Consider the following 72089-nt stretch of genomic DNA (forward strand, 5'->3'; position numbering starts at 1 on the left):
TGAGCACTATTGTAAAGAATATCTTTTGTGGTCAGAGAGTTATGAACATGAATTAGAAATGTGAACCAGCTCCTTTATATAAAAGGAGAGAGCATCATCTCTTAGGATGCTGCCTATAGTTCTAATTGTTCCTTCTGAAACAAGATACAATTAAGTTACGGAAAATCCAGAGAAAATAAATCAGTGGAATCAATGGAACAAATATTGTGAATGATTTCAGGAAGAAAATAGCTAGCTTGTTGAGTCACTTTAAAGATCTCGCTTCCCTTCTCTGGTTCATAGTTTTTTAATAATATCACAGAAAGTAAATTCTTGAAAATATGTAAAAGATCAGTTCCCCCAAAGTACAAAGTCAAAGAAGTGGTCCTATAGCTTCTGTTTGAAAGTTTCCAGGAAGGGACAGCCCAGACCATCCCATATTTTTAAATTATTAATAAGTTGTTTCTTTCATCTAGAATAAATTCACTTCCCTGACACTTGCACCTATTAATACAAACATAGGAAATGAGAGAAGAAAAAATAAAGGCATACACAGGAAAGAGGGAAAAAAAAAAGAATTATACATCTGCAAGCAACATATGCAACTTAGAAAAAGGTTAAAATAACATCACAAGTTAATTTTATGAATTTTGAAAAAGTAGTAGATGCAAATTAAATAACATACTCCTTGTCATTGTTTCTAGAGAAGTAACAGCAATAGAAAAGAGAAAAAGAGAAATCCCATTGCAAACAACTAAAAAAAAGTATAAAATCTCAATGACTTTGCCCACTGAGACACATTCAACATTTATGCATATATAATTACAAAGACATCTATACAAAAATAAAGGCAACTTTATGCATTTGGAGTGATTAACTATTTACAAAATGGCAATACTATCACAATTAATTTATAAATATATTTCACTATCAAATAAATAAGTATTTATTTATTGGATAAAAAAATCACTTAGAGGAACAAAAGCCAGACATTCTAGGAAAATAATAACAAGAAAATCAGAATGAATAGAAAATAATACTACCACATCATAAACTAAACTATGAAGTAGTGATCAAAACTATTTCAGGTTGCATTTAAATAAAAGCAAATGAGAGGAATAGAATAGAAAAGCAATTGTCCAGTATTAAAAAAAGCCCAAGAAAACAAATTACTACTTATTTGGAAAGAACTTCTGGGAAAACTAAACAGCAGTGCTGAAGACAATAGGTTTACCCTACCATTTTACAACATATGGCATAATGAGTTAAAAATGGATTCTCAATGCAAATATACAAGGTCATATGTTATTAACAGAGAGAAGAATAGAAGCATAGAGATTTTGCAATTATTACTGTAAACATTTTTTTGGAAAATCAGAGTATGAGAAAATTAAATATGAAAGAAAAATTATTGCAAGTACATAATTCTTTAAAAGCTTTTACATGAATTGATCAACCTGCCATCTGGGGGAAGGGGTAGGGAAAGGAGGGGAAAAGTTGGAACAAAAGGTTTTACAATTGTCAATGCTGAAAAATTACCCATGCATATAACTTGTAAATAAACAGCTATAATAAAAAAAGCTTTTACATGAACCTAAATAATGCAACTAAAATAAGAAAGCACATTGTCCATTGATAAAAAGTATTTGTATCAAATATATTTTGTAAACATTTAATTAGCAACACATACATGTGTGTATGTATATGTGTGCATGTAATCAACTTAAATAAGAACAAGAAAAAATGATCTAATACATATGGAGAAACAGTTCTCAAAATAATTATACACAACTGAAAATGTATGAAACTTGCTCTGAATCATTAATGATAAAAGAAATATACTTTAAAACATATTTGTGATTGTACCTCAAAACAGCAAATTGACAAAGCTAATGAAATCTGGAATAAAGTGTTGTCTAAAGGATAGGGGAGAAGAAATGTACATTAATACACTATTGGTAGAGTTATGAATTAGACTGATTATGATAGAAAATAATTTGAAATTATACTAGAAAATACCAAAATAATTTATATACTTTGGTTCAGAAGTCCTATTGCCAAGAATACATTCCTAAAAGGCAAAAACAAAACAAAACAAAGAAATCTATTTTATAAATCACATTGGGAGAGGAAAATCAGAGGAAAAAGGAAAAAAGATGGGAAAGATAAAAAATAAAAAAAATAAGTGAGCATAGCATGTGTTGATTTACATTCAGTTTCCATAATTTTTTGCTGGATATAGATGCATTTTCTATCCAAAATCTTTTGAGAGTCCTTGGGATCACTCAGTCACTGAGAAAGTATAAGTGTTTCATAGTTGATCATTGCACATTCTTGCTATTACTGTGTACACAGCATTTCTGGTTCTGCTTGTTTGTTCAGCAACAGCTCATGTAAATATTACCAGGTCTTTCTAAATTCAACTTGTTCATCATTTTTATAGAAAGATAATATTCCATTGCTTCATATATTGCAACTTGTTCAGCCATTCCTCAACTGAAGGGCATCTACTTACTTTCCAATCCTTTGTTAATGGCACTGCTGGGTCAAAGGGTATGTATAATTTTATACTTTTTTAGGTTTAGTTCCAAATTGCTCTATAGAATGGATGGATCATTTCCCAAGTCCACAAACAATGCATAAGTGTCCCAGTTTCCCCACATGTCTACCAACATTTATCATTATCTTTTCCTGTCATTTTAGCCAATCTGAGAGGTATAAAGAAGTACCTCACAATTGTCTGAATTTCCATATGTAATCAATAGTTATTTAGAGCACTTTTTCATATACCTATAGATGGCTTTCATTTCATCATTTGGAAATTGTTCATAACCTTTGATCAGTTATCAATTGACTTGTATTCTCATAAATTTGAAAGAGTTTTTATTTTTTAGAAATGAGATCCTTATCAGAATCATTGGCCAAAATTTTTTCCTAGTTCTCATTCAATATTGTTTCTGCTGATTTTGTTTGTGCAAAAACTTTTAAAATTTGATTTAATCAAAGTTAACCATTTTGCCTTTCATAATGTTTTCTAATTCTTCTTTAGTCATAAACCTTTCTCCAAAGATCTGATAGGTAAATTATCCCTTGTACTTCTAATTTGTTAATACCAAATCATTTACCCATTTTGACCTTATTTTTTGGGGCGTGTGAATAGGTCAATGTAAAGTTTCTGACAAATTATTTTCTTCTTTTCCCAGCAAATTTTATCAAATAATGAGTTCTTATTCCAGAAGCTAGAGGTTGGGGGGTTATCAAATACTAGATAATTATAGGCCTTCATTATTTTGTCATGTGTATTTAATTTAATCCACTGGTTCACCACTCTACTTCTTAGCTAATACCAAATGGTTTTGATATCTGCTTCTATATAATATAGTTTTAGATTTGATATGGCTAAGCCACCATCTTTTGTATTTTTCCCATTAATTCCTTTGATACTCTTAACCTTCTGTTCTTCCAGATGAATTTTTTTATTATTTTTTCTAGTTTTATCAAATAATGTTTTAGCAGTTTGATTTGTATGGCACTGAACAAGTAGAATAATTTAGGAGAATTGCCATTTTTATTTTATTAACTCGGCCTACACATGAACAATTGATATTTGTCTAATTGTTTAGATATGACTTTATTTATGTAAGAAGTGTTTTTGTAATGATGTTCTTATAGTTCTTGAGTTTGTCTTGGCAGGTGGCCCTCCAAGTATTTAATTTTGTCTAGAGTTATTTTAAGTGGAATTTCTCTTTCTATCTCTTGTTTCTGGACTTTGTCTGTAATGTATAGAAATGTGGGGGTTTTATTTTATATCCTGCAATTTTGCTAAATCTGTGAATTAATTCAAGTAAGTTTTTAGATGAATTTCTAGGATTCTCTAAGTATATCATCATATAATCTGAAAAGAGGGATATTTTTATTTGCTAATTACGTATTCTATTTTTAAAATTTCTTTTTCTTTTCTTATTGTTAAAGCCAACATTTCCAGTACAATGTTGAAGAATAATGAGGATAATAGATATCCTTGTTTCATTCTTATCTTGTTAGGAATTTATGCAGTTTCTCTCTATTACAAATACGGCTTGCTCTTGGTTTTAGGTAGATATTGCTTATTATTATAAAGAATACTTCCTTTATCCCTATGGTCTCTGGTGTTTTTTATTAAAGCTTTATATTTTCAAAAATATACATGGATAATTTTTCAACATTGACTCTTGCAAAATCTTGTGCTTCAAATTTTCCTCTCCTCCTTCCCACCACTTCCCCTATATGCAAGTAACCCAATATATGTTGTAAAGGTTAAATATATATGTTAAATCTAATATATGTAAACATATTTATACAATTATTTTGCTGCACAAGAAAAATAAGATCAAACAGGAAAAAAATGAGAAAGACAAGAAAATGCAAGCAAACAACAACAGAGTGTAACAGACAGTCAGTTCCCACAGGCCTCTTTCTGGGTATAGATGGCTCTCTTCATCACAGGATCATTGGAATTGGCCTCAATCATCTCATTGTTGGAAAGAGCTATGTTTGTAAGAATTAATCATTGTATAATCTTGCTGCTGCCATGTAAAATGATCTCTTGGTTCTATTCATTTCACTTAGCATCAGTTCATGTAAGTCTCTCCAGGCCCTTCTAAAATCATCCTACTAATTTCTTATAGAACAGTAATATTCCATAACATTAATAGATCTTAACTTCTTCAGCAATTCTCCAGCTGATAGGAATCCATTCAGTTTCCAGTTTCTAGCCACTACAAAAAGGCCTGCTACAAACATTTTTGTACAAGTGGGTTTCTTTCCCTTCTTTAAAATCTCTTTGGGATACAAGCCTAGTAGAAACACTGCTCAGTCAAAGGGTATAAACAGTTTGATAATCCTTTCACTATAGCTTCAAATTGTTCCTCAGAATGGTTGGAGCAGCTCACAGTTCCACCAACAATGTATCAGTGTCCTAGTTTTCCCACATCACCTCCAACATTCGTCATTATCTTTTCCTGTCATCTTAGTCAATTTGAGAGGTATGTAGTGGTACCTCAGAGTTATCTTAATTTTCATTTCTCTGATCAGTAGTGATTTAGAGCACCTTTTCATATGACTAGAAATGGTTTTAATTTCTTCATCTGAAAAAATTGTCTGTTCATCCTTTGATCATTTATCAGTTGGAGAATGGCTTGAATTCTTATAAATTTACATCAGTTCTCTATATATTTTTAAAATGAGGTCTTTATGAGGATGCTTAAATGTAAAAAAATGTTTTCCCAATTTATTTCTTCCCTTCTAATCTTGTCTGCATTATTTTTGTTTGTTTAATTTTTTTTAACTTAATATAATCTAAATTATCAATTTGATGTTCCAAAATCAATTCCAGTTCTTCTTTAGTCACAAATCCCTTCCTTCTCCACAGATATGAGAGGTAAATTATCTTATGTTCTTCCAATTTGCTTATATCATTTTATGTCTAAATCATGAACCCATTTTTACCTTTTCCTGGTATATGATTTTAGGGATGGGTAAATGCTTAGTTTCTACCATACTAACTTCCAATTTTCTCAGCTATTTTTGTCAAATAGTGAGTTTTTATCAAAAAAGCTGGGGTCTTTGGATTTTTCAAACACTAGATTTCTATAATTATTGACTATTTTGTCCTGTGAACCTAATCTATTCCACTGATCAACTACTCTATTAGGTCAATTCTCTACACATTTTAGAAATGAGGCATTTCATTCATTAATTTTTAAAAGATGTTCTTGCCTTTTTTCATTCCTAAAATATATAGAGAATTGACTCAAATTTATAAGAATTCAAGCCATTTTCCAAGTGATATTTGGTCAAAGCATATGAACAGACAATTTTCAGATGAAGAAATTAAAACCATTTCTAGTCATATGAAAATGTGTTCTAAATCACTATTGATCAGAAAAGTACAAATTAAGAAAACTTGGAGGTACCACTATATACCTCTAAGATTGGCTAAGATGACAGGAAAAAGATAATCATGAATAGTGGAGGGGATGTGGAAAAACTAGGACATTGATACATTGTTGGTGGAACTGTGAACAGATCCAACCATTCTGGAGAACAATTTGAAACTATGCTCAAAAAGGTACCAAACTGTGTATAACCTTTGGCCCAGCAGTGTTTCTCCTGGTCTTGTATCCTAAAGAGATCTTTAAGGAAGGAAAGGGACCCACATATGCAAAAATGTTTGTGACGGCCCTTTTTGAAATGGCAAGAAACTGGAAACTGAATGGATGCCCATCAATTTTAGAATGGCTAAATAAGTTATGGTATATGAATGTTATGGAATATTATTTTTCCATAAGAAACAACCAGCAGGATAATTTCAGAAAGTCCTGGGTGACCTACATGAACTGATATGAAATGAAATGCGCAGAACCAGGAGATCATTATATAATGCAACAAGACTATATGATGATCAATTCTGATGGACACGGCTATCTTCAACAGCGAGATAGTTCAGAATAGTCCCAGTGGTCTTGTGATCAAAAGAGCCATCTACACCCAGAGAGAAGACTGTGGGAACTGAGTATGGTCACAACATAGCATTTTTCCTCTTTTTGTTGTTGTTTGCTTGCATTTTATTTTATTCATCATTTTCTTTTCTGGTTTGATTTGATTTTCTTGTACAGCAAGATAATTTTATAGATAGGTATACATATATTGGATTTAACATGTATTTCCACAATGTTTAACATATAGTTATATATATATGTATATATATATATATATACATATATATATATATGTATATATATATATACATATATATATATGTATATATATATATGTATATATATACATATATATATGTATATATATATATATATATACATATATATATATATGTATATATATATATATATAAAAGAATTGTACATGTTTAGCATATATTGGATTATTTGCCATCTAGGGGTGAGGATGGGGGAAGAGAGGGAAAAAATTGGAATACAAGGTTTTGCAAACATGAATGTTGAAAATTATCTGTACAAATATTTTGAAAATAAAAAGCTTTAGTAGTAAAAAAAAAATTAAATGTTCTTTCGTTCCTTTTCTCTTTTAATAAGATCTATTTTTACTTTTTCTTTATCTGAGAATAGAATTACTATATTTGATCTTTTTTTTTACTTCAGATGATGTATAATAAATTCTGCTTTGGCCTTTTATCATTATTCTGCATGTGTTTCTCTGTGTTAAATATATTTCTTATAAACAACATTCCATTTTTTCAATCCACTTGACCATTTGTTTCTGTTTTATGAGTTCATCTCATTCACATTAAAAAATCAGGATTACCAGTTCTGTATTTCTCTACATCCTGTATATACTTTTGTTTTCTCCTCCACCTTATCCTTAGTAGTTTTTTTTTTTAATTCCACCCACTATCTTCTCTTCAATCACCTCTTGCCTCCTTCTCTTACCTTTGTCCCAGTGCTTCTGCCCTCCTTTCTATCTTGCCCTTGTCTTTTCTTTCATCATAGTTTCTTTCTCCTCATACTTCTTAATAGGGTTAGATAAATCTCTATACCCTACTGAATGATTTAGTTATTTTCTCTTAGAGCCAAAACTGATGATCAAGCTCTAGACAATGCTCATCCTCCCCCTTTCCCTATTACATCTTTTATGCCTCTTCATTCACATGAATTATCTCATTTTAACTTCCTATTTTCTTTTTCCAGTACATATGTTTTACCACCCCTTAATATCTTTTTCTTTGATGTCATCATATCAGAATCCATTCACAACCACATCATCAATTCTATGTGATGTCTCTTTCTGTCTACTCCAGTGACAGATACAGTTATCAAGAGTTATGTTTTCCCATCTAGCTATGTAAACAGTTTAACCTTTAAATAATGTAAATTTTCCACTATTTACCTTTCTTTGCTTCTCTTCCCTGCTGTGTTTGTAGATTAAGTTTTCTGTTTAGTTCTGTTTATTAAACATTTTTATTATATCTTTTTATTTATAAAACATATGTATAGGTAATTTTTCAGCACTGACCCTTGCAAAACCTTCTGTTCCAAATTTTCCCCTCCTTCCCCCAACCCCCTCACCTAAATGGCAGGTAGTCCAATACATGTTAAATATGTTAAATTAGTTCTGTTTTTTTTTTCCAAAGAAATATATCAAAGTTCCTTGCTTCATTAAAGATCCATCACCTCTCCTGAAAGATGATGCTCAGTCTTGTTGAATAGTTAATCTTGGTTATAACCCAAGTCATTTGCCTTAGAGAATATGGTATTCCAAACAGCTAGCACATCCTGAGAAATCCTGATCATTGCTCCTTGATATTTGAATTGTTTTTGTCTGGCAGTTGTATTTTTTCCTTGAGATTGTAATTCAGGAATTTTACAACCATGTTCCTTGGGATTTTCCTTGTGTGATCTCTTTCCAGAGGTGATCAATGATCAATGGATTCTTTCAATGAGTATTTCCTCCTCTCTTTCTAAAATATTGAGACAATGTTCCTAATCGATCTCTTAAAGCTATCCAGGCTCTTTTTTTAGTCATGTCCTTTAAGATAGACTAATAATTTCTGGATCTATTTTCCAGGTCAGATATTTTTGCAATGAAGTATTTCACATTTTCTTCCATTTTTTCCTTTTTTTTTTCTTTTGTTTCACTTATTCTTGCTGTCTCACAGAGTCATTAGCTTCCATTTGCCCTGTTCTAGTTTTTAACATGTGACTTTCTTGAGTTAGCTTTGGTATCTCTTTTTACCTTTGTTTAACCCTACTTTTGAGGGTATTGTTTTCTTCAGTAGATTTTTTTTTCTTCATTTGGTCAATTATATTTTTACAAAATTGTTTTTTTCAGACATTTTTTTCCTTTCCTTTCCAAGCTGTTGACTCTCTCATGCATATCTTTCATTTCCTTTTTCATTTTTTCTTCTACTTCTTATTTGCCTTTTGAAGTCTTTTATGAGCACTTTCAAGGAGGTTCTTTGCGGCTTGAGACCAATTCATATTAACTCTTTGAGATTTTTTTCTGTGGACATTTTGTCCTCATCTGAGTTTGTGTGTTGGTCTGCCCTGCAACCATAGAAGCTTTTTTATGGTCAAGGTCCTTATCTATTTCTTGCTCATTTTCTTTTCTTTTGGTATTTACTTTTTTTTTTTTTTTTTTTTTTTTTTTACTTTTAAGGTGGAGCTCTGCTCCTAAGATAAAAGGAGGGTTTCCTGTGTAGTTCTGAGCCTTAGCTTTGAGCACAAGGGTGCAGGAGGGGATAGCTTTGCTTGCTCTGTTCAGGAAGCAGCCTGATTTCCCAGTTTACTTTCTGAGCTGAGATTGGAAGCTGTCCCACTCATTTGCTCTTCTCCTGAGGTTCTTAGTTGCTGATTTGCTGTGATTAAGACCTCTCACTTGTTTTCCCAGAATGTATCTGACCTAGGCTGAACACCCCTTTCACTTCAGTGAGATTGACCTTTCTCGAAGTCCTTCTAATCTATCGTGAGCTAGAGAGTGATTTCATTCTGTCAGACTGTGTTCAAAGGTTTGGTTTTATGTGGTTTTCAAGAGTAACTGGGAGAGCTCGAGAAGCTTCCTGGCTTTACTCTGCCATCTTGATTCTATCTCCCAGAGTCATACACATAATTTTCCGGCTATTAATTATCTTAATTTAAACATTATATTTCTCTTCACACAGCCTAGGAGAATGCAATAATTTTTTCACTGTTGATTATTTATGCATATTATTTTTATTTGACTGAAATAGTCCCTAGTCCAAATTATTTAAACTTCCATTTTACTCTAACATTCTCTTCTTTATCATTCTTTGATTTAAGGTCTCTTCTAGTTCTACAGTTATCTAGTCCCCTTCTATTTCTAAAATATAGCAATCTTTACCCAGTTTTCTTTGAAACAGAGTCCTTGCTCCTTGTAATATTCTATATTTTTATGATTTTACAAGGACCTGGGAAAGTCACATTCTATTTTCTTTCCAAAAAATCATTGTTTCAAAGGTTTATTATCTAGCCTTCAGGAAAGTTATATTATTTAGTATAATATGAAGGACAGTTTAGGATATATCCACTTACTGTCCTGGACAAACACAATTTCCTAAGAATCCTGCTTTTAGGTTATCTTCTCCCCATTCCCATTCCTACCACAAAACTTTTAATTGAAGGATTTCAGCAAATGATTTGATTCAGGAGCAAACAATATAGTGGTAGTAATTGAAATTATGTCATGTAAAATCATTTGAAGAAATTGCAATTTTAACTAGGATAATAAGACTTAAGATATATATGATTTCTACTTTTAGATATCTAAAGGGTTGTCTTAATAAAATAAATATTTATATTCTTGTATCTAAGAGTTAAAGCTAGGGCCAATGAGAACAAAGTATAGGAAAAAAATAAGTCATTTGAATTTAAGAAGAAACTTCCTAAACAAATTACAATTGTTCCAATGAAGACTTGGCTGCACAATACAGTAGTGAGTTTCCTGATAGCGGTAATACTAAATGCAATCTAGATGTATTCTTCTTCAGAATGGTGTGGAGGGAGGTAATCATTCAGACAAGATGAGTTCTGTGGTTCTTGAAGATCACGAGAGTAGAAAGAACACAGGATTTGAAATCAAGAAGAATTTTAATTAAAGTTGTTCTAATTATTAATATTCTTGAATGTGGGTAAATCAAAGCTTTTCTATTTCTTAATTTCGTCTATAAATGTAGGGATTGAATTAGTTGATTTCTTTGGTTCTTTTCATATCTTAGATATGTACAATGCATCAGTAAGAACTTAATAAGTTGCTATTCCATGCTAACTATTGGCGATACAAAGAAAAGCAAAAGATATTCTCTGTTTTCAAAGACATCATTTTAATAGGGGTGACAGTTTATAAAATCTGATTATTTATGTTATAGATTCAGTGTATGACAGAAAAAAAATGAGATAATAAACTCACTAACATCTAATTGGATTTTGTGTAAACATATTTTTAAAAGAATTATTTATTTAACAACAACTATGGAAATTTCCACGTACAAAGGACAGAAAAAGAAAATTGTATGCAAAATCACAAATCTACTATCTACATTTTTTTTAAAAAAAGTACAAATCAATTATGATATAGTAGAACTACAATTTTCATTTTTGCCTATTACTCCTTTTGAATTTCTTTCACAGATTAATTTTCCAAAAAGTTGTTTAGAGTAAAGTCCTGGAGAGGGAGAGCAGAGAACAAAAATCAAACCCAAAAAATAAGGGGAAAAAAAAACCCTGTCCAAATGCAACATTACATTTAATTAAATTAGGAATCTCATTGAATTATATGACCTGGTTACAGTAATTGCATTAAGCAACCATATTATTTCAATAATAAAATAAACCCATTGAAACAGATTATTTTCTAGGGTAATTATTTAACTAATTTAAAAGTGACAGTAGGATGGATGTTTCCAATCTTCACATTTTATGATGTCTTCACTATACTTCATCAGTGCTTGACAATAACAATACAATACATTTTAGTAGTGCAATGATTTTTTTCCCCTAAGCCTTTTTACATATTTTACCATTGCACAATATATGTATAAGAGAATTGGGATTAGTAGCATCACCATTTATTGTCACCTTATCAAGTTATGAATATTCCTTCACTTGTGTACTTGTCACTAACTAAAAGGAAGAATGGGAATATCTCTTGTTTCTCACTTTCACTATTTTAGCTTTAGTTGTCACTCAGCAGCCTCTCCTCCTTTGAGCCTGATTATACTTCAGTCTACCCTCCACTCATCTGGTCAAATTCATTTTCCTAATGAGCAGACATGATTATATCATTCCTCCATTTAATAAACTCCAATTTGTCCCTATCATCTCTAAAATGAAAAACCACCTTTTTGGCTCTCAAAACCCTTCATTACCTGCCTTTGACTAGTCTTTCCAATTTTATATTACTCAGCATTATATATTGTCAGATACAGAAAAATTCTGTCTTTGTGTATGTATATGTGTATGTTTCTCACACATAGAACACCATCTACTGATCATATATCTTTACATTAGCTATTGTCCATGACTTCAATTCATTTCTTTCCTATCACAAATTTGTAGTCTCTTTTAGTCTTCAAAACAAAGTTCAAGCACCTACATCCACATTAAAGCATTTTCTGAGCTGCTGAACTACTAACACCCTCCTTGCCTGAGACTTGTATTTATTATTCTTTATTTTGAGTATATTTATACATGTACTTATTTACCGAATTAAAATGTAGTTCTGTGATTCATCTGAAAGACATAAGAGGATGTCCCAACTTACCCCTTTATGGAAGTGGGTCTATAAGAGTGTACCTTGCTTATGTTTTCAGATGTTTTTCAATTATTTTACAGCTCTGTTGCTTTTTTTTTCCTTATTTGTTATATGAATTGGTTCTGTTAGAGAGAAAGCAGAAGGGATAATGAAAAAATTTTTAAGGTATCAAGAAAAATATTTTAAAATGAGTTCCCTTATGCATAGCACTTTTTTCTATAATCACACTTTCTATATTTAACATAATACTCAGAATATAGTATGCACTTAATAAATGCTTTTTTGAACAAGTCATTGTAAAATAGGATATTTAAGCTATACCATGAAGGCAGGATTATAGGCAGAGATGAAGAGGAAGTATTTTCCACATGAGAGCAATTATAACACATAAAAAAAGCAGATAGTGGATGTGATATATGTGAGGAAAGGAATAATGGATAGTTTTTTTTAGCTGTAGAATATAAGAAGAAATCTTTAGGTGATGCTTAAATAATAAAATTATGATAGGATATAAATGATTTTAAAAGCCTGAAGAGTTTATATTTTATCTTTGATGTAATGGAGAACCTTGGAGTTACTGAATAAGGGAATGGTATCTCTCTTAAGGAAAATATTTGGACACCTGCTTAGAGGATAGTTTGATACTGTGAGAGATGGGGCATAGACACAGATCTTTGAGGCACTGTACTGGAAACCTCTTTCCAAAAAAATAATAGTAAAGAATTAATGATCATTTTTGATATGATTCATTCAACTTGCTATCAATGCAACTCTCTATGGTATTGTCTATCTCATACCTATTTTTTTCCACAAGAATAGCATGAGATAGTTTAGAAAACATCTTACTCAATAACAGATCATATATATTTACACATTCTTTATAATATATTTTGTATCACTATTTAAAAAGGTAATAAATTTAATCTCATATGCCCTATAATTAATAGTCACACTGAACCTTTGCTACCATTTTTGATGTTTACTATCCATAGATTACCAATTAATTGGAAAATTTCCCCCAGAATTAAAATCAACTTCTCTGAATTATAGTTTGCAGAATCCTGCAGTATTCTTTTTTTAAAAAATGAAAATGAAAACACTCTTCCCCAAGACTATAATTTCTCCCATTCCCATTAATCTTTTATCATGTATCTAAAAGTGGCTCAGCAATAATGTCCCTCAATTCTTTTTCTGACAGAACTAAGAACATTATTCCCTCTGAACCATTGTACTCTTTTGTATTTTCCTTATTATCTGCCTTTGATTTGATCATCTCTATATATCTTGTATTATATAACCTGCTTGTTTAGTTCTTTGTATCTTCACATTTTTTCCTTTGGCCATTGTTCCCCTCTTCCCCCACCTCTCTATTTCTCTCTCTCTCTTTCTTCCCACTCCTCTCTCTCTCCCTTTCTTTTTATCTTCACAGAAATCTTTAGTGTCTCTATGCTTTCTGTACTTCAAAATTTAAATTATATCAGATTGCTGTTTAAAGTCTTCCACATCCTGCATTCAAGTTATTTTTCCAGGATTTCTTCTTCCAAACACTCTTCTTCCCAAATTCTACCTTGTAGCCAAACTAGCCTCATAGCTGTTTTTCAACCTGGCAGTGCCATCTGTTCTCTCTTTGACTTTATGAAGATTGTGTCTATCCCCATTCCAGCACTCTCTCCTCAACTCCATCTCCAAAGTGGCTCTTTGAGTCACTGGTGAATCTGGTTCTTTGGAGAATTCAATGTCAATCATAGAGGAACAGAAATGAGAAAGAGCAGCTAATTATTTTAAAGCTCATCTCAGTTTCTACTTATTAGGAGGAGGTTTTCGTTGTACTACTCCCCTTAATTTTAACACTCTTTCCTGTAATATATTGCCTTGTATTTTCTTACCTGTGTACATATTGTAGTAACTAAATAGAAAGTCACCTCTTAAAGACCAGGAATCATTTGGTCTTTGCATTCCCAACTTATAACATGATGACATTTCTAATAGTTACTGAGAAAAATCATCTTTTTATCCTCATCTCCTTTCAGTGTTTTGCTAGACTCTGTGTTTTACCAGATATTGTGCTACAATGAAGCACATGGCAAAGTGGCCTGATACAGATTGGATAATTCTTTGAAGTGCAACAACATGACAGCATAAGATCAGAGTCTTTTATGCATTCTCTTAATGGCTCTTCCCATTACAATTCACTGTGTTACCTCAGAAATAGCATGTACTCTACAATCAGAATACTTGGTTCAAATATTTTCTTGGACATTCACTACTTCTGTAACCTTGAGGAAGTTGAAATACTTTATGTGTAAAATAAAATGGGTTGGATTTTATATCCTCTGAGTATTCACATTTGAATCTATTAAGATTCTTTATAGGAAAAGTTCTTTATAAGAATTTAAGTCCTAGGTATGAATACATGTTAAGATATTTTCAAAAGCATAATTCTTTAAAATGTGGGTCAATGAACTTATGTTCCTATGAAAATTATGGAATATGTTATTTAAAATATGGGTTGTGAGTACTTTACAAAAGTGATCACTGGAAACAATTATAGATTAATCATGATTGAATCAAGCTAATCAAGCTCATTTTAAGTGCCAATTTACATTTTACAAGTTTATATTACATTTAATTTCATCAAGGAATCCAACAGTCACTCATTATATATTTGTACAAACAATAAAAAGATTTACACGGAAAGATCATAGGTGTTATTGCATTTAAAAGTGATTTGGTGACATTGATCAGCAGCCCCCCCACACACAATTGTCAACAATAACAGAGTAGTCACAGGCCAGAGTACCTATCACAGGCTGATACCTTATTCTTGGAAGTTGAGTAATTATAATAATGGCTGGTAAGTATTACCTATTTTTATTTGGAAGCAACTAGAAAATTGAAATTGCATTGTGAAAGTGCAATGTAGTGAGACCTACTCACTCAAGTGAATTACATGGTAAAATGGCCTCATACAGATTGGATAATTCTTGGAAGAGCAGATATAAGCTAGAATGTTGCCAAAATCCAATGTGGGAGTTTATAAAACTAAAAATGAGTGAACAAAAGCAGAAAATATTTCAATTTATTTGGGTACTCTCTCCAATAAAACAGATCACAACCTGTTTACACATTCTAAACTTCTGCAACACTTATCCATCCCTTCTTATTATTCCTCTACAGAAAATCTGAACAATGGGTAGAAGGTCTTCCTTTTGGTATTTTAATATTCAAGGAATACTACTGTTATTCTTGTAGACCATCTGCTATCCCTTAATGTTACCATATGACTATCTTGTTGTAGTATACCTTTCCAAATCTTATTTATCTTCTTGCTTGCAAGTCATCATTAGCAATATGTTGTAACTTTTTTCATCTAATATATTCTCCTGCATTGCTCTTTGAGTCACTGGTGAATCTGGTTCTTTGGAGAATTCTATGTCAATCATATAAGAACAGAAATGAGAAAGAGTAGCCAGGTTATAATAACTGTAACCAAAAGCCCAAATAGACCCTCATGGTTCAGCCTGAGTACAGGATTGTTATCCATATACTTCTACCACTTTGGTACAGAATTGAACAAAATAAATTGGAAACTTCACTCACTTTCTTCACAAATTATGAAGAAACAAGTGAAATATGAATTATTTTCAGGTTGTCCCTTGCTCTAATCTTAAAGTTCATTCTCTTTTTTAATTTTTAATTTCCTTGATGACATCATTTATTTCATTTTTTTTTTAATTTTGAATTCTCCAGAGATTACAGTTAGCACAGTCACAAAATAACACTGGCAGAATATTCTTATTTTACAAGACAGTCTTTTGCATCCAGGAGACATTTCAGATTGTTAAAGATGATTTTAAGTTTCTCAAAGGCAATTAATTCCACTCTTTTCATCATGTTTCTTGTACTGAAGGGTTCTGAAACAACATCCCAACTTGTGAGAGTCAGTTGTTAATTTTTCAGTGTGAGCATTTACATCTCAGAAGTCAGCTAGAAATCAGCTTACTTTATGTTTTTTTGGTTGTCTATACTTAAGAAAGCAATAGAGCAATTTGAAGTTCAGATTAAACTGAAAAGTATGCTATGCATACATTTCCCTAGAAAACCAGTCAAACATTTGCCAACACCTACTTACCTGTATGCATACAGGTCAGCCCACCTATTTCTAGCTATTCTCTCTTTCTTAGCTATCTATCTATCTATCTATCTATCTATCTATCTATCTATCTATCTAAATAGTTATCTCTCATCTTTTTAGATGGATGAAAGCCCAGGACTCATGAAAGACCCCACCACCCTCCCCCAATTCAATAAACTCTAGTAGCTCCCAGTTGCTTCCAAGACCAAATACAACATTCTCTATTTCATATCTAAATCCCTTCACAACATAGATCACTCCGCCTTTCCAGTCCTATTTACATCTTACTCTCCAACATATACTATTTAATCTACTAATGCTTATCTCTCATTCCTTCTGTGAAAATGATCCTCAAACTCAGTTTCATTATTTTCTCTAGCAATCCCATGTGCCTGGAATACTATTCCTCCATCATTCTTACTACTGACCTAACTGACTTTTTTTTAAGTAACAACTAAAATCCCATCTTCTTTGGGAAAATTGTCTGAGCCTCTCCTAATTTCAGTGCCTTTCAATTATTAATTATTTCCTATATATGCTGAAAGTAATCTACTTCATATATATATATTTTTTTTCTTCAAGAACTTTATAATCTATGAAAGACATATATATATATATATACATATACATTTACACACACACACATATATATAAATATATATGTGTGTGTGGGTGTGGGTGTTTATATGTTGTCTCTTTCATAGATTATAAAGTTCTTGAAGAAAGAAACTGTTTTACTGTGTTTTTTCCTCTCTTTTTGTATCATTCATTATTTGCAGAGTATCTGGCATGTAAAAGATAATTATGTTGATTATTATTGATTGATTAATATACTTTTAGAGCATTTTTCCATTATGTGACTCAGTACAAATATCAGTATTGTCACTTACAGGGGAAGAAATAAAGATTAATCTATCATTAAAGTTATTTATTTTAACCCAAAGAATTATTCACTCAAAAGCTAAAGAGAATCAGGAGTAGGAAATAAACAATTTCATAGCACTCTAACCATAGCTATACCCTATGTACCTCAGATTTCAAAAGCTATGGGATAGAGATAACAAAAGATAGAAATTTCAAATATAATGTTGCAAGTATTATGTAAGGGAAAAGTTAATAATTAACAATAATTATATGATAATGATAATAATTAATCCTAAACAAATTTGAAGTGATTTGCCTTAGAGCTAGCTATGTTTTCCATCAATGAAATCTTCAGGTAAAGATTGGATGACCAATTTTGGTATATAATGAAAATGGAATTATTTGGTATATAATGAAAATGGAATTCTTGAAAATGGAAGTTAGTTCAGAACTCTTCTAGCCCAACATCCTTATTTGTGGGTACTGATGCTTAGCAAGGTGAAATGATTTTTCAGAAATCACATAAGTACCTAAAACTAATCTTAAGCTCAGGTTCTCTGAATTGAGACCAACTTCTCTGCCATTGCATTTCTTCTAAGGTCACTTGTGACTAAGATTCTATGATTTTGGTTTTAATGAGTTTTGAATTATAACTGGAAGAGCTAGCCCCTACTTTCAAGCACATCTTATTGTACCATTTTGTAGATTATAGGAATGGGGTGAATAGAACCAAGTCAGCAGAAAATCCATTTTAAAATAAAATAGCATTGGAATTAGGGCCTTCTATTCTGGGATAAAGTATAAAGGTCTCATTCTCAGATGGTCAGATAGTGGTAATTACTGCTTCACATAATTATTTTGGAGTGTTTAAAAAATACCAATAGCAACAAACCACACATTAGAAGATATGGGTTTGAATCTGCATTTTTTTTTTACTAAACTTGATCTTATGTACATTATTTTTCTTCACAGATTATTATCTTTTCTCATCTATAAAGTGAAGAGGATTGTAGATCATAAATAACACTTAAATTCTACTAATGAACACGAACTTTAAGTTAGCTTTCAATTTTGATTTGCAATAAGTAAAAAAAAATGAGGCTTAGGAAAGAATTAAAAAAAAAAGTTGAGTACAAAAAAGTGTCTACTGAACACATTTTAGCATATTTGTAATTACTTTGAATAGTTGATACAGACTGTCTGCTCTTCCATCTTTGTCATGTTAAAGGTAATACCATTGTGAGACTGGATTTTAACAAATGGATATATTGTTTGGGATACATGTTTTCTTTCACAAGAAAGGAGAGTGGATATTAAAATTCTACTTTTCTCATCACATTTTTCTTTAATAAATTGAATTAAATCAACACTTGCTAGTCTTTCCAAAAAAGCAAAACACTTTTTTTCCATATCTCAGACATCTGAGAAATGCAAGATTATGCAAACAGAAGGCATTAATGAGAAAAAAGGAAAGCCCATATCATACTTCTGCTATATTATGGTCATTATATTTAGAAAAGATTCATTTGGTGATATTTTCAGTGTTCACTAAATTCTTGAATGGAGAAGATATTTCCTTTTTAAAAGCTCTTATAATCTGAGAAGGGCTCCTCATGCCTAATGACCTTACAAACTAAGATTTTAACCTTTTCTGTTTTACAAAGGCCTTCCATCTATTTTCACAAGTTTGTGGAGTTGTAAACAGGGCTAAAAAGGGATCAAAGAAGGGAGATGAGTGCTGAAAAGGTCACCATGGTGAACATGACTTTATCAGGCTCTGGCTGGGAATATGGAAAATGTATTAATGCCTCTCTCCAGTGATGAAATAAAGGTATGTAGCCTGGCAAGATTCTGAGTGCCTCATTAGGGGAATATATAATTTATGAAGTATTTTTTCTGGAGAATCACAAGAACAGACTCCACATTTAACATTTTCCCCATCAGCTATGAAAGAAAATGAATGAATGAATAATGATGATGATGATGATAATCCAGTCATTTTTCAGTCATGTCTGACTCTTTGTGACAACATTTAGGGTTTTCTTGGTAGAGAGACTAGAGTGTATCCCTTTTTTAATTCCTAACTCATGAGAAAACTCAGGCAAACACGATTAAGTGACTTTCCATGTCATACAGTTAGTGAGAGTCTGGGTCAGTAAGAGTCCAGATTTCAACTCAGAAAGATAAGACATCCTTACTCCAGGCTCAGCATTCTATCCATTGTGCTTCCTGGCTGTCCTTATAATAGCAATCCTTTTCATTAATGAGCAAATCTACAAATATTGTTGCAAACCAATTTTTCCATATTTTGTTTCATTTGATGCTTATAACAACTCTCTAGATTAAGTATCACCAGTACTACCATCACACTTTATAAATAAAGCAACTGTGACTCAGAGAAGTAAAATAATTTGTCCATGGTTGTTTCTTACCCATAAAATGAAGAAGTTGCACTAAATCACATTTAAGGACTCTTTTAGTTTTAAAGACTAATTTACCTCCAACACTTAGTAAACCACTCCTATATATAAAGCACATTCATAGGTTCTTATAGGCACAAAGATAAAACAACATCACCTGTTGCCATGTTCATTCATGTTCATTAATTTATATTAACATTGAATTCATTTAATATTTAACATATTATGCATGTTGTCAGCTGTAGCACAATGCACTAAAACCAAGCCAATCTTCCCTGTCTACCAAGCCCCAATCTACTCTCATTCATTTGCACTACTTGACTAATCATATAGTGGGAATACAACTTTCTTCTTTCTGATAAGAGGAAAGACAACCAGAATTCTCATTTACTTTTTCCCTGCCTCTTAAATTCTTCCAGATCTCATCATTTCCTTTGGTTTTATGCTCTTCAATCTCTCCATATATCACCTGACTCACAGACTAGGGGATCTTGATATTCTTCCAATCACTGTATCTATGACTTTCAGATCTTTTTTTCTGGACTTCAATTAAACCTGTTTTTTTTTTTTTTTTTTTTTTTTTAATTCAGTTTCTTCCTTAGGTAGAGTGGGAGATCTTGAGAGCAGGACTATTTATGTCATGGACTCTGGTAGTTTGGCAACCTAGACGTCCCTTATCAGAATAATACTTTTAAATTTATGGAATAAAATGTATGGGCTTATAAAGGAAAATATTTTGAAATATCATTATCAAAATATTCATTTTTAAAAAAAATCTCATATTAGAGATGTCTCTTTAGGTCCCTTACAGTCCTACTCTCTGTTCTATAATTTAGCAATTTAATAATGAAATATTGCCCATTTACCTCCACCCCTTTCAAAGGACAGTGGTCCTTCTATTAGTGCTGGAGACAGTTACTTGTGCTGTTCTGTCCAGGCAAGGGAACATGTGATGTTTTAAACTGAAGGTCTATCAGCACACTCTGCTAAATATATGCAAAAATCTAGTTAACTATAGCCTTGAGTTATCACTTTGCTCACATTACATATGTAGATAGTAGATATCTTCCAAGCTTCTCCAATCTTTCAAAATTCCTTGTTGCTCTGTGAATCCTTATCTAGGCATTAAACAATAATTCAAAAATCCCTTGGCTCACTGTCCCCCCATTGGATTCCAATTTATTTTACATTTTCTGCCTATCCCAAGAAAGCTTAATGAATTGGCACCTAAGTTAAGGTAAAACGTTGAAACTGACTAGATATTGCATAACAACTAACTTCAACTCTCCCAATTCACTTATGTTAGGCATCTTGACTTTGGAAAGAAAAGGAAAATTTTATTATGAAGAAAAGACTTTTAAACATACCTTTCTATTGCTATTCAGTTTTCTTCAGAACTTTATCATATTTAGTTATTCTAAGATCATATTAACATCCTTAGTTTCCTTCCTGTTTATTTTGTGATTAGATTCATCTGATTCTGAGAGGGAAAGGTTAAAGTCCCCCACTAGAATAATTTTGCTATTTCTTCTTGTAATTGGCTTAAAATCTTCCCTAGGATTTGTGTGCTTTTTCACTTGGTGTCTATACATTTAGTATTGTTACTACTTCATTATTTACAGAACCTTTATCAAGATGTACTTTCCTTTTTATCTCTTTTAATATCTCTTTTTACATTTGCTTTATTTGAGATCAGAATTGCTACTCCTGCTTTTATTTGTTTCAGCTGAAGCATAATAAATTCTGTTTTACCCTTTTACCTTTACTCTGTATGTGTCTCTCTGTGTCAAATATATTTCTTGTAAATCACATTTTACAGGATTCTGTTTTGTTAATCTACTTGCTTCTTTTTTATGGGACAGTTCATCCCGTTCACATTCACAGTTATATTATCACTATATTTTCTTCTATAATTTTTGCCCCTGTTTATATTTTTGTTCTCTCTTTTCCCTATTCTCAATCTTGGGTTTTTTATGCACCCCACCCACTGCCTTATCTCCTATCATTCTCTTTTTCCCCTTCTCTGATCTTTTCCCTTAGTGTTCCTGCCCTTTATTCTCTTCTATCCCTTTCTTTTCTTTTCCTCTTTCTTATACTTCTTTAAAAGGTTAGATGAATTTTTATACCCAATTGGATGATTAAATTATTCCCTCTTAGAACCAAAACTGATAAGATTAAGCTTCAGACAATGCTCAGCACCCTCCCTTTTTTCCCTCCATTGTAATAGGTCCTTTGCACCTCTTCATGTGAATTAATTGTCCCATTAAAGCACATCTCTCCTCTTTTCCCAGTTCAGACCTTTTCCCATGCTTTAATAGCTAATATCTTTTTCTTTGATATCATCACATCAGATTCCATTCACAAGCATACCCTCAGTCTATGTTATTGCCCTCCTTCCCCCCCCCCCATGTGCCCCAGTGACAAATATAGTTCTCAAAAGTTAGATATTGTTTTCCCATCAAGGTATGTAAACAGTTTAGCCTTTAAAATTATATGTATGTTTGTATATGTATGTATACTTTACCCCACCCCCCAATACCTTACTATGGTTCTGTTCAGTTTAATGTTTATAAACTGAATTTTCTATTTAGTTCTGTTTTTTTTTTTTTTTAATTAAAATTTTTAAAGATCTCTTACTTTATTAAAGCTCTATCTCCTCCCATGAAAGACGATGCCGAGGTTCACTGAGTAGTTAATTCTTGGTTATAACCCCAGGTGCTTTGCCTTCTAGAATATTGCCATGCTATTCTTTATTGTAGAAACTGCCAGATGCTGAGTAATCCTGACTTTCAACTTGATATTTATATTTCTTTTGTCTGGCTGTTTGCAGTATTTCTTTCTTGTGATTAAAGTTTTGGAATTTCACAACAATGTTCCTTGGGGTTTTCTTTGTTTGATCTCTTTCCAAAGGCAATTGATGGATACTTTCAATGAGTTTCTAGAAAATTGGGACAGTTTTCCTTAATAATCACTTATAGAATGCTCTTTTTTTGGTCATGTCCTTCAGGGAAGCCAATCATTTTTAATTTTTTTCTTCAGGATCTATTTTCCAGGTTATTTTGCTAATGAAGTATTTCACATTTCCTTCCATTTTTTCATCGTTTTAATTTGTTTTTTTCTGATGTGTGCTTTTCATAGTCATTGCTTTGTTCTAGTTTTTAATGTGTCTTTTTCTTGTTATCTTTTGGATCTCTTTTTCCATTTGGTTAATTCTACTCCTTAAGAATTGTTTCCTTCAGACAAATTTTTTTTCTTCCTTTTCCAGGCTGTTAACTCCCTCATGTATATCTCTCATTTCCTTTTTTCTTCTACCTTTCTTATTCGAGTTTTGAAGTCTTTTATGAGCATTTCCAGGAAGCCTCTTTGGTCTTGTGACAATTCATATCATTCTTTGAGATTTCTTCTGAGGACATTCTGTCCTCATCTGAGTTTGTGTTCACGTCAAGGTTCTTTTCTATTTCTTGCTCATTTTCTTTTCTTTTCTTTTGATATTTCTTTTTTTTTTTTTTTTTTTTTTTTTTTTTTTTTTTTTACTTTTATGATTGAACTCTGCTCCTGGGATAAAGGTGACACTACCCCAAACTTTCCATACAGCTCTTCACCTTTGCTTTGAACACAGGAGCCCCTTATGTTTGTATGGAGTAGCTTTGCATGCTCTTTTCAGGGAACAACCTGGTTTAACAGAATTTGCTTTCTGAATTGGGGCTAGAAGCTGCCTCACTGATTTACTCCTCTATTGAACCAGGACTGAGGTCTTACTTGCTGATGTGCTGTGATTAAGACCTTCTTATAGGCTTTTTCAGAGTCTATCTGAGATGAACTGAACACTCTTTTCACCTGAATGAGAATGACCTTTCTTGCAATATTTTCAGTCTATCCTGAGCTGGAGAATCGTTTCATTCTGTCATATTCTGTTTAGAGGCCTAATTTCATGTGGTTTTCCAGGGAAACTAGGAGAGCTTAAGCAGCTTCCTAATTTTACTCCACCATCTTGGCTCCACCCCCAGAAGTACAATGTACTTTATTTTTAATGACATGTCCAGAACTTTTCAACTCTCTCCTTAACAAAAAAAATGTTCTTGAATTGAGTGAACAAATATTTAACTTTTTATTTCTTAAAACTTAAATATATTTTACACACAATTTTCACCATCACTTGTGTTTAAAATTTCAAATGAAATTTTTTAAGTTAAAGGCACATAATAATTTAATTTGGATCACAGAATCAAAAGTAATTTGTTTGAATATACTCTTTTTGTAGGTAAGGAAAAGGAAACATACCATACACTTTTCTGAGAATTTTTTTTTTAATTTCTATACTTCTTTGGAAGTCCTCCTTGTATATATGTTCAAGTTTATTCATAGTTGTCACATGCTACTTTACAATCTTCTGTATGAAATTTATTTTTAAAAAATCAAAAGGCAATGTTGGTTCCTCATTCTGTTGCCCTATAATCATTATTTTTATTTATTTAATGATATATTTTATATTTATACGCAAATATAGTTTACAACATTCACTTTTGTAAGATTTTGAGTTCTAAATAATTTTTCTCCCTCCCTTTCTTCACCCTTTCCCTAAAAAGCATTCAATCTGATATAGATTATATATGTGCAATGGTTTTAAATAGAATTCTATATTAGTCATCTTATCAAAGAAAAATCAAAACAAATGTAAAAGTTAAGATGAAAAAGATGAAAATAATATGCACACATATATACTACATTCAGTCTCCAAAGTTATTGCTTCATCCATATTAGAGAGTTCCTGTTCTCAAAAAAAATTTTAAAGAGAGAAATAGTGCTTTGAGGGTTAAGGGAAGCACTTGAAGTCTGATGGTAGTTATCCCAGAAATGGTGAGTAGCTTTAATTTGGTTACTGTTTTAAGATTAAGAAGTGTGGGAGAATGGAAGTAGGACATACATGGTCACATGGCAGGGATGGATAAACAGATAAGGCTTGAAACATGGTTATATAAAATTACATAAATTATATAAAATTAACTAAGTTTTCTTTGGCTAGATAGAGTACCATACATGGAATCAGGAATACTTCAGTTCAAATTGGCTGCAGAGATTTAATATCTATGTGATCATGTGTATCACTTCACCCTGGTGCCTCAGTTTCTCATGTGCAAAATGAGCCAGAGAAAGAAAAGGCAAACCAAATGACAAACCATTCCAGTATATTTGCTAAGAAAACCTTAAATGGGGTCATAAAGAGTCAGATAGAACTGAGAGGAAGGGAGAAATCTCTTTGCACGTATTCACTCACTAGCTTATTTACTTCCCAATTGGGATAGCTTTTATTCCCTCAAGAAATGGGAACAAGGTTTATAGAGGTCAAGTCTGGAAAGTACTATTTCAAGAAAATAAAAAGTGCTGCAGCAGCAGAAGCAGGGCACATGATGAGACATAATTCACATGTATGTGTCCCAAATGTTTCTGAATTGTAGCTAATAACTGATGTAAAATACCGAACATCACATTTATTCTCATCTGTCAAATGGGAATAATAATAGCATGTACTTTACAGGAGTTTTATGAGAATCATGTAAGATAATATTTGTAAAGCATTCTGTAGACCTTATATTGCTATATAAATGGCTATTATCATCATCACCATTATGTAGTCAGTCAATATTTCTGGGCCATTTTGTGGTTAGGTGAAAAATATTTCTCCCTGTGTAATCTTAGTAATTTAGTCATTTTATTCTCTATAACTGTAGTTAGAGTTATATAGAGCTTGCCCTTCCTTGCTTCTAAAAATAAACTATTTATTTAGTGAATGCAAACTGCAGAAATTTGAAATACATAGGTTCTTCTCTTCCCTACCCAACTTAGAGTAGTCCCAATCAATTATCTTAGTTGTCTGAAATTTATTCTGTAAGAGATATTTTTATTTATTTATTTTGCTTTATTCTCCTCAGGGGGGAAAATATTGTTAGGGACTGCTACAATACACATTAGATTGAGTTCCAAGTCTAGACTCAGGAAGATTTTCAAATCTGATTTCAGATATCTGAATCTGGGCAAGTTTGCCTCAGTTTCCTTATCTATAAAATGATCTGGAGAAGGAAATGGCAACTCCCTTGGATATTAGCCAAGAAATCCCCAAAGAGTTTGACACAACTGAAATGACTGAAAAACAACAAAACAAACTATTAGTGCTTTATTGGGGGGGGGCTGCCTCCTATGTTTCTTAGAGAGAAAAAAATATTAGAAATTATACTTTATATTGTAGTGCCACAGTTCCCTTTTATTATCCTGCCTCAGTTTCTCTAAATTGTTCTGCCTCAGTTTCTCTTAGTTTTTCTGCCTCAGTCCCCTTAGTTGCAATACCCTCCCTTCATTAGGACTGATATAACTCAGGGCTAGTTACTCTAAAGTTATAAATTGTAAACGTGTAAAATCAAGATAAGGGGGAGTTCAGACTTCCTGTCTCCTAACTCCTCCTAAGTCATCAAGAATTTATAGTCCTAACCCCTAACCTGTCAGAACTGGATTGATGGTCCTGGCTTGGAGATTCCCACTCACCACAGTTTGGATTTCACACCCCTGCCTTTGTTTAGCTACCTGAGCTAAGAGCTATATATCATTGAGAACTCACATTCACTGCTGGATGCTTTGGGCATCAGCCCTGGGGGCATCATGGCCCCAGCACAATGACTCTCCTTCAGAAATCCAAATACATTATTAAAAATTCTCTAATCTTTATCTTGTCTCAGTTTCTCCAGCATTACAATAATCAATCAATAAACATTTTTTTATTAAATGTCTACTCTACCCCTTCCTGCCTCTCACTATACTTTTGGATTCTGGAGAAACAAAGAAAGATAATATTTTCCCCTCAAGGAGTTTATTATCTATTATGGGGGAAGACTATATACAAAAGGGAGTTGAAAAATTTGAGAGGCTAGGTATCAGCTAAGAGACTTGGTGCAGAAGGTTGTGTCTCCTATTTAAAAGGATGCTTTGGTAGGAGCTCTTTAACCTCCAAATTGAGGGAAAGGGTGGATTCTTAGAGACAATAGGTATTGACTGGGTGTGAACTTTGAGGTTTAAGTAATCTTGAAGGGTGAAGAGGTAGCAGTATCTTAACTAGATCTACAGGACTAGAGAGGTTTAACTAAGGTGAACTTTGTTTCTGAAACAGAAGAAAAATGTAAAAAAGCCTCTGTTGGTAAAAGCTGAATTATAATAAAGATGTAGATTTGTCTTAGAAGAGAGTTTTGGGTCTTGTCTAAAAGTAATGACACTTACTTGCTGAGAATCATTATCTGGAGAGCTCAAATGAATCACATCTGGAGACATCTGCTGGAAAGGAATGACAGACAGGAAGAGGAGTCTTTCTTGTCAAGACTGTGACTTTAAGAATATGTGGAAAATCTTTAGGAAAACATTGATCAATGCAATTATTTGCTTTTCTCAAGATTATATTTAGTGGAGGGTGATATATATATATATATATACATAAAATTCAATTTTTAAATTTCCCTTAAATATTTAGATTTTTTTAAGAGGAATTGGTATCAACTTATAGGATGATTACAGGTAGTACTTTTCTGACTGTGTGAAGTGAAAGCAGGTGAGGAGAGAGGTGGGGTTTTTAAGCCAATGAAATAAAAGAATCCTCCAAAGGAAATCTAAGTCCTTGTTAAGAGCCTCTGACTCAACAGTAAATAAAAATTAAGGCATTTTGGATTATTGCATGTATGAAAAAAATACAACTGACAAATAAACAATAGATTTCCCTTTAGATACAAGGAAATTGACTGAAGGAACTACCCTTTATTTCATGTTTCCTTTTAACAAATGACTGGCTGAAATTATAAGAACAGTCTTTAGGACTAAGGATTTCTCTATATCAAGTAAACTGGTCTGAATGAGTATTATAAAACGTGATCTGAACCATTAACTTTATATTATCAATTATTTATTTATAAACAGTCACTTCACTTTTATTAAGTGCTTATTATGTGCCAGGTATTCTACTAAATCCCACAAATATAAAGGAAAGTAAAAGAGAGTACCTCATTTCAAAGAGTTCATAGTTTCAAGTTTATAGCACTTAATATTTAGGAGTACTGCTAGCATTACTAGAATTATTAATAAACATAGTAAATGAATTAATACAATTTAAGGTTTGTGAAGTATTTCATAGAATCATAGATTTAGAACTAGATAAGATGTTAGAAGTCATAAGATTTAGTCTTACTATTGCCAATTGAAGGAACTGATTTACCCAGAGACATATAGCTGGAAAGTGTCAAGAGGTAGAATTCAAAATTAAGTCTATTTTATTCTAAGTCTGACCACTGGTACATTTAACAATTACATCACACAATATAACTTTAAAATGATAAAAATTCCTTTCATGCTATAACACTCTAAAATTATCAATGCAAGACACTGATAGTTTCAAAGATGTAAAATGACACACCCAAAATCAAAATAAATAATGATGATGATGACAGACACATTGATATTTATGATAATGACAATATAGGTTGTCAAGAGTAGAAGCAGTGACAGCTTTCAGCATTTTATAACATTTTATATTTTGTTAAGATTTGTTATATCGACTATATATGGTGACAGAGACAAGACAGAGAAAGACAAACAGAGGCAGAGAGAGACAGACAGAGATGGAAACAGAGACATACACAGAGACACAGAGAGACAGAGAGACAGAAACAAGGACAGAAACAAAGACAGATTGAAATATTCAACATATAGAATAGCTACACAAAATGTTTCATATAAATTGTAATGAGATATTTCAGTGCCATAAGAAATGAGAATCTGAAGAATTCAAAGAAGTGAAAGAAGATAAGTGAAATGATATTGAGGGAAGTGAGCAGAAATATGAAAACATTACGTAATTACACCGATACAAACAGTTTTATGATTATCAATCAAGAGCTCTTTTGCAGAAAGTGGTGGTTTAATGGAGTTTTTTTTTTCCCCCCCCATGAGGCAATTGGGGTTAAGTGACTTGTCCAGGGTCTCAAAGCTAGGAAGTGTTAAGTGGCTGAGATCAGATTTGAACTCAAGTCCTCCTGACCTCAGGGCTGGAGCTCTATCCACTGCTCCACCTAGCTGCCTCTTTAATTGAGTCTTGAAAGAAACCAGACATTCTGAGAGATAGATATAAGAGGGAATTCTTGGAACTAAGGGAAATAACAAAAACTAGGACCTGGATTCTATATACACGTAATGAATGTCTTTATTACTAAAGAAGAGATGAGTTAGTCCTTTGCAGAGTTTAATGTATGCTAACAGAATCAATTGATGACTGATTTCTCTAGATAACTTTTATTTTTAAGCCTTCTTTTAATTATTCATTGCAAAAAATATTTTGTAGATATAAAGTAAAATATCACTTCAACAACAATAGTATATGATGATCAATTCTGATGGACATGGCTCTCTTCAACATTGAGATGAACCAAATCAGTTCCATTTGTTGAATAATGAAGAGAACAAGCTATACCCAGTGAAAGAACTATGGGAAATGAATATGAACTACAACATAGCATTTCCAATCCCTCTGTTTTTGTTCACCTGCATTTTTGATTTCCTTCTCAGGTTATTTTTACCTTATGTCTAAGTCCGATTTTTCTTGTGCAGCGAAATAACTGTATGGATATGTATACATATATTGTATTTAACATATATTTTAACATATTTAACAAATATTGGTCTATCTGCCATCTAGGGGAAGGGGTGGGGGGAAGGAGGGGAAAAGTTGGAATAGAAGGTTTTGTAAGGGCCAATACTGAAAAATTACCCATGCATATATCTTGTAAATAAAAATCTATAAAAAGAAGTAAATTATCAAAGATGTAAATATTTAAAAGTACATATATATAATATATACATATATGTTATATATATATATATATATATATATATATATATATAATTTTATTTGAACCTCACATTTCCCTATGAGGTAAGGATTACAGGCATAATCTCTGCAATTTACAGATGAAAAAATTGAGGCTCAAAGATATTAAGTGATTAATCCTGGGTCTCAGATAGTTTTAGAGGTATACTATGAAGCTAGAACTTCTTGAATCCATATGCTGACACATGAATCCACATGGATAATAGAACTAAATAGACTTCACATCTAGGACTTATGTTCAAAATTCATTCTGTTACACTTGACTATATAAAGCACATTTTATTTGCTTCTTATCACTAAGTGAAGAAAAACATGAAAACGTACTCAATTCCCTCCTTAAAATTTTTACAACATTCAGGAAATGCCATAGAATATCTTCATTGGAGGAAAATAAACAGATGAAAAAGAAATCTCACTTGAAAGACTCTTGAGAAACTGAACTGGAAAACTTTTAAATCAAAGGGATATGCCTTTTGAAGACACAGTAAGAGTCACAAAATAGAGATCAGGAACTCACAAAATGGAAGTCCTATATTCTAGGTAGTTGACACCATCTCTCTCATGTTTCTGTTCTCTTGGTTCTGTAGAATCTTCACATGGCTTAGCCTGCTGAACAGAATTCGGTTTAAATATGAAGGGGAAAAAAGATATTGAAAACTGCTTTCATGTGGGTTGTGTAAACATTGCTGTCTTTGAGTGCAAGGAGAGTGCTTCTTTTTCACTCTCTATTCTCTCTAGCACCATGCAGGGATGCTTCTCCAGGATGCCCATAAACAAAACACAGACAGATGTGGGGAACATGTGAATATCAAGGAGGCGGTCACCATGGCAACAATAACCCAGAGAAAGGTCCCAGAACACCCACCCCTACACAAGCATCTATTTAGAAATTCATCTCATTGGGCCCCAGAGAAAGAAAGCTAGGAGAGGCAATCAGAATTTCCCACAATGAGTGAAAAGAAGCCCAAATTTACCATATTGGAACTTTTGTGCAAAATTTAATTTCTTTGCTTATGGGCATACATTGTACAAAGTAAAATTATGAAGTTACCATGTGTTTTTAAAAAGCAAAATGATGTAATTGACATAAGGCTAGTTTTGATATCAAAAGATTGGGTTACACATACTAGATCTGTGGCCAAGGTCAAATCATTTAAAATTTCAGTGATTCAAGACACATATGAAACAGTGTAATTTATAAGTGAAGTGTCATCTTTTCATCTAGAGTGAGTTTTCACAATAGGAGTTCCTCTTCGAATAAATGTATAAATTTAGACCACCTGCAGAAAGAAAATGTATCTATGTGTATACCTATAAAAGTCTTAAATTGTTCAATATTTTTTTCCATGGGAATCAAGGAAATGTGGGTTTGGGTCCTGAATCTTACAACATATCCTGTAATTTCTTTGAGCCTTAATATCTTCACTTGTAAAATGAGGAATTAAGACTGAATGATTCCTCAACTCTCTTAAAGCTTTATAATTTCATTATTTTTAAATCCTAATTTTTGAACCTCTCATTTAAAATCCATTCTCAGCTAGTACTAGACCCAAATAAGCTGATATATTGAGCAGAGAAGACATCTCACTTTAACTCTAGACCACATATTTTATTGCACTCATTAGAAACTGGCACTGTGGAAGTTCACAAGATTTTATACATTGGAAGCATTTTCTCTTCCTGTAACTCCTCCCTTCAAATGGTTGGTCCCTCTTGGACCCTCTATTTTAGAGAGACACCTAGACAAGTATGTCTTTATTTCTCTCCAGTTATACTCTTGATTCTCTGTACTTTCTCTACTTTTTACTGAAAACCTTCATCTCCCCTCAACCAATTTTTTTTTTGTAACATCACTAGAATACTTCCTCATTGAGGACCCAATTGCCTTTCTTTCTAGTTATAATTTTTGTTGCTGGGACTTAGCAAGTACATGGCACATAAATATTAATCAATACAATTCATATACAAAGTCTGGAAGTTACCTATAATTAAAGGATGAAAATTAGGTGAAAGTGTATACAAAAAGAATAAGGAGCACTAAGGTAGGAGGAGAGTTCTCCACTAGAAGTCATGGGCTGCAGAGGGACAAATTTAGGCTTGATGAGGGAAAGAAGGGAGAAATTTCTAATAATTAGACTTGCATATGAGTAATAGCAGCTACCTCAAAAGTTGGTACATTCATTTCTCTTCTTGGAAATGTTCAAAGTTTGGACAACTATTGCTGAATATGTTCTTCTGTAAATTCTTTTCATATATAAGTAGGTATAGATGGTTGCTGAGGTCTCTCCCAATATTATTGAGAATAAGGAAGGGGCAGTCTCATGAAAGAATAAAAGTGAACATTATATATAAGAAATGAGGTTAGTAGAAAGTAGAATTCCAGCAGAATATGAATGAGAAAAGGTAGGTAAAATTAATAAGTAAAATATTGTTGTTATCTTTGGACAAAATACCTAGTACATGTAATATACTATAATAACACTAGAGATCCAGATATGAAAAAAGATCTACCCTCAAAGAGCTTATAAGTTATTGAAACACTGGAAGAAGCTGACAGGTTTGTGGCTATGGAAAGGGTGAAGAAAAAGTAACCAATATTAAGGTACCATACTTCTGTAGGCAAAATCAAGTAGAGAAGATGTGGGAAATGATGAAGAATTTCTAAAAAGTAAAAGTTTGGAAAGAGTTCTTGCCCTGCTCTCTACCTCTCCAATCAGAAGAGAGAAGCAATTGAGAATACTTAAGGGGTATTAAGTATTAGACCTGAATCAGTCTCCAAGATGATGAGATTTCTCTCAATGAGCTTCTTCTGTGGGAAAGCATGATGTTAATATAGTCTAAGACAAGCTGTGAAGCTGTTGGGAAAGTTTCAGTAGCATGGAAATGTGAGAAACCAGATTGCTGGGACTTGACAAACATGTGTCATGACAAGTAAGAAATGGGAAGAGAGGATTTTATGCAGTAGTTTTGTGGTGAAGGGGAGGAGAAATATAAGATAACTTGAGGAGATAATAGTGATGAGTGACAATTTTATGTTTAATGATGGAAGAAATCAGGGAATGTTTTTAGACATTAAAGAAAGAATATGTAGATTGAAATGACTGAATATGGGGAAGCCAGTGATGATGATTAGAGCAGACACATTTCCCTAGAGCTTAGGAGATATCATCAAAGCTCAAGTTGAGGAATGATATTTTGGCAAAGAAAAGTGGGACACTTTCTTCAGTGACTGTGGCAAAGGAAAACAGAAAATATGAAAGTTTTAAATTATAGAACAGGAAAGAATAAAAACAGGCTTATGAGAATTTAGAAGCATAATGAAATGGATGCCAACAAATTTGAAAAGGGAATATAGAGAGACTTCCATGTATGTAGATGGAGGTTAGAGTAGAGAAAAAGAACTTGAGCTTATAACTTGAAAAAAAAAAAAAAAAAAGGAAGAATGATTTATTTTTAGTAAATGATAATAAGTTTTAGATAATAGTGATGGAGGGAAGGGGATGAGTGGGAAAGGGCCAGTGATAGTCTTTGAGTCAAAATCTAGAAGTAGCATGCAGGTTATTTCCTCCCCTTTGCTTTTTCCTCCCAGCTATGTTTCTAATTCTCAATACTTTGTTACTTGCACTCAAATGTCTTCTAGCCATGCAACTTTCCCAAATACTTGAGGACTTTTACACTGTTAGATTCCTTCTCCAGGCCATTCCTTTCTCTCATTGGTATAAACTTTTAGAATTCTCAATTTGGAGACCAGGACTAGGCTCACTATGCTACATGCTATTCCCTTATGAACTTTTGACTTAATGGATTTTGCCAGCGATTCTCTGCTTAGGGAATTCTTACTTTTTCAGCCTTGAAAGGTTTGGCTTCTACCTTTACATTATTGGCTCCTTGAACACAAAAAAAGATCATTGCTCTTTTTTGATTATATTTAAATTCTCAATACTGAGTGTAGTGCATAGCACCAATTATGCATTTAATAAATGCTTGATAACTACCTGAATCCCTTGGGATTAGGGGAGGAGTCTAGAAGACAAAAAAAAAAATAGCAGAACAACCTAGACACTTTAGGGAAATAAGACTTGAATGAATGGGGAAAAGACTTTACTCACTCAATCAAATCAATAAACATTTATTAAGTGCCTATTATGAACCAGGTACTAAGCTAAATTGTGATAATACCAAAAGTGGCCAAAAAACAAACAAACAAACAATTTCTGCCTTCAAGAAATTTTAAATCTAATGGGGAAACAACATGCAAATAAATCATGTACAAGGAGATGAATAAAAAGCCCAAGAGACAAAGTTTCTATATAATTGATGACCAATTTATTAATTAGGCTAACATAATTGATGGCCAGTGGTTTCTCTCTATAATCAGACTAGTGGAAATACTGAATGCCTTAAATGTTTTTAGAAAAGGGAGTGCTTCTGACAAGAGAAATCAACCCTCATTAGTGAAAAATTAATGAGGGCATAGATATATTAATGAGAATTAAGGCTAAAAGTTTTCAACTTCTTCTGAGGACATGGCTTGATTTCTAACAATCTGAACAAAGGAATCTGCTTCTACCCACATAACTGTGGTTGGTTTTCTCCTTCATGAGCTGGGTTACCCTAAACTCCACTGGAGGTATACAATATGATATGAGCTTATTTCCCAAGGGCAAGAATTCATCTAGAGTATATTCTGTTTATATTCTAAACAGAAATCACTCCTGGGTGGAGTCTTGACCAAAATCAAGAAACATGTTCTGTGAAAATTTGGACAATCTTACCTATAAACTATATCTTTCAGAGACCAACTGATATATAGGAACTGGTAGCTGAATAAGAAAATAAAGAGAAAAAACCTTAATCTTAATTAAATAATTGGTTATTAATATAATAATGTAATTAGTATAATAAAAATAATTAACAAAACAGGCTATATGCAAGAAAAAAATAAATAATTAAAAGCACTAGAATTAAGAAGGTTTGGGGAAAGTTTCCAGTAAAAGTTAGGACTTTTTGGGACTTAAAGAGAGGCAGGGTGATCACTAATCTGAGTAAAGGAGGGAGAGCTTTTCAGGCATGAGAAATAACCAAAGGAAATACCTAGGGTTGGAAGATGGAATAGATTGTTTATGAAACAACCAGGAGCCAGTGTTAATGGATGGAAAGGTATATGTTGACAGTAAAATATAATAAAGCTGGAAAGATAGTGGGGAACTAAATCATAAAACACTTTGAATGTCAAAAAGAGCACTTTGTATTTGATCTTAGAAGCAATAGGAAGAGGAATAAGGAAAAATAGGAGAGGAAATGGAATTTTATATAGATATCTGATAATTTTAGAATACATGTATTGGAAGAAGGGTAAGAAGTTAGTTCAAAAACATAAGAGTGGACTTCTGCTATCAAGGATATTTTTATGATAAAAGAATATCGCTCTCTACATATTAGGAATTAGGACAGATAACTCAAATCAATAAGGCTCTGTGATCATATCCCCATAAATCTTACTGAACTCAAGTCCTCATTAGAGGATTTAGTTCATTCCAAGGATGATAGTGATTGATGATGATGATGATAATGAAAGATGACACTGATATAGTGCTTCAAAATTTACAAAGATCTTTACACACTTTATCTTATTTGAGCCTCACAAATATCTGTCAAGTTAGAAATTATTTCACTTTGTTTATAAGGACATTATGACTCAGAATTGTTTCCCAAAGTCATATAGCTAATATATTTCAGAAAAAAATAGGTCCTGTTAAAATTTAGTACTATATCACAATCAGATGATCTACTGTAATTAATTCTTAATCATATATGGTATCTGTCAGTACCAGAGCCTTATTGATGAGAGATGTGATATTCTGATGTTAGTCGTTATAGAAGAGAGAAAATATGCTGCTTTTATCATACACTTCAATAAAACTGTACAGCATAGATAATGTATTAATTGGTTCAGGCTGTTAAATCTAACCCCAGTTTCCCTAATGACTAAGTAGCATGAATGCAGAAATCTAGTACCGTCCTTCTGTCTTCAAAGTCTGAAAGCTGTTTTTTTTTTTTTTTGTTTATTTGTTTGTTTGTTTGTTTGTTTTTTAAATTAGGTAAAGAGGAGTTTAATGTTTTCCATTCAATATCCCTTTCACTGAGAAATGTTATGTGGTCTGTAAGTAATAAATCATAATTTTGTGACCATCACATTCAGTTACAAGACCCTATATGGGGTCCTAAAACACAGTTAAGAAGTGTGGACCTAGACTATACCAATAATGTTAAGTATCAGCAGGATAACATCCCATACCCTTGCTTTTGTTCCCATTCTTATAAAAACAAAATAATAAAAACTTATGTTTTGCTAATACATCATAATTAAATGATTCAAAGTGTCCCAAAAGTCTTAGTACAAATTAAAGCATTAATATAAATAGCACTTTCTTGTTCATTCTCCACAGCAAATGTTGGCTATTACCACCCTTAGGCTTTTACAAGATATTCCTAAATGGTTAGACTATCTCTTCTTTTTCTTTCCAATTGAAAATTTTATTTATATATTTATTATCTCTTCCTCCTATAGTACCATAACTGATTAAAAAAAAAAAAAACTCACAAAAATTTGCATAGTCCAGCAAAGCAAATTCCACATTCACTATTTTAATTATGTATATTATGTATTTCATTATACATATTATGTTTATTACCTCTCTGTCAGGCAGTATGTAGTTTTTATCTCCATCAGTACTTATGGCCTTATGGTTACTTCATTGATAAATTTAAAACTCTTCTAAAATTATGTTTTTTTTTATAATGCTTTCAGTATATGTTATTCTATTTCTGGTAACTTCATGTTGTAATTGTTTTCCCCTTTTTTAAAAAATATAATTTATTTTTTCATTGTTTGAAGTGTGATATCATTGTTTAATCAATCATTTCTTAATAGATGGGAATAATCTTAATTTCCAGGTATTGCATTTTTTTTTCTGCTCTGAAAAGAACAATGACAAAAATATATTTGTACATATAAATCCTTTCCTTTTTCTTTGATTTCTTTTGTTTAAGGCTTGATAGTATTATACTTGGATCAAAGGATATGGACAATTTAGTGACATTTCGTGAACATTTTGGGCAAATTTCTCTCTACAATGGCCAAACATGTTTACAACTTTATCAGTAATGTGTTAATGTATATGTTTCTACATCTCATCCAATCATTATTATTTTCTCTTTTTTCATCTTTGTCAATGTGATAGATGTGAGGTGGAATCATACAGATGATTTTATATGCATTCCTCTAATTTTCAAGGATATGAAGCACTTTGTTCCTGTGATTATTGCTTCTTTTGATTCTTTTCTCATCTATTAAAAAAATTCTTGTTAATATCATTTAACTATATCTTAAGAAATGATTCTCAGAAGAATGAATCTGAATTCATCTTTTTTTTTTCTTTTTTAAAAATATATTTATTTATCATTTTTCCCCAGTTAAATTCAAAACATTTTTTACATTTTTTTTAAGATTTTTGAGTTCTAGATTCTCTCCCTTATCCCCAATTACAATTAAAAAACTACATGTGAAATTATGCAAAACATTTCCATAAAAGTCAAGATGTAAAAAAAAACATAGATCTCCCACCCTAATGAAAATTAAAAATGCAAAAAAATTAAGTTAACTTAAGAGTGATAGAAAGAGAGAGAGAGAGGGAGAGAGAGAAAGAGAGAGAGAGATTAGAGAGAGAGAGAGAGAGAGAGAGAATGTAATCTCTTTAAAATAAATGACCCCCACCATAGCAAGTTACTATGGGAATATGAAAGACTGAGTTTTATCTCCAGAAGATGCTGAAGTTTAAAAAGCATCATCTACTCCAAAGAATAAATAGTAACCTTGAATTCATCTTTTGTATCTAAAGGATGCCAGGCATTTATCAAAGAAAGAGGGCATTTTTTTTTTAATACTTTCATGACTTTCCTGAAAAGATTTCATTTATTTTCCCCATTTTTCTTCTATTTATTTTTTTAAATCCTTTTTGAGCTCTTTCAAGAGAGCTTTTTGAATTGAAGGCCAGTTCATATCCAGCTTTCCATCTTCACCTGAAAGTTTTTTGCTTTTGTTGTACTCTTCACTCTTCTAGTTATGTGCTATGATCTTCCCTGTCTCCACATTAGCTCTCTATGGTCAAAGGCTTTTTTTTTTTGTTTTGTTTTGTTTTGTTTTTTTTTGTTTTTTTGATCATTTTTAAAGGTTGAGGTCTGCTCTTAGGGAGCAGGAAAGATTGTTCGACTTTCCTCTGCAATCGAGACAGGGGCTTTTCACTGACTGCACTAGGGATGATGGTGCTGCAGGCAATTCAAAATGGTCATTTTTCACTTCTGTTATCTTCTCCATTTCTTTTTTGGTAATAGAGTCTTCTCTAGTCCTTAGATCAGAATATTTTCTTCCCTATTCTTTTATTTTTATATTCATCCATTTAGAATTTAAAATTTATCTTGGTTTTTAGTATGAAATGATTGGCTATAATTTCACCAAAACCTTTTTTTTTTGTTGTTGTTGTTTTTTTTTTTTTTTGTTTAGTTTTCCCAGCACTAGTTGTCAAGTGGTGAATTCTAATGTTTGTAATTGAGGTCTTTGGATTTATCAAGAATATAGATAATGAAATTCACTCTCTGCATTGAATATATAATCTAAAATAGTCTCTCTTTCTCTCTCTTTTCCTCTCTGATGCATACTAAATCATTTTAATGATTACTGCTTTATAGCATATGTTGGGATTTGTTTCTGCTACATACCCTTCCCTCTCCTCATTATATGTGTGTGTGTATGTGTGTGTGTATGTGTGTGTGTGTGAATAGATATATGGATATGTACACATATATAAAACTCTTATAATGTTACATATGCAATTTTGTTACTTTTTTCTAGCTTGATAAAATAATCCTTTCTTATGGGTATAAAATAAATAAATAATTTCATTTAATCAAATTATCATTTACATTCTATTTATTCTGCCTGCACATGAGCAAGTAAGTTTTCTCTAGTTGTCTGTCTTTTCAAAGAGTGTTTTAGAGTTAGGTTCTTAGTTCTTTATGTATCTTTGTGAATACAATATATGTATAATATATCACATATATAATACATTTGTGAGAGATATTTGTTTACTTTCAATTAATTTCCCTGTCTAGCTCTTCTTAGTGACTTTTATAGGAATACATAGAAATATTGATTATTTGTATGGATTTATTTTATCCTTCTACTTTGCTGAATTTATTGCTTCAATTAATTTTATTTGTGACTTCCTAAATAAATCACTATCTCATGTTTAAAATTGAAAAAAAAAATTAAAGCTTTTTATTTTCAAAATATATGCACAGATAATTTTAAACATTCATTCTTGCAAAACTTTGTTTCAAATTTTCTTTCTCTTCTCCCCAACCTCTCTCTCCTCCAGAAATCAAGTAATCCAGTATATATTAAATGTGCAATTCTTCTATACATATTTCCACAATTATGTTGCATAAGAAAAATTAGATCAAAAAGAAAAAAATGAGAAATACGAACAAAATGCAAGTAAACAAAAACAAAAAAGTGAAAATACTAGGTTGGGATCCACACTCACTTCCCACAGTCCTCTCTCTGAGTGCAGATGACCATTTTCAAAAGAAGAAAATTTTAATTTTCCTTTGTGTATGCTTACTCCTTGGATTTTTCTCTCACTGGTAGCATTTGTAGTTCTCTTTTAAATTGTACTAGTAGTATTGTGCATCCTGGTTTTGAAATGTCTCTTCTATACTTCTATTGTTAAGTACAAACTATTTATTTATCTATCTATATGTATGTGTGTGTGTGTGTGTGTGTGTGTGTGTATATATATATATATATATATATATATATATATATATATATATATATATATATAATGTATGTATGTGTGTGTGTGTATTCACTCTCTGCAAGAAATATTTTTCCTTAGCCAAGTTAAAATAATCAGGTTTAGAAAGTCTTTTGAAAGTGTCAATAGCAATTGTATTCATTAAACCAGAGAAATTGAGAAGAAAAGGAAGCAGAAGGGTCATGAAAGGAGAATGTGAGATGACACAAAGATAGATTGAATATTTCACTGGTATCTCAAGATAAGAAGATATAAAAATATATACAGATCTCCAATATTTTGAATGAGACTTCCTTGAAAAATTTTGCAGCAAGATATAGATAAAAATCACAAAGCCTAAAAAATCATGGAATAGTTATAAGATCTACTTTGCAAGGTAAAAATCACATTAATTGAACTCACAAATTCATTAACATGTCTAAATGATAATCAGCCAAAAGAAAGAGAAATGGTCAAATATTTTTGGTCATTATAAAACTTCCATTAATGACACATAAAACAAGACGTTCATTTTGATTTCAGCTAATCATTTATTATCTGTATGTCTTTGGGCAAAGTATTCAACTTCTTTTTGACTATTTCCCCATCTAGAAGTAACAAAACAAAGAAATAGGTGGGGATTATAGAAAATAGATTTCGTATTTCTATGAAATCTGCCTCAATCATACACACATATGCACATATACATACATATGTGTGTACATATTTGTGTGTATATACATACTTCTTAACAATTTGAGCTTTCCTAAAAGTAAATGCACTCTCTTGTAGGTAGAGAGTTCTGTCTTCCTCAAAGTGTTTTAATTGAATTCTAGATGACTACTTGTCAAAGTTGTTTTATAGAGAAATCCATGTTTTAGAATCAGTTAAATGGTTCACCTTCAAAATTCTTTCCAAATCAGAATTTTATGATACTATTTGGGATACCTAAATGTGGTCCTGGAAATCCTTGATCATCTAACATATGTCTCTGTACTGTATACAAATGAATTAATTCCTCTTGCCCACAGTTTCCTCATTTATAAAATTAGGACATTGCAACTGTATTTAGTGACACATTCTTGTCTTTTCTCCATATGTCTGTATTCTCTGTTCAGAGCACATAGCAAGCACAAAATTCCTTGAAGTCAGGAAAGTCTTATGCCAACTCCAGTCTCAAATATTTACTAATGAGTCTGGGCCTGCCTCATTTTCCTTATCTACAAAATTAGGATCATAATACTACCTATCTCAGAAGGTGACATGAAGATAAAATGATGTAAAATTTATAAAGCATTTAGCACATGCAGTACTTAATAAAGGTATAGTTCCTTCTCCTCTACTCTATTCATTCAACCATTTACTAGAAACAAAACAATCCATTTTTAATGATTTTATTTCTTTTATACACCCAGATATACATACACACAATATGTGTGTGTGTGTGGTGTGTGTGTGTGTGTGTGTGTGTGTGTGTGTACAATTGGGGCAGATTTCATAGAAATATGAAAACTTCCCTTAATGACACCTCCTTATAATTCACAACTCCACTAAAGGCATATTAGTGTGTCTGTCTCTACCCACATCCCCTTTATTTTTTGCCATTTTTATCTCTTGTCATCTTTGCTAACCTAGTAGTTAAATAATAAAATTTTAGAGTCCTTTTTAGGGTATATCTCTTTCATAATTAGTGATTTGAAAGATTCTGTGAAATAATTGTTGACAATTTGTAGTTCTCTTTATTTTATTTGAATTTTGGAAGCACTGAACAGTAAATAAATGTTGCAACACAGAGGTTGAATCCCCCCAAATATATTGAGGTTTGGGGCCATTGTTACAAAGTATCTCAAAAGAATGTGTATACTTAGGCCATCTCCAAATCAACATGCAAACATTTTATTTCACAGGCTAAGTCCCAAAAGAGAAGCTAGTGATTAACAAGAGGAAAGACAAAGGCTCAGTTCCCTGGAAAACTTGATGCCATAATATAAACAAAATTCCTAATGAGCCCACCATTTTCATGCTAACTTCAGTTAGCAAAGAAGTAGGATACCAATAGATTCTTGAATAGAGGAAAAACTCTCTCAGGAATTACATCATAACTTGGCTTTCTGATTGGATACAGTAACAGTGGTGTCATGATAATTTTGTCAATGCAAAGACATCAACAAGGGCTACTGCTATAGAAGCCCACTTAAGAATAGCGGGGCAGCTAGGTGGTGCAGTGGATAGAGCACAAGCCCTGAATTCAGGAGGACCCATTTAAGAATAGCAAAAGAACCAGTGAAAGACAACAAAATCGGTTCCCCTCTCTGCTTACCACAGTGAGAGCTGGGTGACTTACATTAGGCCCATTTAAATTCCACTTAAATTCAACAAAAGCCTTCCTTCACCAATTGCCCCTTCTTATGGCCCATCTAGCTACCTTATTCATCCCATCAATTTCCCCAATTGTCTTTTGAAAAATTAGTTACATATATATATATATATATATATATATATATATATATATATACATATATATATATATATGTATGTAACTAAATATATATATATATATGTAACTAATATATATATATATATATATATATATATATATATATATATATATATGTGTACATCTATATACTCATATCATTTATTTAGTCATTAATTCCAATTTATCTTGGATATAGTTGCTGTGGAATATCTTCTCATATGAATACCTTCACTTATTGTTCTAAATATATTGATTTATTTATGCAAATGTTTTAATCTATATAATTTAAATTATGTATTCTAGTCTTTAAAAATCATATTTGTTCTTTTTTAAGAATCCTCTCTCCAACTATAGTTGTGTGAAGTGCCTCCTTTCAAACACACACACACACACACACACACACACACAAACACAAGTATGCGTGTGTATGTGTTGATATTCTCATATGTAAGTGCTACTGGATCAATGTGGTACAATAGAAAATATGCTTGATGTTGAATGTGGGAATCTGGGCTTAAAGCCATGCTTTTTGGCTTGGTACTTTTATAACTTCATTTAACTCATTTACTTTATAACTTTAATTATTTAGTTACTTATAACTTTTGATGCTATTCTAAGCCTTAGTTCCCCACTTATCAAATAAGGAAATTGGACTTTATAGCCTATGAATTTTCTTCCTTATCAAATCCGTGATCCTGTGATTTTATTATACACAATGAGTTGTAGTACATAAAAATACCCACCGCTTTTTTTTTATTTTTTTTTTTTATACAAAATGTTATCCTTCTATGATTCCTGAATATAATTCATTCTGTGAAGAAAAGTAAACCAATTTTGCTAATTCAGGCTCATAAATCACTTCCTCTTGAAATAATCAGATTGAGGAGAAAAAGTCAAAGCTATTTGGGTTCCTAAAAACCAAATCATTAAAACCATTTGTTTAAATTAATTTCAGTTCAACAAATATTACACAACTACCTAATGTTTGCATGCCATTCTTCCATGCAGTGAATACAGAAACAAAGAAATGAAACAACCACTGACCTAAGGGGATGTGCATTCCAAGACTACCATATCCATTAGTCAATGATACATTTGCAAAGTAATTTAAGCAGAATTAAAACAAATACAAAGTGACCACAACAATGTCAATAGATGGAACAAAACAAACACACAAACAATGGAACTGAAATGCTATGAAATAATAAAATCAGATATGATAAGGAAAGAGAGAAGGAGGAAAGGAAGGAAGTGGGATGGAAGGGAAAGAAGAAGACAAGGAAGAAAAGAAAGAGAGGAGGGGGGAATGAAGCAAGGAAGGATCGGAGGAAGAAAGGAAGAAGAAAAGGAGAGAATGAGGGAAAGAGGGAGGGAAAGAAAGAAGCAAGGAAAAATTGTGTGGCTCAGAAATTGTGAGGGGTCACCATTTAATTAAAAAAAAAAAAAAAAAAAAAAAAAAAAAAACTGGAGAGATCTCTAGAAGCAAAGCAAAGTTTATTATAAGTTCTGGAAAGAAGGGTGTTCCACCCCTCAAGCAGACAATGGAAGGGAGGAAGCACCTCCTTGGGGCAGGGTTAACACTTTAATCCCTAATACAAATACCCCCTCCCACCATTGATCCTCATCCTCATTGACTGTTGAAATGAAATTAATAACAACTCACAATCTTTAGTGCTTTAAAGACTACCAAGAATTGTTCTTACAATAAAACTGAGAGGGAAGAGAGTCAGCATTATTTTTTTCATGTCAGACAGGAAGAAACTGGAACCCAGTGGTGTTCAGTACCTTACTCATAGCCTGATAGCTAGATAGTGGCAGAGACTGAGAGAGACCTAAGCCTCCTGTTCCAAATTTGGTTAGTCTTTCAATTAGAAGCATCTCCCTCCAGAGCCAAATGGCAGAATCTACACATAATAAAGGCTCAAGAAACACTTTTGAAGTTCATTAATGAACATTTTTTATGTGTAGTTCTATTTTTTTTTTGATTACTGTAGAGTCTATCACAGTGCTCAGAACTGACTTAATCAATCAAAAAGCATTTATTAAGTAGTTATTATATCCCAGATGTTGTGTTAAGCAATGTGAATTAAAAATAAATGAAATGATCTCTCAATGACCTAGTATTTTACCTGGGAAGACAATATATGCATGTTTGTGTGTGTGTGTGCGTGCACATACACACACACACACACACACACACACATATATACACACACACATATATATCTTTGTAAAAATGCATGTATGTGCATATGTTTGCATTTGTATATACACACAGATATATAGATATATTCCCTGTTTCCACTTTAGCAAACTGAGGCACAAAGAGGTTAGATTATTTCCACATGGTTTTAGTTTTGTTTTCTCCCCCCTCAAGGTGTTGTGCCACAGTTCCCTTTAAATGTCCTGACCCAGTTTCCCTAATTGTCCTATTCAATTACTCTGCCTCAGGTTATAACCATTCCCTCTTAATATTAGGATAAAGATCTTATATCTTAGACCTAGGTTATAGCCCTTCCTTCTTAATGTTTGATGGGATAAAGGTCTTTATCCATTTTAAACATCATTAGAATATCAGGAGCCTCTCTAGTGCCTGCCTCCATTATGCTTGCCTCCATTATGTCATCCTCATCCTAGGTTCCTCCCCTCATTAGGTCATCCCCATACAGGTACCTCTCCCATTATGTCATTGTTCTTGTTACTTTATAAAAGAATCTTGTATCTGACATTCAGGGCTGGATTCTTTGAGAGGATAGTCTCATTCAACCCTGGGACCAAACCATGGATCCATTTAGTCCCAGCAAATCTCTCCCATTTAATAAATTACTAAATTGTTCTCTAATCTTTATCTTGCTCAATTTCTCCAGCATTACATTTAGTTCCTGAAACTGTAGTTTAGACTGGATTAAGTAATCTCTTAAAGGGAAAAAAAAATAGTCATTTGACCCATTCTCTTTTGTTTTTCATACAAATAAACAATTCTTTGACCAAATTCACCAAACATATTGTAGTCATGAAAACACCTAGTGTGAGGGAATGGTTATTCTTTGGTAGGATAGAAGATTTGAATAGGAATCTGGATGACTGTAATTTAAATCATTTGTATTTTACTAATCTCTTGTTTGATCCAGTATAGGTCAAGTCAAGTAACTTCTGCCAACCTCAGTTTTTTTTCAAATTGTATAAAATATGTAGAGTAATACCAATAGTAATTACCTATCAGAAGTATTGTGAAATTGTATAGGAACAATGTTTTGCAAACTATAAAGTTTTATAGAAATCTTAGTTATTATTATATCACCAAGAGCACCTTGGAACTATAAGAAAAGTCCCTTTTATTCTGTTGGAAAGGGAGATGGAAAAGAAGGGAATTAGCATTTACTAAGTGCCTATTATGTGTCAGGCACCATGCTAAATGATTTACGCATATTATTGCATTGGAAAAAAGCATTATACAGTATTGGGAATTATGAAATCTTATTTCCATTCATTTTTCTTTCTCTAGTGAACAATATAGTCTAAATTTCATTGTGCCTGTTTTAGAAATGAGTCATTGTCTTTTGTGTTATAGTCATGAATGAGTGAATAAGATTCTGAGCTAAAATGCAAAGTCAGTTCTCCTAACTCTTGATCCTATTTTTCACTCACCGTATGTTGTTATATTATGGCAATAAAATAAAATGGTTAGATTAGTTGGTTTCATAATTAATTTACTGCTGTAAAATTCTCTAATTTTGTTTTGAACACCTTCTATACTATCCTATGGATTCATCAGTGTATAGAACTACCTTAGTAAAAACCTATTTTCCCAACTAGTAGATATAAACAATTCATTTATAACTTACACTCTTAGTTGAGTGGTGCAGCTCTATTAAGTCCATTCATTATTAAGTTCACTTAGATAGCATACATTGGAGACAGAATTCCAACTAAGATTTTATGGACTCAATAATCAATCCTAGCTCTACCTCTGTGATTCAATGACCTCTAAGATCCCTTCCAGATTTAAATTTATTCATTAAAACTGAGTCAACCTTTTGTTTTTCATGTCATAACGATTTATATCTTAGAGTCTATCAAGACATCTGGATATTTTATTCCAAATGAATTACCATTTTGTCATCCCTTTTATAGGCAGAGGTGGTACAATGACTAGAATACTGTGCTCAGAATCAAGAAGGCTTTTGTTCAAATATGGCTTCAGACAGTAAATTGGGTAAAGCTGGGCAAGTTATTTAAACTCTATTTACCACAGTTCCCTCATCTGTAAAATGGGACTAATAATAGCATCTACTTCCTAAGGTTGTTTTGAAGATCAAATGAGATAATAATTATAAAACATTTAGCACACTGCCTGGAACATTGTAAATGCTATGTAAATGTTAGCTACTGCTATGCTAAAATTATGCATTTTGCCTTTTAATAAGCTAGATGGCCCAATTAGTTGAGCACTGGGGTTGTACTCTGTTAAACTCAACTTCATATATGATCTTAAACTCTTATTAGCTGTGTTACCCTCGGAAAGTAACTTATATTCTATGTTTAATATGTCTGAAATAAAATAATATAAAATGCCTTTAATATATGAATTGTGGTTGGATAGTCACTTGTGAGGGATGTTATTCAGAAAATTCCTATTCAGGTATGGCTTAGACTAGATTTTTTTCAAGACTATACTAAGTGCAAAATTCAGAAATTAGGCAATTGTTAAGTTTTAAACTTTGTATGTGCTTTATATACAATATTTAAATTCCATATGTTTATTCAAGTAAAATGGTAAAATATAATCCTGTGATAAACAGGTAATTCATTAGTGATAACTTGATGGTCAAAAATCAAAAAGTCATTAGTCCAATCCTTGTCACTAAACAGATGAGAAAATTTTGGCCCAAAGATAATTAATGGATTCTCAAAGTTACACAGATAGTAAATGGCAAGTTTAAATGAGAACATCAACCCCAGAACTTCTTAAGAGGGGACAATTATTGAACTGCCCTGGTTTACCTAATGATCTTGCTTTGAAGCCCATTTATCACTCTCTATGTTCCATAAGGCTCCTCCAGTGAATCTATGTAGGCTTCCCAAAAACCCAACAAATTAAAATAACTTTTTGCTTTCAATATTTCCTAGCTTATCTAATTCTCCTGAAAGCAAAAAAATAAATAAATAATCCCAGCAATGGCCCAAACAATTTGTCTAACTGAGTGTAATTTCAAGTATTGAAACTTCCAGAAAGTGAAACAGTATCTTATTTAAACTTTATATTTTCTCTAACACTTAACATTGTCTACTGAAATTATTCCATTTTGAGTAAATCTATTTGAATAAAGACCATTTTGGGTTTTATAGATCTGAAACTTTACCACCATGTCTTGTAATAACCTTGGTCAATTGCTGGGGCTGATTGGTTATTTTTATTTTTATTTTCTCTCTAAAATGAGGGACTAGATGATAACTAAGATTCTTTTCACCTCTAGCTCCAATACATATTTGTTTGTTTAATTTGCTTATGCACAGCAAGTACGTAGTAAATTTTTTGTTGAATGAATGAGTGAATAGTTGAGCATTGTATATATTATCTCAAAAGTAGTAGGTTGTGTGCTTTTATTTTAAGTTGCTAGGGATGAAAAAAATAATAATTCCTATTAGCTCCACCAAAGAATCAGAGAATCCCTAAATCTTAGAACTTTAAAAAACCTCAGAAAATATTATGTCCAACCAGTAACTCATCAAGGAAACTCTGGTGATAAATCTGACTTCACTGTCCTGGTCTGAACCTCAGATAGATACAGAGCTTATATTGAGTTTCAATGTACAAAACTTTGCAATGTTTACACTGGAGACTTTGAGTGAAAAGGAAATAGCTTTCACGTTCCCAGGATCCTCTCCACCATAATATGTGATGCCAGGATGGGATGTTAATAGAGATAGAATGTATAGCTTGAAGTATATGTGAGTGCTAAAATGCTTTGGGAACTAGTAGAAGAGTCACTTGAGGGACAAGTAAAAGTGATTGTTGTGGAAGTGGATCATAGAAGATATCTTCTAGGAGGTGATGAATTTGAGCCATTATTAGAAGAATTGGTAAGTGCTATGATAAATTTGTGACTAATGATTCTTCATGATACTCACTTACATGATCTTTCATTTTGTAATGTTGTTAAAAATCAAATCCCATTTATATTGTTATGAATGTGATGATTAATTCAGTTTAATTGGAGGAGGAGGGAAGGGCAAGACAAAAAGGGAGAGGCAACTAAGTATGCAAGTAAAAATTTCTGTAGGTAGTGGAACAAAGCCAAGATAGCATAATTAAGATAGAAACTTTTCTGCGCTCTCCCCTAAACACTTCCCAATACCTTTAAATAATGTCTCTAAAGACATGATAAAGTGGCAAATCCATAAAAACATAAAGTGGAACAAATTTCCAGTCCAAGACAATTTAGAAGGTCAGATGAAAAGGTCTGTTGTACCAGGGTAAGAGTGGAGTGCAGTCCAACTCAAGTATTAGCAGCACAGACCAGGACCTGGCAAGTCAGGAGCAGACATCAGGATAATTAAATCAGTATCAGTAATGGGGATTCCTAGACCACTCCACAGCAAAAGTCCATAGCAAAGAAAGCTTAGGTGGTCATCAGAAATAGTCTGTCACTCTTGGATAAGAGTAAAGCACTGTCCAGTACAGATCACAAGATGCCAAAAATGAAAAGTCCCAAAAATATTAGAGGCAAAATCCAGAGCTTCCAGGTCAAGAAGAAAATATTGCAAGCAGCCAAAAAGACATAGTTGAAGCACTGTGGAGTTATAGACAGGTAAACACAAGATTTAGCAGCTTCTATATTAAAAGATTAAAAGGCTACAAATCATGTAGCCAAAGGATATAAACAGAAGTTTTTCAGATGATGAAATTAAATTCATCTATAGTCATATGAAAACATGTTCTAAATCACTTTTAATTAGAAAAATGAAACAACTCCCTCTCAGAGGCTAAGATGACAGGAAAAGATAATGATAAATGTTGGAGGGCATGTGAGAAAACTGGGTCATTAATACATTGTTGGTGGAGTTGTGAAATGATCCAACCACTCTGTAGAGCAATTTGAAATTATACCCAAAAAGCAATATCCAGGTTGATAAAACTGCATATCTTTTGATCCAGCAGTGCTACTACTGGATCTATGTCCCAAGGAAATCATTTAAGACAGAAGTAGAGATAAAAAGGATTCAATGAACTTTACTCTCAGAAGAATTTACTTAAAGAGGGAATAACATAAACAATCAATTGGGTATAGAAATCTTTCTTACCCGACAGGAAAGTAGGAAGGAAATGGAAAAAAGAGATGGCTAATTAGTGAGAAAAGAGAGGGCAGGGTGAAGGAAAAGGTAGTCAGGAGCAAAATACTTCTAAATATTTTCTTTCACCTGTGAAAGGTGAAAGGAGAAAGAAAATATAATAAATAGGAGGAATGGGATGGAGGGAAAGACAATTAGCAAAAGTAACTGTGAAAAACATTTTGATGCAAGTTTCTCTGATAACAGTCTCATTTCTCAAACATACAGAGAAATAAATAAAATTTCTGGGGAAAAATAGGAGCCATTCTACAATGTATAAATGTTCAAAAGATATGAAGTTTTCAAATGAAGTAGTCAAAGTTATTTATAGCTATATGAATAAAATGCTCTAATTTACTATTGACTGAAACAAATTCAAATTATAACAATTCTGAGGTATTGCTTCATCTGCATTTGATTGGGAAACAAGAGACAAAGGAAATGACAAATGTTGGAGGAGATGCAGGGGAAAAAAAAAAAAAAATTAGACCTTAACATACTGTTGGTGGAATAGTGAACTAATACAATCATTCTGTAGAGCAATTTGCAACTATGCCCAAAGGGCTAAAAAAACTATGTATATCCTTTGAGCTAGCAATTCCACTACTGGAACTGTATCCCAAAAGGAATTAAAAAAAACAAAAAGGAAAAGGACCTATATGTACAAAAATATTCATATCAGTTCTTTTCTGAAGAGAAAGAATTGGAAATTTAAGGAGTGCTGATCAGTGGAGGAATGACTAAACTGATTAATTGTGACATGTGATTGTGGTGGAATAATATTGTTCTATAAAAAATTCTGAGCAGTATGCTCTCAGAAAAACCTGAAGACTTGCATGAGCTTATGCAAAGTAAAATGTACTGTGTACAAAGTAACAGCAATAGTATAAGATAATTAGCTGTGAATGACATAGGTATTCTCAGAAATACAATGTTTTGAGACAATGCTAAATGAAATATGATGAAAAATGCTAACTGTCTCCAAAGAAAGTACCCATGGTATCTGAATTTATTTTGAAGCATACTTTTAAACTTTATTTCTCCTCAGGTTTTTTTTTTTTTTTAAGTGGGGAATAGTAGTTCTGTTTTCTTTAACAATATGATTGTTGTTTGTGTGACTGAACATGCATAAACTTTATAGAATTGCTAGCCTTCTCAGTAAGGATGGGGAGAGAATTAGGGAGAGGATTTGGAACTCAAAGTTTTAAAAACAAATGTTAGAAATTGTTTTTACATGTAACTGGGAAAATAAAATACTAAATAAAAATTTATAATTGTAAAATTATAAAAAAAAGGAAGAAAATAAATCTCTATAGGGAAGGGAGACCTATAGAAAGGCAAAATACAATTTCACTAAGGTAGAATGATAATCACAAATGGGAGTCTGTCTCCTTTCAATCCAGAGACCCTGGAAAATTTATTCTTTCTTTAAAAAGTAAGACAATGTCTATTTTGATACAAAAACATCTTCAGAAAGAGAAAAAAAATAGTTTAAATTATATACAACATGTTTGAAGGCTGTTTCTAGGGTTCACAGGGATCTCCTGTGGGTACTGTAAGCTGGTTTATTATCCATTATCTGTAACACAGAGATAATGAAGGTGGTTCTATTGTACTGTGCATGAAACCCACAGGAATACTGCAATTTGACAGTCATGATATATCTCAGTTAGTTTCTACTCTGTAATGCCATCACAAATCATAGAGCAGACAGTTTGTTGGTTAAATAAGTCTACAAAGTAAGATGATGGAGTTCTTCATTTATCTTCATTGAAAGAGCCCAGGCTGCTGAATAGTTGATAAAATAAATCTAGTCCTACTCATGATCTTCTCTCTTCATGCCTTCTCTGAGCAGTCTGTTTAGATACTTCTTCATTAACAAGCTTGGAATTGTTTTTAGCCATTCCTTTGGGTCAATGAATTTTGGAACCATGGGACATTCATAGAATGAATAAACCAGGAGAGTGTAAGCCTTATTCAAAGTGATCCTACATATTTTAAATATCCATTATAAGAAATATCCACAGGATATAATGTTTATATTAAAAGGAGAACTGATTCACTCTCCCCTTAAATGGCAGTTCCCTTCAAATAAAAGAATAGCCTCCAGTGAGCTTATATATACCTTCTTAAATATTGTTGCTCTCAAACAAAATTCCCACTGCACCGATTTGATAATTTCATGAATCTGTTCTAGTACCTTCAATAACTCCCTATTGTCTCCTAAATAAAGCTGAAACTTTTTCACTTTACATTTTAGCCTTCCACATTCTGGTTCAGACTTTATATACTTTCCCTCTTCCATCTCCAGGCAAAGAAGAGAATTTATAGTTTCCCAAACTCATAACCTATATTATGCCTCATATTATTTCCTCAAACACCTGGAAAGTAACTTTCCATCCTCACACACATATGACATCATCTGTTAAAATCATATCCATAATTCAAGACTCAGTTAAATTCCTCTTATTCCATCTTTCCTGGAACTTTCTGTGTCTCCCATTTACTTAAAATAGTGTAAATAACATAATAATTTTGCCTCAGCCTTAGCTTTCTTGTTACCTAGTAAGTTACTTAAGAGGCTATACACAGGCTTAATTCATTTCTATCTAAGCCTGCATCTCTAATAAAAGTATGTTAATATTAGGGACTTAAATTTATTGTATTGAACTGAAAACATCAGCCAGTTTCACTGTTTTCCATATGAAGAAACTGAGGCTCAGAGAAGGAAAAGCACTTATTAAAGATAGAATATATTCAAAATTTGTAACCAGGAGTTCCTCTGGGCCCAAATTTAGTGTTTTTACCCCTATACCAAACTGTTTTCCTATGAAGTGGAGAGGTTACTAAGCTATGAGGACATGTGACTCAGAGATTCTTGAGTTTCAGTAATTTGATGCTTTGCTTTTACTTGAGAAAAAATGGAAATTGTCTAAGGGAGCTACCTATGGTAATCAGCATCATTCATACTAGTTAAACCCATAATTTGACTGTTTCTTCAAAGATTAAAAAAAGCTCACATTTATATAATTTACTTTTCAACTTAGAATCATATATTTAGAAATGAAAGGTACCTTGGAGGCTATCTGGTTGAACCCAACATTTTATAAATGAGGAAAACAAAATTCAGAAAACCAAATAGTTTGTTTAGGTCTTGTAGGTAACAAATAGCAATATGTGAAACTTGATCTTCTAGGTCCCAAATATGTTGCATCATGTCCCTAGAAGCATTTTTCTCATAACAATCTTATAAGGTACATAGTGACTATTATTATTTCCCATTTTTAGATGAGAAAACTGAGGCACATTTCTCCAAGTGATACCTGTGGAAATATTCCTCTCAGTATGTGAATCCAGGTCATCTGATTCATAGACCAGTAGCACTATTTTCTCTACAGTAACTCAATTTTTCCAAATTCATTTTGTAGAAATATTCTGAAAATGATAGGCAATTTCACTCCCTTTGATGCTTCTGAGAATAGTGCAGCAGGTGACATGAGTATCAACATATGTTCAACAAATAGAATTTAAAAACTATTATAGGCTAACTACCTAAGAGGTGCTACAATAAAGTTATGTTTTTAATATGTGTCTTTTGCAAGTATAACTTATTGTCTCATTAGAAAAACCCAGAGGAGAAAAAAGGAAATTAATCCAAAATTAGATGTTAATTAGGAATGTGTGATAAATAGCATGTTGTAGCTGTAAGTCCATTAAATAGAGGATGTGGGAGTGACAAATGATATCAATGAATATTTATGACATTTTATTTTATTTGGGGTGAGGGGATATGCAAGAAACTACCCAGCCTTTCTTTCCTTTGTTTTAAAAAGATAGGTGAATGAAGTCTGATTCACAAGGGGGACTGCAGATGAGCTCTGTTCTGTAAGCTAGAAACAGATGTGAGCCTCTAGAAAGTGACAGTGACTAGAAGAGGTAGGGTTTACAGGGGATATTCTATAACAGGGCCAATATGGATAATTTCTAATACATGTATTATGACCATTACATCTTAAGGTTCATTCCACACCTAAGAGTCACAGGGTTGGTGCCCAGGAGTTACCAAAGAAGATAGTTTGAGTCCTTCCCCTTGGAAATGCTTTTGTGGCTGCTTCCATCACTGGCTATTCATGAGAGGAAAAAGAATATTTTGTAGATATCTTAGATATATAGGGAAGTAACAGAGGACACAGTTATTGATCCTACATGGTTATTGGCAACTTTGATCTCACTGATGGTAGTTTGCATCTCTATCAGACTTGATCTAAGTCATTCAGTGACAAGAGCAAATGTTGCTAAAAATACATATCATATAACAATGGATCAAATAAACCCCTTGATACTTATTACCCAAAAAAGGAATTCTCTGAGAGATATACAATTTAAAACTGGAGCATCCAACTTGGAAATGATCATCTCTCATGGTCATAACTTCAGAAAACTAAGGAAATGAGTTAAAAACTTAGGAAGTAACATGTGTTCAGAATTTTAGGAAAATATCTTTAAAAGCTATATGTAAGATGTATCAAAAGTGAAGAGACACCAGAGATAGAGAGACCAATTAGATAGTCAATTAAAGTTTTGACAAGAGCTTATGAGGGCCTGAATTCTGCTGGTACTTAAAATAAGAATTAATTTTATGTAGATTGTAAAAATAGAAGCAAACAATTTAGAAATGATCAGATATGTGGGTTGAATGAGAGTGAGGAGTCAAAGATAACACCAAAAGTGAAAACCTGAGGCAGTCCTTAATGTTAATGTAGATTTTTGGAACAGGATAGGTAAAGGGGGGAAAGATTCTATGGGTTCTGTTTTGGATTTGTTGAAATTGAGATGCCTTCAGGGTATCTCATTTAAAATACACAATTGGCAGTCATGCAGGACAGTAAAGACTAAGGCTGGAAACAGAGATATGGGATTATTAATAAGGGTGAGAATTTTGTTCATGGAAGTTGATGAGGTAACCAAGAAAGTTCCGAAAAGAAAAGAAAGCTTATGTCAGGTATTTGGGATAATGGTTATAGGATATAATATGGATTATTAACTACAGAGTAGATATAACACAGAAATAAGAAAAATAGAGAGTATTATCACTAAACTCAGATATAAAGCAGTGGTTGTCAGTACCAAATGTTGTAGAAATATCAAGAAAGATGAGGATTCAGAAAAGGTAATTAAGAGATCATTAATAACTTTATAGATATCAGTTTTGTTTGAGTAATGAAGTCAGAAGCCAAAATGCAAAACTTTGAGGAATGAGTGAAAGAAGGAAGAGATAAGAAATGTAAGAGTAAACATAATTTTTAGGAGTTTGAACTTAGAAAGGTGGAAGAGCTATGAAAAGGTGTAAGCTTATGAAGATGGAAGGATCTAATAAAATTTTTAAGGGAAAAAAATCTATTTTTAAGCAACAGTAAGGAGGTTATTAGATATGGAGAAATCAAATGTTAGATAAAAACAATTTTTTTTTTGGAGAGTATATAGGACTGGATGATTTCAAAGGTATATTCATGGAGAAACGTCTTAGAGAAAGCCTCTGTTCAATCTTGTGCTGAATCAAGGCTGTAGTAAGAAGTAGGAAAAAGTACGAGAGCACAGAATAATAACAGAATGAGAGCGCATTTTTTTTTTTTTTTAGTAAAGTATAATCCCAACTTTAGTTGCATTAAGAACAATAAACTCATGGCCCAGTATAAATAGCTGACTCAGCATAAAATAGCAGATCTTATCCACCCAGAATGCTCTATTAATATTGAAAAATGGGAAGTTAAAAAAAAAAAAAAAAAAAAAAAACAACCTCCATAAGTAAAGGAAAAGGACTAAGGAGATAGGTTGAGCCACAGGTTGAGTAAACAGACACATCCATGGTAGACCTTGTATTTTGTCTTCTGAGCTATTTTGTTTTTTCCTCCTTCTCTCCCCATATTCAAAGTAAATTTCTTCTTTAATAATTAGTTTACCATCTTATAGAAGTACCAACACCACATGCATACAATCATACTCAGTTCACTCACTATCTCTTTGGATTTTGATGTTCTAAAAGTGTGGCTTTAACCTACCATTTTTGGCTTAAAATTATTTTCTTGCTGAGCTGGACTCTGTGTTTTATGCCTCAGACTAAGATGACCACCCTTTAGCATTTATATGACTCTTTAATCTTTGTGAAACTCTTTTCCAAAGTTATCTGATTTGATCCTTATCAGAAGTTTCAGAGCTGTGTGCTATTATTACTTCCATTATAAAAGTGAGAAAGCTAAGGTAGAAAATAGTTAATTGATTTGTCCTAATTCACACAACTGGTAAGTGTATGAGATCTGATTTGAACTCTGGATCCTAAGTCTAAAACTCTATCTACCATATAGACTAGCTGTCTGTTTCTCCTATCTATAATTTTGCATAATCACCTGCACATTTCAAAACATTCTTAGTTGGGGGGAGGGAACAAAGGTTCTGCTGCTCTGCTTGAATTCCTCTCCACTTGTATTCTCATTTTGTGTTTTCCTAGTATTCTACTCAATTATGATATGTTCTCTGGTATCCATTTTCCTACCTTTAGTGGTCAAATCTAATAAAAGCAATCATTTATTAAGTGCTTACAAAATGAAAGACATGCCAGTGCTTACCAATATTGGTTTTTCCACTCATAATGTTTATATACATCTAAAAAAATCATTGAATTGAAAATAAATCCCGAGAAATGGTTACTGACTCCCACAATTCTTAGAAATCTTGAATATATAAATTATATACAGAATCATACAAAATAACACTTAGAAAGTGTGCATTCTGTAATAGGACTCTTACTACACTGATCGCCAGGAAACATTGGTTCCCAGCCATATGATTTACTAACCTTGTGATTAGGGGAAAATCATTCGATCACTCTGATTGTCAATTACTTTATCTGTAAAATGGGCTCTAAAGTCATTTCACATCTTAAAACTTATAATTTAATTATCATAATAAAAATCCTCTTTTTATATCAATGAAGAAATTCAGTTTAAAAAGTTAAAATATTAAAATCTGATCTAAGATAATAGCTCACATTTATAAAGCACTTTAGTTATTTTTTAAAAGTACTTTGCAAATATTATCATCTCATTTGATCCTTTCAACCCTGAAGTAGGTGCTACAATTATGTTCATTTTATAATTAAGGATATTGAAGCAAACTGAGGTTAGATTACTTGCCAAGGATCATACAACTGATAATGTTTCTGAGGGTAGTATTTGAATTCAGGGTCTTCTTAACTCTAAGTCCAGCATTCTCTCCACTGTGCCAATCACTGCACCATGCAGAATCTCCAATATATTTACCAATATTCTTCAACATTCTCAATATATTTTATAAATTTATTTTTTTCTTGTTCAGTTGTTTGTTTGTTTTTTAATTTTTTTTTTTTTTATTGTATCTAACTCTTTGTGATTTCATTTGGAGTTTTCTAGCCAAAAGTAATGGAATGGTTTATCATTTCCTTTTCCAGCTTATTTTACATATGAGGAAACTGAGGAACTTGCCAGGATCAAGTTTCTGAGGCCAGTTTTGAACTCAAGATGAGTCCTACTGATTCCAGACCCGACCCTTTTTATCTACTTCACCATATAGCTGTCCCTAATTCTATTAATTACTCTTTGCTAATATGTGAAAGATGTGTATATATGTAATTTTGTGGATATTACATATCTTTAGATTTGGAAATTCAATGTTTTGAATTTCAAACATTGTCACCAGTTTTCTGCTACTTGGCAGAGAGAGCACTTTGTCAGAAATTCGGATGCAGTTCTCTCTTAGGATATCATAGATTTTAATAATAAATTTGTCATAGTAATAAAAATGAACATCAAAATTAGGCAATTGCTTTATCTATTTAACTATGACATTTTAAAATTATTTTAAAAGATGTAAATTCATCCCTAAGGTACCCTTTATGAATATTCTAATGAATTCTTAAGCATTCTTTTCTCCTTTTACCTGAAACTCAAGTTGTAGTAAAAAGGTATTTGAAGAAATCTGACATTGGTTTGATCAGAAATGCTCCTTAAATTTCTGATCACTCAAAGGTGATCAATAAATCATACAGTCATCTGGCCTTTATTGATATAATATATTAGACATTTTTCTAGATAGTAAAAATACAAAGACAAAAATAAAGCAGGCCCTTTTTTTAGGAACTTGTATTACAACATTTGAATATATAAATTACATATAGAATCATGCAAAATAAATAAAAGGAAGTTTAGCAAAGGAGGGAACTAGAAATTTGGAAGATTAGAAAAGGCAGTAGGTGGTGTTTAATCTGAGTCAGGAAAGATGGGATTTTGTTAGGCAGAAATGAAAAGAGAGAACATTTCAGGCATGGGGCCATGGTCAGTGAAAAGGCACAAGGACTTGATGACTAGTGAATGACAATGATATGTGAGAAACAGAGAAAACATCAGTTTGTTCTTTAGAGCCAAGAATATGGAAATGAATATAATATATAATGTTGCTGATAAGGTGCATTGGAACCAGATTGTGAAGGAAATTACAAGTTAAGGAATCCATTTTTATCATACAATATAGAAAAGAGGCTATAAAAATGATTGAAACCAATGGAGTTCAACTCCTGGATATTAAGTTATGAGAAAGCCAAGTCCCAGATGAAATGGGGAAAGTGATATTCTTAAGGTCACACAGCAAATGAACATCTGAGACCACCTGTGTCTTGATTCTCAATTAATTATTTTTCTTCTGAAAATGATCCCCTACATGCTTTATTTCTCCTTTTCAGCTCTTCTCGTTATTTGAAACTGAAAATAAAAAAGGAACATTTTAAACATAAATTTCCTTAATTTTTCAACAACAACAAAAAATCTTTGTAATATGATCTGTAGTGCCAAGGAGTAACAATCCTTTTTCTTGTTTCTGGATTTTTTTTGTCAAGAATTACTATATTATTCATTCATTCTTCTATCTAGTTGCTTAATCTATCTATTTGGCAGTTACAGGATACACATAGCCATGGCATATTTAATATCCTACAGAGTTCTGGGCTTGGAATACAAAAAGGTCTATGTCAAAATCTAGACAAAGACAATTATTAGCTGGATGACTGGTCAAGTTATTTAACTTGTTTGCTTCATTTTCCTTTCTGTAAAATGGAGATTATAATAGCACTTGCTTTGAAGAGTAGTTGTAAGGATCAAGTTAGATAATATTTGTAAAGGGATTAGTGCAATTCCTGGGACATAGTGGGTTCTATAAAAATGTTAGATATTTATTACTATTTATGTATTCCTTTATTTGTTTTTTTGCATTCGTTTACTCATGCTATAATCCCCATATTTTTTCACGGGCATATTTTTATAGTCTTATATCTCTATGATACCTGATTAACTAAGCAGGAGGTTAAGATGATATGCTTTTGAAACTAGCCTCATACACTTCCTAGGTTTGTGACAATGGATAAATCACTTCATCTTCCAAAAACTCAGTTTTCTGCTTAGAAAAAAGGAGATAATATTATTTATAATACTTAAGCAGTGGCTAGTAGTTCTCTGGCAAGTAACTTGTTATTTAATTACCTCAGTTTATGGCTAAGCATAGTGGGATCTTTAATTCTAGTTTGTGTCAGCTTTAGTATCTTCAGCAGGCGTAAAGTCAAGTTAGTTGGTTAGTATCTAACAAAGTTAGAATCAGGATCTAATGAAAAAATGTCTTTAAAGATTTTTATATATTTATGTAATATAATGTTAACTGTGTAATTATGGTAGTTGTGGTAGTGGTGCTGGTAGCAATAGTAGTAGTAGTAATAGTAGTAGTAGTAGTAGTAGTAGTAGTAGTAGTAGTAGTAGTAGTGTAGTAGTAGTAGTAGTTGTTGCAATAGTAGTAGTAGTAATAGTATTAGTAGTAGTAGTAGTTGTAATAGTAGTAGCAATAGTAGTAGTAGTAATAGTAGTGTAGTAGTAATAGTGTAGTACTAGTAGTAGTAGTTGTAATAGTAGTAGTAGTAATAGTAATAGTAGTAGTAGTTGTTGTTGTTGTTGTAATAGTAGTAATAATAGTAATAGTAGTAGTAGTAGTAGTAGTAGTAGTAGTAGTAGTAGTAGTAGTAGTAGTAATTTCTCTATTAGCCAGTTACAATTAACAAATAAAAATTTTCCAAATCATGTCAAACAAGAATGGTGTTATTATAGGGGCTGTTTGCTTTCACAGTTCTAATATTCTATTTCTAATCTACTTTCACATTTAATCTCCTGTTCTTCCTCCCATTCCACTCCACTAATATCATTTTTACTATGCTAGTTTAAATATTATAATCTCTTGGCTGAGAGAGTTAAGTTATGCCACTTTTCCTTGTCTCTTCATAGATGTTGAAAATACTTTCAAGTGACCATGAAAACACTTTCAAGTGACCATGACAATGTGAAAGTTGTATCAAGTTACACTCAAGTCACCTAGTAAAAATAAATAAATTTAAAAAAATAAATGAATGGATGTTTGGATTGATGGATGGATAAAATTCAATTAACTACTTATTCTGCCATTAAAGACTCTGAAAAACTGGTTTTAAGCAATTTTGCAACTTAAAACTCACATTATTGTTCTTAAACTAGCATAGTGATAGCAAATGAATGCCTAATTTCATTGGTAATGGAAACACATAGTGAAGAAAACTCACTCAAACTTATAGTCTTGGCTAAAAAACAATATAATTTGCTTATTGTTACTTTCCCAGTAAGTGGTAAAGTCAGGACTTAGACATGTCTTCCTGATTCCAAGGCCAACTACCACACACCTCTCAAAGGTTATTATTTTCCAAGAAAACTGGAATGCTCTCCCTTTTATGACACCTTTTCACCTTAGTTTCTCTTCCTATATACATTTTTCTATGCCTGTAATGCTCTTTCTGCCAGTTCTCATATAGTATTTAAGACCATTTTTCAAACCCATGGTGAATCCAATCTCATGTAAGAAGGCTTTCTTTAATTACTTTTCCTGATGTCATCTTTCCCTATTTCTGCAAGTATGTTCATACAAATCTAATTTAGTCATCACATTAATTAATATTTTACATCATTTTACATATTCTTTCTACACGATTATAAAATAAATAATCCTGGAATCATCACCATAGTGCCATGAAAACTGGAGATATTCAATAAACCCTTGTGGAATTTCTGAATGGGATGAATACATTTGAATTTTAATCTGTTAAACTAATATATTCTCTGGAAGGGGTAACAATAACAGCAGTTTATTTAATTCATTATTTTTGACATTTAAAGGCTTTAGAACCAATAAACAACTCAGGGATTTTTCTGAAAAAGGAATAGAGTTCATGTATCTGGTCCATGCTTTATGCATATCTTCAATAAAATACCAAATTTCAGGCTTTGAAACAGTTACAAGTTCTTGTCTTTATAAGTATAAAGGCAGAATCTAAAGACCTAGGAATGGGTAATGGTGTAGAAGGACTGTCATATTACCAGTGAGGAACTTGGATTTAAAACCCAAGGCTGGGATCCAAATACACTTTTGACAATCATTACTTGTGTGATCCTGAGCAAGTCAGTTAAATTCTGAGTCTCAGTTTTATTATTTATAAGTGAAGATAATCGCACCTATTTTAAGGGGTTGTTTTGAAAAGAAAAATGGAATCCTACATCTTAAGATGTTTCACAAAACTTAAAGTGACATGTAAATGTCAGTAATTATTTGAGTTTTGTGTAAGTTTTACAATAAAGTATCTCCTCATTCTGGGATTCTGGGATTCTATAATTTCCCCACTTCCTTGTATCCCACTGGTAATCAGAAATATGGCTTCTATTCACAAAAGGAAGCTATGTGCAAGTGTCAAATGTGATTATACTCAGAAACATTGATAACTTTCTCCATTTCTGTTTTTTTTCCCTCTTTCTATGTAGCCAGGAGAGTTGATAGCTACAGGGCAGAGCTTAAGAAAGGCTTTTTTCATGCTGCATAAAAGCTACAATTACTAATAGGCACATAATGGGCTTGAATCAATGTAAGCACTTGAAATAAAAAGGCCTGAAGAAATCAAAATTACTGAACTATTTTGTGGGCATTACCTTCTCATTTGTATCCTTGAAATAGGACAAAAATAAATTCAGGTAAGATAGTCTCTGGGGCATTATTGAATTCATCAGAAGTTACCTCAGTTTCCTTTTCTATAAAATGGAGATTTGGTAATTAATGGCTTCAAAACATTCTATACTCTATGTGCTAACATTGTGTATTCCAAGATCCACTCTACACTCTAGAATACTCTATAATCTAACAATCTATGTGTTAAAGCCCTCTTTAAGCCTCAACATTTCAAGATATATATTTAAAAATTGTATGTTCTTAAGTCCCTTCTATTGCAAACACTTAGTAGGTTCCAACATTATGCATCCTAATGTTCAACCTTGGGCAAACATTATTTTTCTGTTCTTTGTTCCAATAGCTTAAGTCCCTTTGAGTTTGAACATGTTCAAACTCATTGTGTTCTAATATCTCACATAGGTTTAAATAATAATTCTTAAAAATTTATATTTGTTACTTCTAATTATTCAAAAGTGTTACATGTTGTGAAGAATATAACAAAGTAAAATAAATTATTCTTTTTTTTATTATAGCTTTTTATTTACCAGATATATATGGATGGGTAAATTTTCAGCATTGACAACTGCAAAACCTTTTGTTCCAATTTTTCCCCTCCTTCCCCCTACCCCCTTCCCCAGATGGCAGGTAGACCAATACATGTTAAATATGTTAAAGTATATGTTACATAGAATATTTTATATATATATATATATATATATACATATATATATCCATAATTATTTTGCTGCATAAGAAGAATCAGACATTGAAATAATATACACTTAACCTGTAAATGAAATAAAAAATGCAAGCGAACAAAAATAGAGGACAAAAAATGCTATGTTGTGGTTCACACTCATTTCCCAGAGTTCTTTCGCTGGATGTAGCTGGTTCTATTCATTATTGAACATATGGAACTGATTTGGTTCATCTTATTATTGAAGAGATCCACAAAAAGACATCATTCTTCCTTTGAACTAATAAGAGAATCTTACTGGAGAGGAAATATATATATATATATATATATATATATATATATATATATATATATATATATATATATATATATATGAAATTGTGGCAGAAGAAATGTTAGTGTAGAATTAGATATATTTTGTCACCTGAAATGGGATGGAGGCAGGCTAAAGAGAATTAATATTTCACTATGAGTAGGGAATGTGAATCTTGGAAGTTTCAGTTATATCCTACTTATGCTTCTTTGAAAAATTCAAATATTCACTGAGTCCCATTTGCCAAATTAATCAAATAGGGACAATACCATCTTGTTAACTTGAAGACAGTCAACCTGAACAAATCATTTCTTGTTATGCCTTGTGTTAAGTACCAAATGAGGTCAGGAGGAACAAAATGTAAGATGAGGCAGAATCAATAGAAGAAACTCATAGAGTGATAGGAAAATGAAGTAGAGGAGTAATAGGGCTTAGTGAGAGAGAGATGGGCTGAGGGGAAGAGCCAATAAACTCAACCATCAAGGATAGAGAATCCATGGGACAAAAGGTATGAATAATGAGAAAATGAGAATATGAAATGAGAAAAACATATGACATTTTATCAATTTGATTGAGAAAGTCACATACCAAAGACTAGAGTTAGCTTATATGACTCAAAAAAAGGAAAGCGTTAAAAAGGTTCAGATCAGTCAACAATGGCAGAAATGATTACATGCTATTATTCTGAACCAATTTAGCATCCATATGTTTGACAGATTTGCACCTCATAAATATGTCAGCTATCATAATTAAGCTGTCAAAACTACAACGGGGCCCCTCCCAAATGGCAGTCCCCCTGCAGTTACCTGCTGACTATTTAGTTCTGAGTGGACAATTGTCATCCTTCTGCACCATTTAACTCCTTTGGCATTCTTGATATGGGAAAATTATGAGTTCTCCAGGCAGACAGCTTTCTTCCTTGGCCTTCTCTTCAGAAAGAATTATGGGCTTGACAAGCAGAGTTTTCATGGAAATCAATGCAGTGTCCATTTTGCCCTGCTAAGTAGGGCTGGAATGGATTGACCATCTCTGCCATATCAAAGACCAGTTTGGATCTTACTTGGCAGATGATGAAGCTCAGACAGAAAAAAATCTGGAAACAGATCTGTTGGCTCTCTTTTACCTGAAACATCCAATAACAACAGCTTTCTAGTAGTTTTTGGTAATTAAATAGGACATTTTCTTATCTCAATAGCTGGCCAGTTGTTTTTCAGTTCTTGGATGACATTCATTCATTCATTCATCCTTCAAGCATATACTAAGAGGCTACCTTAAGTCTCCCAACAAAATTCTGCTCCCAAACTTCATTATAACATGGAGTGGACTTGTATTCTGAAAAGCTATTCTTTTAGAGTTCAATTTGTCAGGTGAGAAAAAAGAGGTAAGGCTTAGCATTCACACAAAACAACAAGAGGTACATCAGTACTTTAAGGGCCATTTGATTTAATTTCAGAATTAAAATTCAGAATCAAAAAGATAGCTTGTAAGTGATTAACACTGTTCAACCACAGCAACTCACAAAAGTACTTCCTAAAAATAGGTTTTTTAGGGCAGGGATATAATAAGTATCCAATTATGGGTACTTTTTATGTTGCAAATAAGCCCAGATGAAAGAGGGGTCACTAAAATTAAAAGGTACTGTTCCAGTTCTCAAGGAAGTTGAAATCTTCATGAAAAGATAAGGGATACATGCTTCTACACTTAGAGGTTTGTGTTTTTGTCACCTCCACAAAGACCACATCTCTGTGTTTTGATATGCAATGTTTAAGAGGTTTTTTAGCATAATTTAATAAAAGGCTTAAAAAAGTCATTATCTGTGGCAAAAATTCTGCTGATTAATTTCCCTAAATTTAACTAGATTAGGCATTGAAGGATGTTATCATCACTGATAACACTCATACTCCCCATCATAATATAAACTTATTTAAAATAGATACTATTTCACATTTGTGTTTATATCATGTGAAATCTAGAATTTATAAATGTTTGTTTACTGATTGACTACTCATTTTGGACTTCATCTGGTACTTACCTTAGATCTACTTTATGTGCTATTATTCAAAGTATAATTAATTATATCCTACATAAAAATCATGCTTCTATTTCTTTATAAAGAGAATGTGGCATTCTTAAATACTATGCTGTCAGAGTATCACTCAAAGGTTCAAACTAAACATAAAAGATTTCAAGTATGGGGCCAGTAACAGATTATACTTTCTTCCAGGAAACCAGCCTAGTTAATTATGGGAAGAATCATCCCCAGAAGAACTATTTAAAATGACAGATTTATTGCTATTTTTAAAAATTCTAATGAAAAACAACTCAGAGTAAGGATTGAATAATAGGTATTTATGTAGCTTATGTAGCTCCTCTCTGCAATAATGGTGGCAAAGTGACTATAAAAGAGAATAGGGTGATATGGAATAAACTGTTCTTAGAGTCTCTACAAACATTTAATTGTCATTATTGTTAATGTGACTTTTTTTTTTTTTCCAACAACCAAAGCATTCATGCTGCTGGGAGGATCCTTCTCTCCATCCATATGGAAATCCTCAATGTATGAAATGAAGAGACATAAAGAACATGGAATTAGTGAACACTTTTGCCTGGAAAGGCTAAAGAAGATACTTTAGGATGTTTTATAATGAACCCAATTACAACTATCTCTTTTATCTCTATAATATTGTTTAATGAGACAGTTGTTCACTTTGCCTTGTGGTGTCCTTGATAAATAGACAACTATAATAATAATCGATTCTATAAATGAAGATGTTGAACAAATGAATTGTTATTGGTTATAGAGGGTAAGAAACAATGAATGTTTATTAAAAGCTTGACAAGATTCTCCAAAATAAGTCAATGGGAAAAATATGGACATGGGGGCAATTTATCTGATCTTTTGATAGTATAAAGGTTCAAAAGAAGGGAAGGGGTAAAGGAGATCATAGAAGATGAAACAGATAATTTTGGTTACATAAAAGTTTTAAAATGTTTAATAAAAACAAATATATTAAAACTAATATTAAAAGAAGAACAATTAAAACACTATTTTCTCAACAAATTTCTCTGACATCTCACTTTCAAGACATATAAATGATTAAAATTTATGAGAATAAGACATTCTTTAATTAATAAATGGTCTAAGAATATGAATAGCCAGTGTTCAAAAGAAAAAAAAAACACAAGTTTTTGTAGCCATATAAAAATTCAAATCACATCAAAATAGAGAAGTGCAAATTAAATCAATTCTAAGATTCCATATCACACATTCACAAGTCATAAAATAACAAAAAGGAGTGGAAACAAATAAACAAAATAACAGACGGAATGTGTGTAAATAGAAACATTGCATCAGTGAATAGATTTAATCACTAGAACTATTAAAAATTACTAAACTGTGAATGTCCTTTGGGCCAGTTATACCACAATTAATTCTACACCTAAAAAGGTTTCAAGGAAAGATGAAAATTTAGTATATGTACAAAATGTTTATAATAGTTCTTATTGTAGTGGAAACATTGGAAACCAAAGGATGAGTATCTAAATGAACAATGATGGTAAATAGTGGTATATGAATGAGTGTGCTATAATACTTTTACTCTGTAAGAAGTTATAAAATAGATTAATTAAAAGAAAATGGAAAAACTTAATTCAGTAAACATGAAGCAGGATCAAAAGAACATCAGTAACATAAAATGAACTATTTTAAGATTTTTTTAAACTTAGGAATAATGAAATATGCAAAATTAGGTAAACAATCCATACAACAATAACAAGAAGATAATAAAAACAAACCAAAAGCTATAAGAACTATATTATTACATTGATTATTTATTTATTTTTTGAGGTTAAGTGACTTGCCCAGGGTCACACAGCTAGGAAGTGTTAAGTGTCTGAGGTCAGATTTGAACTTGGGTCCTCCTGAATTCAAGGATGGTGCTCTATCCACTGTGCCACCTAGCTGCCCCCTATTACATTGATTACTAATCATTCTAGGGGACCCATGATGAAACATCTTATCCATAAAAAGAGATGATATTTTAGCATGGAATAAAACATATATGTATATATACATATATACATATATATGTAAGGTACCCCAAAAATCTTAGTTTAATCTTAAAGCTTTAGTAATACTAAATTTATATATTGTGGGACTTTTTCCCCTACTTGTCTATGGATATTTGTAATAAGAAATTTGTTTTTATTTTCTTCTTTTTTTTAAATGACTGATGAACAAGGGGGAGAAAATTGGTTTTTCTCTTAATTCCAAAAAAAAACCTCTGGGAGTTACTACAGATATGAATGGTGAATGCAATTTCACATGTCAAGCATTTTTACTTGTACTTAAGTGTTTTACTTTGTTACAAAGAACCTTATATAGAAAGGAGATGTTAAAAGAATCAATAATTAAAGGATAATTTGAAACTTGTTTCTTTGTTATTATTTTAATTGATAAATAAAACAAAAACCTTTATAAAATAGCATAATAAAGGTAAGATTGCTTATGAAGCTGCAAATATATTAAGAACAAATTACTATTCTTTTAAAAATAAATAATAAAGTTATGTTTCTTTTTTTCCTGTTTTTTATCTCTTCCCTCAAATAGGTATATATACTATACATATATACACAGATATACATATATGTATGTATGTAACATTATTCTATACATCTATTTATCAGCTTTTTTATCTTTTTTCATATTTCCTTTGTAGTTAATTTGGATATTCACAATAATCAAAATGACTTATTCACTCTATTCTTAAAACAATATTGCTTTAGGTCTATTTCTAAAGATGATTAAGGAAAAAGGGGATAGAACATTCATGTTTCAAAAAAGTTTATCACAGTTCTCATTATGGTAGCAAAGAAATGGAAATTGTGAGGAGGCTGAACAAATTTTGCTATATGATAGTGATGGAACACTACTGTGCTATAAAAATGATCTCAATAATATTAGAAAAAAATGAAACTTGTAGATTGTGATGCATGTGAGGGCAACCAGGAACATGAAGTTTATGTGGAAACATGGTATTAGAATATTTGGCAATATAGTTTTACATAAGTAAATTTTAAAATGGTTGACTATTCACAAACCTTTTTCCTACATATAATGAAAAGTTTTTAAAAGAAAGTCAAAGGGGGCTAGAAACATAAAACATTTTTTTTTAATCATAAAATTAACTCTATGTTGAAAAATAAGGTACTTTTAATCAACTAGATGCATCCAGGTAATTTATTTACTTTGGGGGAAGGCCAAAATTAACATAAAATGATAAGAAAATATGAAGATTTTAAAATGCCACATATAATCACATTTAATGTAATGTCATATTGTCCTTCTGCTCAAACTCTAGGTTCATCTGCACACTAGTAGACACACTATTTTTATTACAACATAAAGATTACTGGGATCTCTAGACTGGAGTCTTTCAGGTGTCTCATATAGGCTTAGGCTTTTGTTAAGTGTCCTCAAATGAAAAATTACTTCACAGAAATCCATATTATGACTCGTTTTCACTCAAGTTCCTCCATGTGGACTACAGGATTAGAACCTGTTTTTCTGAACACTATTTTAATGAATCAAGGCTAAAATTTGAGTTTAGCCCAGATCTTTTGAATTTCTGACTGTGAAGACACTACATAATCCTCAAATTGTTAGAGTTCTGAACACAAACATAATTTAATTCTTGTCACTTATTTTACTGATTTTCACTCAGTTGTTTAAACAAATTACTTATATTTGCAAGATCAAGTCAGTCACTTGGATTCAGAATTTAATCTTCATCCTCTGTAATCCAATCCCACACTCTCTATCATAAACACCAGGAGAATGGCTTCAAGCCATTTGTTTTGTTTTGATCATTATCAAGATAATGTTCTATTATATATAATATTATAATAATTTATAAGTATGAAATGGGCAACAAATTAATACAAATTTCTATGTGATTGATTGAATAAGGATACATAGCTACCAGTTGTGTTTATCACACACTTGAGCCAGTTGGTAACTAAAAAAAATTAGGAAAATATTCTATTTATTAAAGAAAATTAGCCATTTTATTTTAAAAATCATAACCTCTAAACAGGGTCTGACAAAGCCACTTTTCAGCCCAAAATAAAATAGAAAAAAAAATCAAGAAAGCTCTCACTGGGGTGAGAGGGTGCTTGGCCCAGCTCAGACAGAGTCTGGGAAAGTCAGTGAAGTATCTTAATCACAGAGAATTACCAGCTGAAACCCTTGGTCTTGGCTCAGTAGAGGAACAGAGAAGTGGAGCAGATTATGGGAAGGCAAATTCTGGGAAACCAGAGAAAATGTAAATACAACTACTCCCTGCAAATACAAGTTGCCCCTGTGCTCAAAGCCAAGACTCAGAGCTTCACAGGAAGTTTAGGATAACACCCCCTTTGGCCCAGGAGCAGAGCTTGATTATAAAAGTTAAAAAAAAAAAGAGGAAATACCAAAAAATTTTTTAAATAAACAAGAAATGGAAAAGAAACATGACCACAGAAAACTAGTAGGGTAACGGGAAAAATCAAGTCACAATCTCAAAGACAAAATGTCTACTGGGGAAATCTCAGAGTGATATAAATTGGTCTCATGCCCAAGTGGAATACTTTAAAAGGGAATACTTTTTTTTTTTTAAAAAGTACTTATTAAACGGGAATACAATACTTTAAAAGGGAAATAAGAGAGGTAGAAGGAAAAAAATGAGAAAAGAAACAAGAAATATGCAAGAAAGCGTCAACATCTTGGAAAAGGAAGGCAATTCTTTTAAAAAATACAATTGGCCAAAGACACAAAAAAATACATTGAAGAATACAACACCTTCAAAAGTAGTATTAATCAAATGGAAAAAGAGATAAAGAAGCTAACTGAAGAAAACCACATGTTAAAAACTAGATCAGAGCAAATGGAAGCTAATGACTATGGGACATCAACAATTACTCAAATTAAATAGAATGAACAAATGGAAGAAAATAAAAAAGATGTCTCATTGGAAAAAAATAGCCAACTTGGAAAATAGATCCAGAAGAGACAATTTAAAAATTATTGATTTACCTGAAGGCCATGACCAAAAAAAGAGCTTGTATAGCATTCTTCAAGAGATCATCAAGGAAAAGAGAAGAAAATAGTTATTAAAAGAATTCATCAATAACCTCAGAAAAAAATCTTATAAGCAAAACACCAAGGAACATTATTGCAAAACAACAGAACTACAATTTCAAGGAAAAAATACTATAAGGTATTGGACAAAATCAATTCAAATATCAAAAAGAAATCATTAGGATTACCCAGGACCTTGAACCTTCTACAATAAAGGATCACAGCGTCTGGAATACCATATTTAAGAAGTAAAGGACATGGGGTTAAAACCAAGAATTAACTATCCAGCAAGACTGAACTTCATCTTTCAGGAGAGGCGGTGATCTTCAATGAAGTAAGAGACTTTCAACCATTTCTATTGAAAAAAAAATGAATACTAAACAGAAAATTTGATCTTCAAACACAGTACTCAAGAGAAGCATAGAAAAGTAAATGGGAAAAATATATATTATTTAAAGGCTGAAACATTTTGCATCACTAGATGGGAAAATGATATCTGAAAGTCTTGAAAATGGTATGTGTTATTGAAGCAGACAGAAGGGAGCATCACATGAACAGAGAGTATGGTTATGAATGAACTCTTATGTGATAACATCAACTAAAAAGAAATTAAGGTATGGAAAAGCAACTGCACTTAAAAAAGATTAAAGGGGAGGTGCAATAGGACACATTAGATCAGAGGAAGACCCACAATAGACCTATTACAACAGAGGGGAAAAAAGGAATGGGGTAGCCTTTGTCTGAAATTTGATCTCTCCAATTAAAAGTGATAAGGAAGAAAAATACATCTTAATAAAGGGTATTGTAAACCATGAAACAGTAACAACTGCTACTAAATTTGTATGCATCTAGCGGTAGAGCAGGCAAATTCCTGAAGCCAGTGATAAGAAGAAGTAGACAGCAAAACTATAATCGTGGGAGACCTCAACCTTCCTTTCCAGAATAGACAAATCTAACCACACAATAAAAAAAACAAACAAACAAACAAACAAACAAACAAACAAACAAAAAAAGATTAATAGAATCCTAAAAAAAAAAACAAAAAAACAAAAAACAACAACAAAAAAAAACTAAATATAATAGATGCTTGGAGAAAATTAAATAGGGATAGGAAGGAATATACCTTTTTCTCTTGAGTACGTGACATTTACACAAAAATTGACCATAAAAAGCATAAAGTCATAAAAATCAAATTATCTTAAGTGTAGAGAGGCAGAAATAGTAAGTGCTTTCTTCTCAGACCACAATGCAATAAAATTATATTCAATATAGGGACAGAGAAAGATAGACTAAAAGCCAATCAGAAATTAACACTCTAATTCAAAAAGTGAGTGAGTCAAATAACAAATCAGAAAAAAAAATTCATAATTTCATCCAAGAGAATGACAATAATGAGACAATATAAAAATAAATCTATGGAATGGAGCCAAAACAGTTCTTTGGGGGAAATTTTATATCTTTAAATGTCTACATAAATAAAATAGAGAAAGAAGAGATCAATGAATTAGGCCTAAAACTAAATAAGCTAAAGGAAAAAAAAAATTAACCCCCCCAAATTTTTAAATTAGATATTTTGAAACTCAAATAAGATAAATAAAATGAGAACTATGAAAACTGTTGAACAATACATAAAACTAAGAGTTGGTTTTATGAAGAAATCTAACAAAATACATAAAACTTTGGTTAATCTGATCAGAAAAAAGAAAAAAAGAAAAGAAAAATCATGAGCATCAAAAATGAAAGGGATCAACTTACCTCCAATGAAAAAATAAATTAAAAGCAACAACAATTAAGAAATATTTTAGCCCAACTCTATGGCAGGAAGTCTGACAATCTAACTGAAACTGATAAATATGTACAAAAATATAAATTGTCCAGATTAACAGAAAAGGAAATAAAATAGTTAAATAGTCCCATTTTAGAAAATAAAATTGAACAAATCATTAATGAACTCTGTAAGAAAAAAAAGTCCAGGGCCAGATATATTCACAAGTGAATTCTACCAAAAATTTAAAGATCAATTAATTCCAATACTATGTAAACTCTCTGAGTGAATTGGACTCTCTAAAAAGAGCTGCCACAAAATTAGATATGGATCCACACTTAACACCATATACCAAGATAAGATCAAAATGGGTCCATGATTTAGGCATAAAGAATGAGATAATAAATAGATTAGAGAAACAGAAAATAGTCTACCTCTCAGACCTGTGGAGGAGGAAGGAATTTATGACCAGAGGAGAACTAGAGATCATTATTGATCACAAAATAGAAGATTTTGATTACATCAAACTAAAAAGTTTCTGTACAAACAATACTAATGCAAACAAGATTAGAAGGGAAGTAACAAACTGGGAAAATATTTTTAAAAGTAAAGGTTCTGACAAAGGTCTAATTTCCAAAATATATAGAGAACTGACCCTAATTTATAAGAAACCAAACCATTCTCCAATTGATAAATGGTCAAAGGATATGAACAGACAATTCTCAGATGATGAAATTGAAACTATATCCACTCATATGAAAGAGTGCAACAAGAAAATGGGATTTACACACATATATTGTATCTAGGTTATATTGTAACACATGTAAAATGTATGGGATTGCCTGTCATCGG

Source organism: Sminthopsis crassicaudata, chromosome 1 (assembly GCF_048593235.1).
Source record: "Sminthopsis crassicaudata isolate SCR6 chromosome 1, ASM4859323v1, whole genome shotgun sequence".
Lineage (NCBI taxonomy): Eukaryota > Metazoa > Chordata > Mammalia > Dasyuromorphia > Dasyuridae > Sminthopsis > Sminthopsis crassicaudata.